Source organism: Anopheles funestus, unplaced genomic scaffold, assembly GCF_943734845.2.
Source record: "Anopheles funestus unplaced genomic scaffold, idAnoFuneDA-416_04 scaffold_32_ctg1, whole genome shotgun sequence".
Lineage (NCBI taxonomy): Eukaryota > Metazoa > Arthropoda > Insecta > Diptera > Culicidae > Anopheles > Anopheles funestus.
This window is the reverse complement of record NW_026045361.1, coordinates 25,386-86,333: the sequence shown is the minus strand read 5'-3', so window position 1 is coordinate 86,333 and position 60,948 is coordinate 25,386. Positions and strand designations below refer to the sequence as shown.

Genomic DNA, 60,948 nt, shown 5'->3' with positions numbered 1-60,948 from the left:
TTATCAATTTTTCACCATCAGTTTTAACGTCACTTGTAACTGCATTACTGAAAGTTCTGTTCTTGTACTGACTTAGATTGTTGCGACGCTTAATCACTTTTTAACCGTCTTCACTAGTCAATTAATATACACAGAACTATATTGCTGTTCTTTTGGCGACAGCACACCTTACTTTTTCGTGATTCGATCACAGAGAATGCAATTTCGCGCAAGCTATTGCAAACTCCTCTCTGGAGCCACCATTTGTTACTGACGGGAACAAATCGGACTACGGTCCGCCGTATTAAGTTGACTACGCGAAGGATAGTCAACTGGAAACTTCTTGCGCAAGTTTCTTTTGCCGTTGATAGGCTATTTTCCGTAGATCGGCGATTGAGCAGTTCTGACAGTAGGCTGTGTATTGAAAACTCAATATCAATTCCTAATGTGGAGTGCCGCTCGAATCGCCTACAGAAAAGACTCGTAAGTTCCAAGTTCGGATAACAAGTGACGTTTTATTGAAAATTATCCAGCTTATATACTAACAAAGTTTAATGGTATTAGTTCTTATTCTACACGCAGTAAGTGTGTGTTAGTTTCAAGAACGTAAGGGTAAATTCCTAGTTTACCTCCTAATGTTAGTTTAGGATTCTGTAATGCGATCCGATTCGGCCTTGTTTAGTTAATTGCACCGAGCGCATAGGCGCGTGTTTCCTTACCGCTACTGTGCGTACGTTACTCAGATGCAAGCGGCTACCCGATGGAATTGTTTTAAGGATCAAGTGCAAGTTTATTATTGCCTGCCATATGCTACGGCTTGCGGGCGTATGGCGCTTATCGCTATTTGTTTTCCTCTCGTTCGTAGATGGGTGCTGTTTACCCGTTTCGGTACCTTATTGATATTAGCATTTCAAGATGCCCTATTCCTAACTATTCCGGGTAATCGATTGTTTAAAATATCAAGGCTCGAACAAGCCAATCCTTGTGGTGTGTTTATTACTTGCTTGCCTACCGCAAGGTGCTGGCAATAGATCGCATTGTTCTTTCCTGTGGTTTCATCCTAAATAAACACATGGCTAGGTTCTGTTTTGGTGCTCTATCCTAAACCCTTTAGTTTATTTGCATCCAAGTAATTAAATGTTTATGCTATTGAAAGCAGGTCATTGTGCTGCACATGCGTTCCTTACCCTGAGTTGAACGCATTCGAGTCGGTTATTCTTTTTCCATTTTAGACCTTCTTCGCTTGACCTACGCAACGCGTGATTTGATTGCCGTAGAACAAACCTTTCCAATGTTCTTATCTAATTTGGTCTAATCCAAACCCTATGTGACATTTTTCAATGCCAGCTATTGATTAACCTCGCATGCCTCCTGCCTGGTGAAAGTAAACAATTTTCCTTTCTTATTATAGTTCGAATGTTCTCACGCGTACGCTTGTGAATTTTGTCGCGTCCGTAACAGCTAATGTGTCTCGGCTAAGGTGTCTTGGCTAAAGTGTCTTGGCTTATGCGTCTCGGCTAAGGTGTCTTGGCTATTGTGTCTCGACTAAGGTGTCTTGGCTATTGTGTCTTGGCTAAGGTGTCTTGGCTAAGGTGTCTTGGCTAAGGTGTCTTGGCTAAGGTGTCTTGGCTAAGGTGTCTTGGCTAATGTGTCTCGGCTAAGGTGTCTTGGCTAAGGTGTCTTGGCTAAGGTGTCTTGGCTAAGGTGTCTTGGCTAAGGTGTCTTGGCTAAGGTGTCTTGGCTAATGTGTCTTGGCCAAGGTGTCTTGGCTAAGGTGTCTTGGCTAATGTGTCTTGGCTAATGTGTCTTGGCTTATGTGTCTTGGCTAAGGTGTCTTGGCTAAGGTGTGTTGGCTAGTATGCCTTGGCTTAAGTGTCTTGGCTAAGGTGTCTTGGCTAAGGTGTCTTGGCTAAGGTGTCTTGGCTAAAGTGTCTTGGCTAAGGTGTCTTGGCTAATGTGTCTTGGCTAAGGTGTCTTGGCTAAGGTGTCTTGGCTAAGGTGTCTTGGCTAAGGTGTCTTGGCTAAGGTGTCTTGGCTAAGGTGTCTTGGCTAAAGTGTCTTGGCTAAGGTGTCTTGGCTAAGTTGTCTTGGCTAAGGTGTCTTGGCTAAGGTGTCTTGGCTAATGTGTCTTGGCTAAGGTGTCTTGGCTAAGGTGTCTTGGCTAAGGTGTCTTGGCTAAGGTGTCTTGGCTAATGTGTCTCGGCTAAGGTGTCTTGGCTAAGGTGTCTTGGCTAAGGTGTCTTGGCTAAGGTGTCTTGGCTAAGGTGTCTTGGCTAAGGTGTCTTGGCTAATGTGTCTCGGCTAAGGTGTCTTGGCTAAAGTGTCTTGGCTAATGTGTCTCGGCTAAGGTGTCTTGGCTATTGTGTCTCGGCTAAGGTGTCTTGGCTATTGTGTCTTGGCTAAGGTGTCTTGGCTAAGGTGTCTTGGCTAAGGTGTCTTGGCTAAGGTGTCTTGGCTAAGGTGTCTTGGCTAATGTGTCTTGGCTAAGGTGTCTTGGCTAAGGTGTGTTGGCTAGTGTGCCTTGGCTAAAGTGTCTTGGCTAAGGTGTCTTGGCTAAGGTGTCTTGGCTAAGGTGTCTTGGCTAAGGTGTCTTGGCTAAGGTGTCTTGGCTAAAGTGTCTTGGCTAAGGTGTCTTGGCTAAGGTGTCTTGGCTATTGTGTCTTGGCTAAGGTGTCTTGGTTAAGGTGTCTTGGCTAAGGTGTCTTGGCTAAGGTGTCTTGGCTAAGGTGTCTCGGCTAAGGTGTCTCGGCTAATGTGTCTTGGCTAAGGTGTCTTGGCTAAGGTGTCTTGGCTAATGTGTCTTGGCTAAGGTGTCTTGGCTAAGGTGTCTCGGCTAAAGTGTCTCGGCTAAGGTGTCTTGGCTAAGGTGTCTTGGCTAAGGTGTCTTGGCTAATGTGTCTCGGCTAAGGTGTCTTGGCTAATGTGTCTTGGCTAAGGTGTCTTGGCTAAGGTGTCTTGGCTAATGTGTCTCGGCTAATGTGTCTTGGCTAAGGTGTCTTGGCTAAGGTGTCTTGGCTTATGTGTCTTGGCTAATGTGTCTTGGCTAAGGTGTCTTGGCTAAGGTGTCTTGGCTAATGTGTCTTGGCTAAAGTGTCTTGGCTATTGTGTCTTGGCTAAGGTGTCTTGGCTAAGGTGTCTTGGCTAAGGTGTCTTGGCTAATGTGTCTTTGCTAATGTGTCTTGGCTAATGTGTCTCGGCTAAGGTGTCTTGGCTAATGTGTCTTGGCTAAGGTGTCTTGGCTAAGGTGTCTTGGCTAATGTGTCTCGGCTAATGTGTCTTGGCTAAGGTGTCTTGGCTAAGGTGTCTTGGCTAATGTGTCTTGGCTAAGGTGTCTTGGCTAAGGTGTCTTGGCTAATGTGTCTTGGCTAAAGTGTCTTGGCTTAGGTGTCTTGGCTAATGTGTCTTGGCTAAGGTGTCTTGGCTAATGTGTCTCGGCTAATGTGTCTTGGCTATTGTGTCTTGGCTAATGTGTCTTGGCTAATGTGTCTTGGCTAAGGTGTCTTGGCTAAGGTGTCTTGGCTAATGCGTCTCGGCTAAAGTGTCTTGGCTAAGGTGTCTTGGCTAAGGTGTCTTGGCTAAGGTGTCTTGGCTAAGGTGTCTTGGCTAAGGTGTCTTGGCTAGGGTGTCTTGGCTAATGTGTCTTGACTAAAGTGTCTTGGCTAAGGTGTCTTGGTTAAGGTGTCTTGGCTAAGGTGTCTTGGCTAAGGTGTCTTGGCTAAGGTGTCTTGGCTAAGGTGTCTCGGCTAAAGTGTCTTGGCTAAGGTGTCTTGGCTAAGGTGTCTTGGCTAAGGTGTCTTGGCTAAGGTGTCTTGGCTAATGTGTCTCGGCTAAAGTGTCTTGGCTAAGGTGTCTTGGCTAAGGTGTCTTGGCTAAGGTGTCTTGGCTAAGGTGTCTTGGCTAAGGTGTCTTGGCTAAGGTGTCTTGGCTAAGGTGTCTTGGCTAAGGTGTCTTGGCTATTGTGTCTCGGCTAAGGTGTCTTGGCTATTGTGTCTTGGCTAATGTGTCTCGGCTAAAGTGTCTTGGCTAAGGTGTCTTGGCTAAGGTGTCTCGGCTAAAGTGTCTTGGCTAAGGTGTCTTGGCTAAGGTGTCTTGGCTAAGGTGTCTTGGCTAAGGTGTCTTGGCTAATGTGTCTCAGCTAAGGTGTCTAGGCTATTGTGTCTTGGCTAAGGTGTCTTGGCTAAGGTGTCTTGGCTAAGGTGTCTTGGCTAATGTGTCTTGGCTAAGGTGTCTTGGCTAAGGTGTCTCGGCTAAGGTGTCTCGGCTAAGGTGTCTTGGCTAATGTGTCTTGGCTAATGTGTCTTGGCTATTGTGTCTTGGCTAAGGTGTCTTGGCTAAGGTGTCTTGGCTAAGGTGTCTTGGCTAAGGTGTCTTGGCTAAGGTGTCTTGGCTTATGTGTCTTGGCTAATGTGTTTTGGCTAAGGTGTCTTGGCTAATGTGTCTTGGCTAAGGTGTCTTGGCTAAGGTGTCTTGGCTAATGTGTCTCGGCTAAGGTGTCTTGGCTAATGTGTCTCGGCTAAGGTGTCTTGGCTAATGTGTCTTGGCTAAAGTGTCTTGGCTAAGGTGTCTTGGCTAAGGTGTCTTGGCTAAGGTGTCTTGGCTAAGGTGTCTTGGCTAAGGTGTCTCGGCTAAAGTGTCTTGGCTAAGGTGTCTTGGCTAAGGTGTCTTGGCTAAGGTGTCTTGGCTAAGGTGTCTTGGCTAATGTGTCTCGGCTAAAGTGTCTTGGCTAAGGTGTCTTGGCTAAGGTGTCTTGGCTAAGGTGTCTTGGCTAAGGTGTCTTGGCTAAGGTGTCTTGGCTAAGGTGTCTTGGCTAAGGTGTCTTGGCTAAGGTGTCTTGGCTAAGGTGTCTTGGCTAAGGTGTCTTGGCTATTGTGTCTCGGCTAAGGTGTCTTGGCTATTGTGTCTTGGCTAATGTGTCTCGGCTAAAGTGTCTTGGCTAAGGTGTCTTGGCTAAGGTGTCTCGGCTAAAGTGTCTTGGCTAAGGTGTCTTGGCTAAGGTGTCTTGGCTAAGGTGTCTTGGCTAATGTGTCTTGGCTAAGGTGTCTTGGCTAAGGTGTCTCGGCTAAAGTGTCTCGGCTAAGGTGTCTTGGCTAAGGTGTCTTGGCTAAGGTGTCTTGGCTAAGGTGTCTTGGCTAATGTGTCTTGGCTAAGGTGTCTTGGCTAAGGTGTCTCGGCTAAAGTGTCTTGGCTAATGTGTCTTGGCTAAAGTGTCTTGGCTAAGGTGTCTTGGCTAAGGTGTCTTGGCTAAGGTGTCTTGGCTAAGGTGTCTCGGCTAAAGTGTCTTGGCTAAGGTGTCTTGGCTAAGGTGTCTTGGCTAAGGTGTCTTGGCTAAGGTGTCTTGGCTAAGGTGTCTTGGCTAATGTGTCTCGGCTAAAGTGTCTTGGCTAAGGTGTCTTGGCTAAGGTGTCTTGGCTAAGGTGTCTTGGCTAAGGTGTCTTGGCTAAGGTGTCTTGGCTAAGGTGTCTTGGCTAAGGTGTCTTGGCTAAGGTGTCTTGGCTAAGGTGTCTTGGCTAAGGTGTCTTGGCTAAGGTGTCTTGGCTATTGTGTCTCGGCTAAGGTGTCTTGGCTATTGTGTCTTGGCTAATGTGTCTCGGCTAAAGTGTCTTGGCTAAGGTGTCTTGGCTAAGGTGTCTCGGCTAAAGTGTCTTGGCTAAGGTGTCTTGGCTAAGGTGTCTTGGCTAAGGTGTCTTGGCTAATGTGTCTTGGCTAAGGTGTCTTGGCTAAGGTGTCTCGGCTAAAGTGTCTCGGCTAAGGTGTCTTGGCTAAGGTGTCTTGGCTAAGGTGTCTTGGCTAATGTGTCTCGGCTAAGGTGTCTTGGCTAATGTGTCTTGGCTAAGGTGTCTTGGCTAAGGTGTCTTGGCTAATGTGTCTCGGCTAATGTGTCTTGGCTAAGGTGTCTTGGCTAAGGTGTCTTGGCTTATGTGTCTTGGCTAATGTGTCTTGGCTAAGGTGTCTTGGCTAAGGTGTCTTGGCTAATGTGTCTTGGCTAAAGTGTCTTGGCTATTGTGTCTTGGCTAAGGTGTCTTGGCTAAGGTGTCTTGGCTAAGGTGTCTTGGCTAATGTGTCTTGGCTAATGTGTCTTGGCTAATGTGTCTCGGCTAAGGTGTCTTGGCTAATGTGTCTTGGCTAAGGTGTCTTGGCTAAGGTGTCTTGGCTAATGTGTCTCGGCTAATGTGTCTTGGCTAAGGTGTCTTGGCTAAGGTGTCTTGGCTAATGTGTCTTGGCTAAGGTGTCTTGGCTAAGGTGTCTTGGCTAATGTGTCTTGGCTAAAGTGTCTTGGCTTAGGTGTCTTGGCTAATGTGTCTTGGCTAAGGTGTCTTGGCTAAGGTGTCTTGGCTAATGTGTCTTGGCTAAGGTGTCTCGGCTAAGGTGTCTTGGCTAAGGTGTCTTGGCTAATGTGTCTTGGCTAAGGTGTCTCGGCTAAGGTGTCTTGGCTAAGGTGTCTTGGCTAATGTGTCTTGGCTAAAGTGTCTTGGCTTAGGTGTCTTGGCTAATGTGTCTCGGCTAATGTGTCTTGGCTAAGGTGTCTTGGCTAAGGTGTCTTGGCTAATGTGTCTTGGCTAAGTTGTCTTGGCTAAGGTGTCTTGGCTAATGTGTCTTGGCTAATGTGTCTTGGCTATTGTGTCTTGGCTAATGTGTCTTGGCTAATGTGTCTTGGCTAAGGTGTCTTGGCTAATGCGTCTCGGCTAAAGTGTCTTGGCTAAGGTGTCTTGGCTAAGGTGTCTTGGCTAAGGTGTCTTGGCTAAGGTGTCTTGGCTAAGGTGTCTTGGCTAAGGTGTCTTGGCTAAGGTGTCTTGGCTAAGGTGTCTTGGCTAATGTGTCTTGACTAAAGTGTCTTGGCTAAGGTGTCTTGGTTAAGGTGTCTTGGCTAAGGTGTCTTGGCTAAGGTGTCTTGGCTAAGGTGTCTTGGCTAAGGTGTCTCGGCTAAAGTGTCTTGGCTAAGGTGTCTTGGCTAAGGTGTCTTGGCTAAGGTGTCTTGGCTAAAGTGTCTTGGCTAAGGTGTCTTGGCTAAGGTGTCTTGGCTAAGGTGTCTTGGCTAAGGTGTCTTGGCTAAGGTGTCTTGGCTAAGGTGTCTTGGCTAAGGTGTCTTGGCTAAGGTGTCTTGGCTAAGGTGTCTTGGCTAAGGTGTCTTGGCTATTGTGTCTCGGCTAAGGTGTCTTGGCTATTGTGTCTTGGCTAATGTGTCTCGGCTAAAGTGTCTTGGCTAAGGTGTCTTGGCTAAGGTGTCTCGGCTAAAGTGTCTTGGCTAAGGTGTCTTGGCTAAGGTGTCTTGGCTAAGGTGTCTTGGCTAAGGTGTCTTGGCTAATGTGTCTCGGCTAAGGTGTCTTGGCTAATGTGTCTTGGCTAAAGTGTCTCGGCTAAGGTGTCTTGGCTAAGGTGTCTTGGCTAAGGTGTCTTGGCTAAGGTGTCTTGGCTAAGGTGTCTTGGCTAATGTGTCTTGGCTATTGTGTCTTGGCTAAGGTGTCTTGGCTAAGGTGTCTTGGCTAAGGTGTCTTGGCTAAGGTGTCTTGGCTAAGGTGTCTTGGCTTATGTGTCTTGGCTAATGTGTCTCGGCTAAAGTGTCTTGGCTAAGGTGTCTTGGCTAAGGTGTCTTGGCTAAGGTGTCTTGGCTAAGGTGTCTTGGCTAAGGTGTCTTGGCTAAGGTGTCTTGGCTAAGGTGTCTAGGCTATTGTGTCTTGGCTAAGGTGTCTTGGCTAAGGTGTCTTGGCTAAGGTGTCTTGGCTAATGTGTCTTGGCTAAGGTGTCTTGGCTAAGGTGTCTCGGCTAAGGTGTCTCGGCTAAGGTGTCTTGGCTAATGTGTCTTGGCTAATGTGTCTTGGCTATTGTGTCTTGGCTAAGGTGTCTTGGCTAAGGTGTCTTGGCTAAGGTGTCTTGGCTAAGGTGTCTTGGCTTATGTGTCTTGGCTAATGTGTTTTGGCTAAGGTGTCATGGCTAATGTGTCTTGGCTAAGGTGTCTTGGCTAAGGTGTCTTGGCTAATGTGTCTCGGCTAAGGTGTCTTGGCTAATGTGTCTCGGCTAAGGTGTCTTGGCTAATGTGTCTTGGCTAAAGTGTCTTGGCTAAGGTGTCTTGGCTAAGGTGTCTTGGCTAAGGTGTCTTGGCTAAGGTGTCTTGGCTAAGGTGTCTCGGCTAAAGTGTCTTGGCTAAGGTGTCTTGGCTAAGGTGTCTTGGCTAAGGTGTCTTGGCTAAGGTGTCTTGGCTAATGTGTCTCGGCTAAAGTGTCTTGGCTAAGGTGTCTTGGCTAAGGTGTCTTGGCTAAGGTGTTTTGGCTAAGGTGTCTTGGCTAAGGTGTCTTGGCTAAGGTGTCTTGGCTAAGGTGTCTTGGCTAAGGTGTCTTGGCTAAGGTGTCTTGGCTATTGTGTCTCGGCTAAGGTGTCTTGGCTATTGTGTCTTGGCTAATGTGTCTCGGCTAAAGTGTCTTGGCTAAGGTGTCTTGGCTAAGGTGTCTCGGCTAAAGTGTCTTGGCTAAGGTGTCTTGGCTAAGGTGTCTTGGCTAAGGTGTCTTGGCTAAGGTGTCTTGGCTAATGTGTCTCAGCTAAGGTGTCTAGGCTATTGTGTCTTGGCTAAGGTGTCTTGGCTAAGGTGTCTTGGCTAAGGTGTCTTGGCTAATGTGTCTTGGCTAAGGTGTCTTGGCTAAGGTGTCTCGGCTAAGGTGTCTCGGCTAAGGTGTCTTGGCTAATGTGTCTTGGCTAATGTGTCTTGGCTATTGTGTCTTGGCTAAGGTGTCTTGGCTAAGGTGTCTTGGCTAAGGTGTCTTGGCTAAGGTGTCTTGGCTAAGGTGTCTTGGCTTATGTGTCTTGGCTAATGTGTTTTGGCTAAGGTGTCTTGGCTAATGTGTCTTGGCTAAGGTGTCTTGGCTAAGGTGTCTTGGCTAATGTGTCTCGGCTAAGGTGTCTTGGCTAATGTGTCTCGGCTAAGGTGTCTTGGCTAATGTGTCTTGGCTAAAGTGTCTTGGCTAAGGTGTCTTGGCTAAGGTGTCTTGGCTAATGTGTCTCGGCTAAGGTGTCTTGGCTAAGGTGTCTTGGCTAATGTGTCTTGGCTAAGGTGTCTTGGCTAAGGTGTCTTGGCTAAAGTGTCTTGGCTGAGGTGTCTTGGCTAAGGTGTCTTGGCTAAGGTGTCTTGGCTAAGGTGTCTTGGCTATTGTGTCTCGGCTAAGGTGTCTTGGCTAAGGTGTCTTGGCTAATGTGTCTCGGCTAAGGTGTCTTGGATAAGTTGTCTTGGCTAAGGTGTCTTGGCTAAGGTGTCTTGGCTAATGTGTCTCGGCTAAGGTGTCTTGGCTAAGGTGTCTTGGCTAAGGTGTCTTGGCTAATGTGTCTTGGCTAATGTGTCTCGGCTAATGTGTCTTGGCTAAGGTGTCTTGGCTAAGGTGTCTTGGCTAATGTGTCTTGGCTAATGTGTCTTGGCTAAGGTGTCTTGGCTAATGTGTCTCGGCTAAGGTGTCTTGGCTAATGTGTCTTGGCTAAAGTGTCTTGGCTAAGGTGTCTTGGCTAAGGTGTCTTGGCTATTGTGTCTCGGCTAAGGTGTCTTGGCTAAAGTGTCTTGGCTAAGGTGTCTTGGCTAAGGTGTCTTGGCTAAGGTGTCTTGGCTAAGGTGTCTTGGCTAATGTGTCTTGGCTAAGGTGTCTTGGCTAAGGTGTCTTGGCTAAGGTGTCTTGGCTAATGTGTCTTGGCTAAGGTGTCTCGGCTAAGGTGTCTCGGCTAAGGTGTCTTGGCTAATGTGTCTCGGCTAATGTGTCTTGGCTAATGTGTCTTGGCTAAGGTGTCTTGGCTAAGGTGTCTTGGCTGATGTGTCTCGGCTAAGGTGTCTTGGCTAATGTGTCTTGGCTAAGGTGTCTTGGCTAAGGTGTCTTGGCTAAGGTGTCTTGGCTAAAGTGTCTTGGCTAAGGTATCTTGGCCAAGGTGTCTCGGCTAAGGTGTCTTGGCTAATGTGTCTTGGCTAATGTGTCTTGGCTAATGTGTCTTGGCTAAGGTGTCTTGGCTAAGGTGTCTTGGCTAAGGTGTCTTGGCTAAGGTGTCTTGGCTAAGGTGTCTTGGCTAAGGTGTCTTGGCTACGGTGTCTTGGCTAAGGTGTCTTGGCTAATGTGTCTCGGCTAAGGTGTCTTGGCTAAAGTGTCTTTGCTTATGCGTCTCGGCTAAGGTGTCTTGGCTATTGTGTCTCGACTAAGGTGTCTTGGCTATTGTGTCTTGGCTAAGGTGTCTTGGCTAAGGTGTCTTGGCTAAGGTGTCTTGGCTAATGTGTCTCGGCTAAGGTGTCTTGGCTAAGGTGTCTTGGCTAAGGTGTCTTGGCTAATGTGTCTTGGCTAATGTGTCTCGGCTAATGTGTCTTGGCTAAGGTGTCTTGGCTAAGGTGTCTTGGCTAATGTGTCTTGGCTAATGTGTCTTGGCTAAGGTGTCTTGGCTAATGTGTCTCGGCTAAGGTGTCTTGGCTAATGTGTCTTGGCTAAAGTGTCTTGGCTAAGGTGTCTTGGCTAAGGTGTCTTGGCTATTGTGTCTCGGCTAAGGTGTCTTGGCTAAAGTGTCTTGGCTAAGGTGTCTTGGCTAAGGTGTCTTGGCTAAGGTGTCTTGGCTAAGGTGTCTTGGCTAATGTGTCTTGGCTAAGGTGTCTTGGCTAAGGTGTCTTGGCTAAGGTGTCTTGGCTAATGTGTCTTGGCTAAGGTGTCTCGGCTAAGGTGTCTCGGCTAAGGTGTCTTGGCTAATGTGTCTCGGCTAATGTGTCTTGGCTAATGTGTCTTGGCTAAGGTGTCTTGGCTAAGGTGTCTTGGCTAATGTGTCTCGGCTAAGGTGTCTTGGCTAATGTGTCTTGGCTAATGTGTCTTGGCTAAGGTGTCTTGGCTAAGGTGTCTTGGCTAAGGTGTCTTGGCTAAAGTGTCTTGGCTAAGGTATCTTGGCCAAGGTGTCTCGGCTAAGGTGTCTTGGCTAATGTGTCTTGGCTAATGTGTCTTGGCTTATGTGTCTTGGCTAATGTGTCTTGGCTAATGTGTCTTGGCTAATGTGTCTTGGCTAATGTGTCTTGGCTAATGTGTCTCGGCTAAGGTGTCTTGGCTAAAGTGTCTTGGCTTATGCGTCTCGGCTAAGGTGTCTTGGCTATTGTGTCTCGACTAAGGTGTCTTGGCTATTGTGTCTTGGCTAAGGTGTCTTGGCTAAGGTGTCTTGGCTAAGGTGTCTTGGCTAAGGTGTCTTGGCTAATGTGTCTTGGCTAAGGTGTCTTGGCTAAGGTGTCTTGGCTAAGGTGTCTTGGCTAAGGTGTCTTGGCTAAGGTGTCTTGGCTAAGGTGTCTTGGCTAATGTGTCTTGGCTAATGTGTCTTGGCCAAGGTGTCTTGGCTAAGGTGTCTTGGCTAATGTGTCTTGGCTAATGTGTCTTGGCTAAGGTGTCTTGGCTAAGGTGTCTTGGCTAAGGTGTGTTGGCTAGTGTGCCTTGGCTTAAGTGTCTTGGCTAAGGTGTCTTGGCTAAGGTGTCTTGGCTAAGGTGTCTTGGCTAAAGTGTCTTGGCTAAGGTGTCTTGGCTAATGTGTCTTGGCTAATGTGTCTCGGCTAAGGTGTCTCGGCTAAGGTGTCTTGGCTTATGTGTCTTGGCTAAAGTGTCTTGGCTAAGGTGTCTTGGCTAAGGTGTCTTGGCTAAGGTGTCTTGGCTAAGGTGTCTTGGCTAAGGTGTCTTGGCTAAAGTGTCTTGGCTAAGGTGTCTTGGCTAAGGTGTCTTGGCTAAGGTGTCTTGGCTAAGGTGTCTTGGCTAAGGTGTCTTGGCTAATGTGTCTTGGCTAAGGTGTCTTGGCTAAGGTGTCTTGGCTAATGTGTCTTGGCTAATGTGTCTCGGCTAAGGTGTCTTGGCTAAGGTGTCTTGGCTAAGGTGTCTTGGCTAAGGTGTCTTGGCTAATGTGTCTTGGCTAATGTGTCTTGGCTAATGTGTCTTGGCTAAGGTGTCTTGGCTAAGGTGTCTTGGCTAAGGTGTCTTGGCTAAGGTGTCTTGGCTAAGGTGTCTTGGCTAATGTGTCTTGGCTAATGTGTCTCGGATAAGGTGTCTTGGCTAAAGTGTCTTGGCTAAGGTGTCTTGGCTAAGGTGTCTTGGCTAAGGTGTCTTGGCTAATGTGTCTCGGCTAAGGTGTCTTGGCTAAAGTGTCTTGGCTAATGTGTCTCGGCTAAGGTGTCTTGGCTATTGTGTCTCGGCTAAGGTGTCTTGGCTATTGTGTCTTGGCTAAGGTGTCTTGGCTAAGGTGTCTTGGCTAAGGTGTCTTGGCTAAGGTGTCTTGGCTAAGGTGTCTTGGCTAATGTGTGTTGGCTAAGGTGTCTTGGCTAAGGTGTCTTGGCTAAGGTGTCTTGGCTAAAGTGTCTTGGCTAAGGTGTCTTGGCCAAGGTGTCTCGGCTAAGGTGTCTTGGCTAAGGTGTCTTGGCTAAAGTGTCTTGGCTAAGGTGTCTTGGCTAAGGTGTCTTGGCTAAGGTGTCTTGGCTAAGGTGTCTTGGCTAATGTGTCTTGGCTAAGGTGTCTTGGCTAATGTGTCTTGGCTAATGTGTCTCGGCTAAGGTGTCTTGGCTAATATGTTTTGGCTAAGGTGTCTTGGCTAAGGTGTCTTGGCTAAGGTGTCTTGGCTAATGTGTCTCGGCTAAGGTGTCTTGGCTAAGGTGTCTTGGCTAATGTGTCTTGGCTAAGGTGTCTTGGCTTAGGTGTCTTGGCTAATGTGTCTCGGCTAAGGTGTCTTGGCTAAGGTGTCTTGACTAAGGTGTCTTGGCTAATGTGTCTTGGCTAAAGTGTCTTGGCTAAGGTGTCTTGGCTAATGTGTCTTGGCTAAAGTGTCTTGGCTAATGTGTCTCGGCTAAAGTGTCTTGGCTTAGGTGTCTTGGCTAATGTGTCTTGGCTAATATGTTTTGGCTAAGGTGTCTTGGCTAAGGTGTCTTGGCTAAGGTGTCTTGGCTAAGGTGTCTTGGCTAAGGTGTCTTGGCTAAGGTGTCTTGGCTAATGTGTCTTGGCTAATGTGTCTTGGCTAATGTGTCTCGGCTAAGGTGTCTTGGCTAAGGTGTCTTGGCTAATGTGTCTTGGCTAATGTGTCTTGGCTAATGTGTCTTGGCTAAAGTGTCTTGGCTAAGGTGTCTTGGCTAATGTGTCTTGGCTAAAGTGTCTTGGCTAATGTGTCTCGGCTAAAGTGTCTTGGCTTAGGTGTCTTGGCTAATGTGTCTTGGCTAAGGTGTCTTGGCTAAGGTGTCTTGGCTAAGGTGTCTTGGCTAAGGTGTCTTGGCTAAGGTGTCTTGGCTAATGTGTCTTGGCTAATGTGTCTTGGCTAATGTGTCTCGGCTAAGGTGTCTTGGCTAAGGTGTCTTGGCTAAGGTGTCTTGGCTAAGGTGTCTTGGCTTAGCTGTCTTGGCTAATGTGTCTCGGCTAAGGTGTCTTGGCTAAGGTGTCTTGGCTAAGGTGTCTTGGCTAAGGTGTCTTGGCTAAGGTGTCTTGGCTAATGTGTATCGGCTAAGGTGTCTTGGCTAAAGTGTCTTGGCTAAGGTGTCTCGGCTATGGTGTCTTGGCTAATGTGTCTTGGCTAAGGTGTCTTGGCTAAGGTGTCTTGGCTAAGGTGTCTTGGCTAATGTGTCTTGGCTAAGGTGTCTTGGCTAATGTGTCTCGGCTAAGGTGTCTTGGCTAAGGTGTCTTGGCTAATGTGTCTTGGCTAAGGTGTCTTGGCTAAGGTGTCTTGGCTAATGTGTCTTGGCTAAAGTGTCTTGGCTTAGGTGTCTTGGCTAATGTGTCTCGGCTAAGGTGTCTTGGCTAAGGTGTCTTGGCTAATGTGTCTTGGCTAATGTGTCTTGGCTAAGGTGTCTTGGCTAATGTGTCTCGGCTAAGGTGTCTTGGCTAAGGTGTCTTGGCTAATGTGTCTCGGCTAAAGTGTCTTGGCTAAGGTGTCTTGGCTAATGTGTCTCGGCTAAGGTGTCTTGGCTAAGGTGTCTTGGCTAAGGTGTCTCGGCTAATGTGTCTTGGCTAAGGTGTCTTAGCTAAGGTGTCTTGGCTAATGTTTTTTGGCTAAGGTGTCTCGGCTAATGTGTCTTGGCTAAAGTGTCTTGGCTAAGGTGTCTTGGCTAAGGTGTCTTGGCTAAGGTGTCTTGGCTAAGGTGTCTTGGCTAAGGTGTCTTGGCTAATGTGTCTCGGCTAAGGTGTCTTCGCTATTGTGTCTTGGCTAAGGTGTCTTGGCTAATGTGTCTTGGCTAATGTGTCTCGGCTAAGGTGTCTTGGCTAATGTGTCTCGGCTAAGGTGTCTTGGCTAAGGTGTCTTGGCTAAGGTGTCTTGGCTAAGGTGTCTTGGCTAAGGTGTCTTGGCTAATGTGTCTTGGCTAATGTGTCTTGGCTAATGTGTCTTGGCTAAGGTGTCTTGGCTAAGGTGTCTTGGCTAATGTGTATCGGCTAAGGTGTCTTGGCTAAAGTGTGTTGGCTAATGTGTCTCGGCTAAGGTGTCTTGGCTAATGTGTCTTGGCTAAGGTGTCTTGGCTAAGGTGTCTTGGCTAAGGTGTCTTGGCTAAGGTGTCTTGGCTAAGGTGTCTTGGCTAATGTGTCTCGGCTAAGGTGTCTTGGCTAAGGTGTCTTGGCTAATGTGTCTTGGCTAAGGTGTCTTGGCTAAGGTGTCTTGGCTAATGTGTCTTGGCTAAAGTGTCTTGGCTTAGGTGTCTTGGCTAATGTGTCTCGGCTAAGGTGTCTTGGCTAAGGTGTCTTGGCTAATGTGTCTTGGCTAATGTGTCTTGGCTAAGGTGTCTTGGCTAATGTGTCTCGGCTAAGGTGTCTTGGCTAAGGTGTCTTGGCTAATGTGTCTCGGCTAAAGTGTCTTGGCTAAGGTGTCTTGGCTAATGTGTCTCGGCTAAGGTGTCTTGGCTAAGGTGTCTTGGCTAAGGTGTCTCGGCTAATGTGTCTTGGCTAAGGTGTCTTAGCTAAGGTGTCTTGGCTAATGTTTTTTGGCTAAGGTGTCTCGGCTAATGTGTCTTGGCTAAAGTGTCTTGGCTAAGGTGTCTTGGCTAAGGTGTCTTGGCTAAGGTGTCTTGGCTAAGGTGTCTTGGCTAAGGTGTCTTGGCTAATGTGTCTCGGCTAAGGTGTCTTCGCTATTGTGTCTTGGCTAAGGTGTCTTGGCTAAGGTGTCTTGGCTAATGTGTCTTGGCTAATGTGTCTCGGCTAAGGTGTCTTGGCTAATGTGTCTTGGCTAAGGTGTCTTGGCTAAGGTGTCTTGGCTAATGTGTCTCGGCTAATGTGTCTTGGCTAAGGTGTCTTGGCTAAGGTGTCTTGGCTAATGTGTCTTGGCTAATGTGTCTTGGCTAATGTGTCTTGGCTAAGGTGTCTTGGCTAAGGTGTGTTGGCTAGTGTGCCTTGGCTAAAGTGTCTTGGCTAAGGTGTCTTGGCTAAGGTGTCTTGGCTAAGGTGTCTCGGCTAAGGTGTCTTGGCTATTGTGTCTTGGCTAAGGTGTCTTGGCTAAGGTGTCTTGGGTAAGGTGTCTTGGCTAAGGTGTCTTGGCTAAGGTGTCTTGGCTAAGGTGTCTTGGCTAAGGTGTCTTGGCTAAGGTGTCTTGGCTAAGGTGTCTTGGCTAAGGTGTCTTGGCTAAGGTGTCTTGGCTAAGGTGTCTCGGCTAAGGTGTCTTGGCTATTGTGTCTTGGCTAAGGTGTCTTGGCTAAGGTGTCTTGGGTAAGGTGTCTTGGCTAATGTGTCTCGGCTAAGGTGTCTTGGCTAAGGTGTCTTGGCTAATGTGTCTTGGCTAAAGTGTCTTGGCTTAGGTGTCTTGGCTAATGTGTCTTGGCTAAGGTGTCTTGGCTAAGGTGTCTTGGCTAATGTGTCTTGGCTAATGTGTCTTGGCTAATGTGTCTTGGCTAAGGTGTCTCGGCTAAGGTGTCTTGGCTATTGTGTCTTGGCTAAGGTGTCTTGGCTAAGGTGTCTTGGGTAAGGTGTCTTGGCTAAGGTGTCTTGGCTAAGGTGTCTTGGCTAAGGTGTCTTGGCTAAGGTGTCTTGGCTAAGGTGTCTTGGCTAATGTGTCTTGGCTAAAGTGTCTTGGCTTAGGTGTCTTGGCTAATGTGTCTTGGCTAAGGTGTCTTGGCTAATGTGTCTCGGCTAATGTGTCTTGGCTAAGGTGTCTTGGCTAAGGTGTCTTGGCTAAGGTGTCTCGGCTAAGGTGTCTTGGCTATTGTGTCTTGGCTAAGGTGTCTTGGTTAAGGTGTCTTGGCTAAGGTGTCTTGGCTAAGGTGTCTTGGCTAAGGTGTCTTGGCTAATGTGTCTTGGCTAATGTGTCTCGGCTAAGGTGTCTTGGCTAAGGTGTCTTGGCTAAGGTGTCTTGGCTAAGGTGTCTTGGCTATGGTGTCTTGGCTTAGCTGTCTTGGCTAAGGTGTCTTGGCTAATGTGTCTTGGCTAATGTGTCTCGGCTAAGGTGTCTTGGCTAATGTGTCTTGGCTAAGGTGTCTTGGCTAAGGTGTCTTGGCTAATGTGTCTCGGCTAATGTGTCTTGGCTAAGGTGTCTTGGCTAAGGTGTCTTGGCTAATGTGTCTTGGCTAAGGTGTCTTGGCTATTGGGTCTTGGCTAATGTGTCTTGGCTAAAGTGTCTTGGCTTAGGTGTCTTGGCTAATGTGTCTTGGCTAAGGTGTCTTGGCTAATGTGTCTCGGCTAATGTGTCTTGGCTATTGTGTCTTGGCTAATGTGTCTTGGCTAATGTGTCTTGGCTAAGGTGTCTTGGCTAAGGTGTCTTGGCTAAGGTGTCTTGGCTAAGGTGTCTTGGCTAAGGTGTCTTGGCTAATGTGTCTTGGCTAATGTGTCTCGGCTAAGGTGTCTTGGCTAAGGTGTCTTGGCTAAGGTGTCTTGGCTAAGGTGTCTTGGCTAAGGTGTCTTGGCTAAGGTGTCTTGGCTTAGCTGTCTTGGCTAAGGTGTCTTGGCTAATGTGTCTTGGCTAATGTGTCTCGGCTAAGGTGTCTTGGCTAATGTGTCTTGGCTAAGGTGTCTTGGCTAAGGTGTCTTGGCTAATGTGTCTCGGCTAATGTGTCTTGGCTAAGGTGTCTTGGCTAAGGTGTCTTGGCTAATGTGTCTTGGCTAAGGTGTCTTGGCTAATGTGTCTTGGCTAAAGTGTCTTGGCTTAGGTGTCTTGGCTAATGTGTCTTGGCTAAGGTGTCTTGGCTAATGTGTCTCGGCTAATGTGTCTTGACTATTGTGTCTTGGCTAATGTGTCTTGGCTAATGTGTCTTGGCTAATGTGTCTTGGCTAAGGTGTCTTGGCTAAGGTGTCTTGGCTAATGTGTCTCGGCTAATGTGTCTTGGCTAATGTGTCTCGGCTAAGGTGTCTTGGCTAATGTGTCTTGGCTAAGGTGTCTTGGCTAAGGTGTCTTGGCTAATGTGTCTCGGCTAAGGTGTCTTGGCTAAGGTGTCTTGGCTAAGGTGTCTTGGCTAATGTGTCTTGGCTAAGGTGTCTTGGCTAAGGTGTCTAGGCTAATGTGTCTTGGCTAAAGTGTCTTGGCTTAGGTGTCTTGGCTAATGTGTCTTGGCTAAGGTGTCTTGGCTAATGTGTCTTGGCTAAGGTGTCTTGGCTAATGTGTCTCGGCTAAAGTGTCTTGGCTAATGTGTCTTGACTAAAGTGTCTTGGCTAAGGTGTCTTGGTTAAGGTGTCTTGGCTAAGGTGTCTTGGCTAAGGTGTCTTGGCTAAGGTGTCTTGGCTAAGGTGTCTCGGCTAAAGTGTCTTGGCTAAGGTGTCTTGGCTAAGGTGTCTTGGCTAAGGTGTCTTGGCTAAGGTGTCTTGGCTAAGGTGTCTTGGCTAAGGTGTCTCGGCTAAAGTGTCTTGGCTAAGGTGTCTTGGCTAAGGTGTCTTGGCTAAGGTGTCTTGGCTAATGTGTCTCGGCTAAGGTGTCTTGGCTAATGTGTCTTGGCTAAGGTGTCTTGGCTAAGGTGTCTTGGCTAATGTGTCTCGGCTAATGTGTCTTGGCTAAGGTGTCTTGGCTAAGGTGTCTTGGCTAATGTGTCTCGGCTAAGGTGTCTTGGCTATTGTGTCTTGGCTAAGGTGTCTTGGTTAAGGTGTCTTGGCTAAGGTGTCTTGGCTAAGGTGTCTTGGCTAAGGTGTCTCGGCTAAGGTGTCTCGGCTAATGTGTCTTGGCTAAGGTGTCTTGGCTAAGGTGTCTTGGCTAAGGTGTCTTGGCTAAGGTGTCTTGGCTAAGGTGTCTCGGCTAAAGTGTCTTGGCTAAGGTGTCTTGGCTAAGGTGTCTTGGCTAAGGTGTCTTGGCTAATGTGTCTCGGCTAAGGTGTCTTGGCTTATGTGTCTTGGCTAAGGTGTCTTGGCTAAGGTGTCTTGGCTAATGTGTCTCGGCTAATGTGTCTTGGCTAAGGTGTCTTGGCTAAGGTGTCTTGGCTAAGGTGTCTTGGCTAAGATGTCTTGGCTAAGGTGTCTTGGCTAATGTGTCTTGGCTAAGGTGTCTTGGCTAAGGTGTCTTGGCTAAGGTGTCTTGGCTAAGGTGTCTTGGCTAATGTGTCTTGGCTTAGGTGTCTTGGCTAAGGTGTCTTATCTAAGGTGTCTTGGCTAATGTGTCTTGGCTAATGTGTCTTGGCTAAGGTGTCTTGGCTAAGGTGTCTTGGCTTAGGTGTCTTGGCTAAGGTGTCTTGGCTAAGGTGTCTTGGCTAAGGTGTCTTGGCTAATGTGTCTCGGCTAAGGTGTCTTGGCTAAGGTGTCTTGGCTAAAGTGTCTTGGCTAAGGTGTCTTGGCTAATGTGTCTTGGCTAAAGTGTCTTGGCTAAGGTGTCTTGGCTAAGGTGTCTTGGCTAATGTGTCTTGGCTAAGGTGTCTTGGCTAATGTGTCTTGGCTTAGGTGTCTTGGCTAAGGTGTCTTGGCTAAGGTGTCTTGGCTAAGGTGTCTTGGCTAATGTGTCTCGGCTAAGGTGTCTTGGCTAAGGTGTCTTGGCTAAAGTGTCTTGGCTAAGGTGTCTTGGCTAATGTGTCTTGGCTTATGTGTCTTGGCTAATGTGTCTTGGCTAAGGTGTCTTGGCTAAGGTGTCTTGGCTAATGTGTCTTGGCTAAAGTGTCTTGGCTATTGTGTCTTGGCTAAGGTGTCTTGGCTAAGGTGTCTTGGCTAAGGTGTCTTGGCTAAAGTGTCTTGGCTAAGGTGTCTTGGCTAATGTGTCTTGGCTAAAGTGTCTTGGCTAAGGTGTCTTGGCTAAGGTGTCTTGGCTAATGTGTCTTGGCTAAGGTGTCTTGGCTAAGGTGTCTTGGCTTAGGTGTCTTGGCTAAGGTGTCTTGGCTAAGGTGTCTTGGCTAAGGTGTCTTGGCTAATGTGTCTCGGCTAAGGTGTCTTGGCTAAGGTGTCTTGGCTAAAGTGTCTTGGCTAAGGTGTCTTGGCTAATGTGTCTTGGCTTATGTGTCTTGGCTAATGTGTCTTGGCTAAGGTGTCTTGGCTAAGGTGTCTTGGCTAAGGTGTCTTGGCTAATGTGTCTTGGCTAAAGTGTCTTGGCTATTGTGTCTTGGCTAAGGTGTCTTGGCTAAGGTGTCTTGGCTAAGGTGTCTTGGCTAATGTGTCTTGGCTAATGTGTCTTGGCTAATGTGTCTCGGCTAAGGTGTCTTGGCTAATGTGTCTTGGCTAAGGTGTCTTGGCTAAGGTGTCTTGGCTAATGTGTCTCGGCTAATGTGTCTTGGCTAAGGTGTCTTGGCTAAGGTGTCTTGGCTAATGTGTCTTGGCTAAGGTGTCTTGGCTAAGGTGTCTTGGCTAATGTGTCTTGGCTAAAGTGTCTTGGCTTAGGTGTCTTGGCTAATGTGTCTTGGCTAAGGTGTCTTGGCTAATGTGTCTCGGCTATTGTGTCTTGGCTAAGGTGTCTTGGTTAAGGTGTCTTGGCTAAGGTGTCTTGGCTAAGGTGTCTTGGCTAAGGTGTCTTGGCTAATGTGTCTTGGCTAATGTGTCTCGGCTAAGGTGTCTTGGCTAAGGTGTCTTGGCTAAGGTGTCTTGGCTAAGGTGTCTTGGCTAAGGTGTCTTGGCTTAGCTGTCTTGGCTAATGTGTCTTGGCTAAAGTGTCTTGGCTTAGGTGTCTTGGCTAATGTGTCTTGGCTAAGGTGTCTTGGCTAATGTGTCTCGGCTAATGTGTCTTGGCTGAGGTGTCTTGGCTAAAGTGTCTTGGCTAATGTGTCTTGGCTAAGGTGTCTTGGCTAAGGTGTCTCGGCTAAGGTGTCTTGGCTATTGTGTCTTGGCTAAGGTGTCTTGGCTAAGGTGTCTTGGCTAAGGTGTCTTGGCTAAGGTGTCTTGGCTAAGGTGTCTTGGCTAAGGTGTCTTGGCTAAGGTGTCTTGGCTAAGGTGTCTCGGCTAATGTGTCTTGGCTAAAGTGTCTTGGCTTAGGTGTCTTGGCTAATGTGTCTTGGCTAAGGTGTCTTGGCTAATGTGTCTCGGCTAATGTGTCTTGGCTGAGGTGTCTTGGCTAATGTGTCTTGGCTAATGTGTCTTGGCTAAGGTGTCTTGGCTAAGGTGTCTTGGCTAAGGTGTCTCGGCTAAGGTGTCTTGGCTATTGTGTCTTGGCTAAGGTGTCTTGGTTAAGGTGTCTTGGTTAAGGTGTCTTGGCTAAGGTGTCTTGGCTAAGGTGTCTTGGCTAATGTGTCTTGGCTAATGTGTCTCGGCTAAGGTGTCTTGGCTAAGGTGTCTTGGCTAAGGTGTCTTGGCTAAGGTGTCTTGGCTAAGGTGTCTTGGCTTAGCTGTCTTGGCTAATGTGTCTTGGCTAAAGAGTCTTGGCTAAGGTGTCTTGGCTAAGGTGTCTTGGCTAAGGTGTCTTGGCTAAGGTGTCTTGGCTAATGTGTATCGGCTAAGGTGTCTTGGCTAAAGTGTCTTGGCTAATGTGTCTCGGCTAAAGTGTCTTGGCCAATGTGTCTTGGCTAAGGTGTCTTGGCTAAGGTGTCTTGGCTAAGGTGTCTTGGCTAAGGTGTCTTGGCTAATGTGTCTTGGCTAAGGTGTCTTGGCTAATGTGCCTTGGCTTAAGTGTCTTGGCTAAGGTGTCTTGGCTAAGGTGTCTTGGCTAAGGTGTCTTGGCTAAAGTGTCTTGGCTGAGGTGTCTTGGCTAATGTGTCTTGGCTAATGTGTCTCGGCTAAGGTGTCTCGGCTAAGGTGTCTTGGCTAATGTGTCTTGGCTAAAGTGTCTTGGCTAAGGTGTCTTGGCTAAGGTGTCTTGGCTAAGGTGTCTTGGCTAAGGTGTCTTGGCTAAGGTGTCTTGGCTAAGGTGTCTTGGCTAAGGTGTCTTGGCTAAAGTGTCTTGGCTAAGGTGTCTTGGCTAAGGTGTCTTGGCTAAGGTGTCTTGGCTAAGGTGTCTTGGCTAATGTGTCTTGGCTAAGGTGTCTTGGCTAAGGTGTCTTGGCTAAGGTGTCTTGGCTAATGTGTCTCGGCTAAGGTGTCTTGGCTATTGTGTCTTGGCTAAGGTGTCTTGGCTAATGTGTCTTGGCTAATGTGTCTTGGCTAATGTGTCTTGGCTAAGGTGTCTTGGCTAAGGTGTCTTGGCTAAGGTGTCTTGGCTAAGGTGTCTTGGCTAATGTGTCTTGGCTAAGGTGTCTTGGCTAAGGTGTCTTGGCTAAGGTGTCTTGGCTAAGGTGTCTTGGGTAAGGTGTCTTGGCTAAGGTGTCTTGGCTAATGTGTCTCGGCTAAGGTGTCTTGGCTAAAGTGTCTTGGCTAATGTGTCTCGGCTAAGGTGTCTTGGCTATTGTGTCTCGGCTAAGGTGTCTTGGCTATTGTGTCTTGGCTAAGGTGTCTTGGCTAAGGTGTCTTGGCTAAGGTGTCTTGGCTAAGGTGTCTTGGCTAAGGTGTCTTGGCTAATGTGTCTTGGCTAAGGTGTCTTGGCTAAGGTGTGTTGGCTAGTGTGCCTTGGCTAAAGTGTCTTGGCTAAGGTGTCTTGGCTAAGGTGTCTTGGCTAAGGTGTCTTGGCCAAGGTGTCTTGGCTAATGTGTCTTGGCTAAAGTGTCTTGGCTAAGGTGTCTTGGCTAAGGTGTCTTGGCTAAGGTGTCTTGGCTAAGGTGTCTTGGCTAAGGTGTCTTGGCTAATGTGTCTCGGCTAATGTGTCTTGGCTAAGGTGTCTTGGCTAAGGTGTCTTGGCTAAGGTGTCTTGGCTAATGTGTCTTGGCTAATGTGTCTTGGCCAAGGTGTCTTGGCTAAGGTGTCTTGGCTAATGTGTCTTGGCTAATGTGTCTTGGCTTATGTGTCTTGGCTAAGGTGTCTTGGCTAAGGTGTGTTGGCTAGTGTGCCTTGGCTAATGTGTCTTGGCTAAGGTGTCTTGGCTAAGGCGTCTTGGCTAAGGTGTCTTGGCTAAGGTGTCTTGGCTAAGGTGTCTTGGCTAATGTGTCTTGGCTAATGTGTCTCGGCTAAGGTGTCTCGGCTAAGGTGTCTTGGCTAATGTGTCTTGGCTAAAGTGTCTTGGCTAAGGTGTCTTGGCTAAGGTGTCTTGGCTAAGGTGTCTTGGCTAAGGTGTCTTGGCTAAGGTGTCTTGGCTAAAGTGTCTTGGCTAAGGTGTCTTGGCTAAGGTGTCTTGGCTAAGGTGTCCTGGCTAATGTGTCTTGGCTAAGGTGTCTTGGCTAATGTGTCTTGGCTAATGTGTCTTGGCTAAGGTGTCTTGGCTAAGGTGTCTTGGCTAAAGTGTCTTGGCTATGGTGTCTTGGCTAAGGTGTCTTGGCTAAGGTGTCTTGGCTAAGGTGTCTTGGCTAATGTGTCTTGGCTAATGTGTCTTGGCTAATGTGTCTTGGCTAAGGTGTCTTGGCTAAGGTGTCTTGGCTAAGGTGTCTTGGCTAAGGTGTCTTGGCTAAGGTGTCTTGGCTAATGTGTCTTGGCTAAGGTGTCTTGGCTAAGGTGTCTTGGCTAAAGTGTCTTGGCTATGGTGTCTTGGCTAAGGTGTCTTGGCTAATGTGTCTTGGCTAAGGTGTCTTGGCTAAGGTGTCTTGGCTAAGGTGTCTTGGCTAATGTGTCTTGGCTAAGGTGTCTTGGCTAAGGTGTCTTGGCTAATGTGTCTTGGCTAAGGTGTCTTGGCTAAGGTGTCTTGGCTAAGGTGTCTTGGCTAAGGTGTCTTGGCTAAGGTGTCTTGGCTAATGTGTCTTGGCTAAGGTGTCTTGGCTAAGGTGTCTTGGCTAAAGTGTCTTGGCTAAGGTGTCTTGGCTAAGGTGTCTTGGCTAAGGTGTCTTGGCTAATGTGTCTCGGCTAAGGTGTCTTGGCTAAAGTGTCTTGGCTAAAGTGTCTCGGCTAAGGTGTCTTGGCTATTGTGTCTCGGCTAAGGTGTCTTGGCTATTGTGTCTTGGCTAAGGTGTCTTGGCTAAGGTGTCTTGGCTAAGGTGTCTTGGCTAAGGTGTCTTGGCTAAGGTGTCTTGGCTAAGGTGTCTTGGCTAATGTGTCTTGGCTAAGGTGTGTTGGCTAGTGTGCCTTGGCTAAAGTGTCTTGGCTAAGGTGTCTTGGCTAAGGTGTCTTGGCTAAGGTGTCTTGGCCAAGGTGTCTTGGCTAATGTGTCTTGGCTAAGGTGTCTTGGCTAAGGTGTCTTGGCTAAGGTGTCTTGGCTAAGGTGTCTTGGCTAAGGTGTCTTGGCTAATGTGTCTTGGCTAAGGTGTGTTGGCTAGTGTGCCTTGGCTAAAGTGTCTTGGCTAAAGAGTCTTGGCTAAGGTGTCTTGGCTAAGGTGTCTTGGCTAAGGTGTCTTGGCTAATGTGTCTTGGCTAAGGTGTCTTGGCTAAGGTGTCTTGGCTAAGGTGTCTTGGCTAAGGTGTCTTGGCTAATGTGTCTCGGCTAAGGTGTCTTGGCTATTGTGTCTTGGCTAAGGTGTCTTGGCTAAGGTGTCTTGGCTAAGGTGTCTTGGCTAAGGTGTCTTGGCTAAGGTGTCTTGGCTAATGTGTCTTGGCTAAGGTGTCTTGGCTAAGGTGTCTTGGCTAATGTGTCTTGGCTAAGGTGTCTTGGCTAAGGTGTCTTGACTAAGGTGTCTTGGCTAATGTGTATCGGCTAAGGTGTCTTGGCTAAGGTGTCTTGGCTAATGTGTCTCGGCTAAGGTGTCTTGGCTAATGTGTCTTGGCTAAGGTGTCTTGGCTAAGGTGTCTTGGCTAAGGTGTCTTGGCTAAGGTGTCTTGGCTAATGTGTCTTGGCTAAGGTGTCTTGGCTAATGTGTCTCGGCTAGTGTGCCTTGGCTTAAGTGTCTTGGCTAAGGTGTCTTGGCTAAGGTGTCTTGGCTAAGGTGTCTTGGCTAAAGTGTCTTGGCTAAGGTGTCTTGGCTAATGTGTCTTGGCTAATGTGTCTCGGCTAAGGTGTCTCGGCTAAGGTGTCTTGGCTAATGTGTCTTGGCTAAGGTGTCTTGGCTAAGGTGTCTTGGCTAAGGTGTCTTGGCTAAGGTGTCTTGGTTAAGGTGTCTTGGCTAAGGTGTCTTGGTTAAGGTGTCTTGGCTAAGGTGTCTTGGCTAAGGTGTCTTGGCTAATGTGTCTCGGCTAAGGTGTCTTGGCTATTGTGTCTTGGCTAAGGTGTCTTGGCTAAGGTGTCTTGGCTAAGGTGTCTTGGCTAATGTGTCTTGGCTAATGTGTCTTGGCTAATGTGTCTTGGCTAAGGTGTCTTGGCTAAGGTGTCTTGGCTAAGGTGTCTTGGCTAAGGTGTCTTGGCTAAGGTGTCTTGGCTAATGTGTCTTGGCTAAGGTGTCTTGGCTAAGGTGTCTTGGCTAAAGTGTCTTGGCTATGGTGTCTTGGCTAAGGTGTCTTGGCTAATGTGTCTTGGCTAAGGTGTCTTGGCTAAGGTGTCTTGGCTAAGGTGTCTTGGCTAATGTGTCTTGGCTAAGGTGTCTTGGCTAAGGTGTCTTGGCTAATGTGTCTTGGCTAAGGTGTCTTGGCTAAGGTGTCTTGGCTAAGGTGTCTTGGCTAAGGTGTCTTGGCTAAGGTGTCTTGGCTAATGTGTCTTGGCTAAGGTGTCTTGGCTAAGGTGTCTTGGCTAAAGTGTCTTGGCTAAGGTGTCTTGGCTAAGGTGTCTTGGCTAAGGTGTCTTGGCTAATGTGTCTCGGCTAAGGTGTCTTGGCTAAAGTGTCTTGGCTAAGGTGTCTTGGCTAAGGCGTCTTGGCTAAGGTGTCTTGGCTAAGGTGTCTTGGCTAAGGTGTCTTGGCTAATGTGTCTTGGCTAATGTGTCTCGGCTAAGGTGTCTCGGCTAAGGTGTCTTGGCTAATGTGTCTTGGCTAAAGTGTCTTGGCTAAGGTGTCTTGGCTAAGGTGTCTTGGCTAAGGTGTCTTGGCTAAGGTGTCTTGGCTAAGGTGTCTTGGCTAAAGTGTCTTGGCTAAGGTGTCTTGGCTAAGGTGTCTTGGCTAAGGTGTCCTGGCTAATGTGTCTTGGCTAAGGTGTCTTGGCTAATGTGTCTTGGCTAAGGTGTCTTGGCTAAGGTGTCTTGGCTAATGTGTCTCGGCTAAGGTGTCTTGGCTATTGTGTCTTGGCTAAGGTGTCTTGGCTAAGGTGTCTTGGCTAAGGTGTCTTGGCTAATGTGTCTTGGCTAATGTGTCTTGGCTAATGTGTCTTGGCTAAGGTGTCTTGGCTAAGGTGTCTTGGCTAAGGTGTCTTGGCTAAGGTGTCTTGGCTAAGGTGTCTTGGCTAATGTGTCTTGGCTAAGGTGTCTTGGCTAAGGTGTCTTGGCTAAAGTGTCTTGGCTATGGTGTCTTGGCTAAGGTGTCTTGGCTAATGTGTCTTGGCTAAGGTGTCTTGGCTAAGGTGTCTTGGCTAAGGTGTCTTGGCTAATGTGTCTTGGCTAAGGTGTCTTGGCTAAGGTGTCTTGGCTAATGTGTCTTGGCTAAGGTGTCTTGGCTAAGGTGTCTTGGCTAAGGTGTCTTGGCTAAGGTGTCTTGGCTAAGGTGTCTTGGCTAATCTGTCTTGGCTAAGGTGTCTTGGCTAAGGTGTCTTGGCTAAAGTGTCTTGGCTAAGGTGTCTTGGCTAAGGTGTCTTGGCTAAGGTGTCTTGGCTAATGTGTCTCGGCTAAGGTGTCTTGGCTAAAGTGTCTTGGCTAAAGTGTCTCGGCTAAGGTGTCTTGGCTATTGTGTCTCGGCTAAGGTGTCTTGGCTATTGTGTCTTGGCTAAGGTGTCTTGGCTAAGGTGTCTTGGCTAAGGTGTCTTGGCTAAGGTGTCTTGGCTAAGGTGTCTTGGCTAAGGTGTCTTGGCTAATGTGTCTTGGCTAAGGTGTGTTGGCTAGTGTGCCTTGGCTAAAGTGTCTTGGCTAAGGTGTCTTGGCTAAGGTGTCTTGGCTAAGGTGTCTTGGCCAAGGTGTCTTGGCTAATGTGTCTTGGCTAAGGTGTCTTGGCTAAGGTGTCTTGGCTAAGGTGTCTTGGCTAAGGTGTCTTGGCTAAGGTGTCTTGGCTAATGTGTCTTGGCTAAGGTGTGTTGGCTAGTGTGCCTTGGCTAAAGTGTCTTGGCTAAAGAGTCTTGGCTAAGGTGTCTTGGCTAAGGTGTCTTGGCTAAGGTGTCTTGGCTAATGTGTCTTGGCTAAGGTGTCTTGGCTAAGGTGTCTTGGCTAAGGTGTCTTGGCTAAGGTGTCTTGGCTAATGTGTCTCGGCTAAGGTGTCTTGGCTATTGTGTCTTGGCTAAGGTGTCTTGGCTAAGGTGTCTTGGCTAAGGTGTCTTGGCTAAGGTGTCTTGGCTAAGGTGTCTTGGCTAATGTGTCTTGGCTAAGGTGTCTTGGCTAAGGTGTCTTGGCTAATGTGTCTTGGCTAAGGTGTCTTGGCTAAGGTGTCTTGACTAAGGTGTCTTGGCTAATGTGTATCGGCTAAGGTGTCTTGGCTAAGGTGTCTTGGCTAATGTGTCTCGGCTAAGGTGTCTTGGCTAATGTGTCTTGGCTAAGGTGTCTTGGCTAAGGTGTCTTGGCTAAGGTGTCTTGGCTAAGGTGTCTTGGCTAATGTGTCTTGGCTAAGGTGTCTTGGCTAATGTGTCTCGGCTAGTGTGCCTTGGCTTAAGTGTCTTGGCTAAGGTGTCTTGGCTAAGGTGTCTTGGCTAAGGTGTCTTGGCTAAAGTGTCTTGGCTAAGGTGTCTTGGCTAATGTGTCTTGGCTAATGTGTCTCGGCTAAGGTGTCTCGGCTAAGGTGTCTTGGCTAATGTGTCTTGGCTAAGGTGTCTTGGCTAAGGTGTCTTGGCTAAGGTGTCTTGGCTAAGGTGTCTTGGTTAAGGTGTCTTGGCTAAGGTGTCTTGGCTAAGGTGTCTTGGCTAATGTGTATCGGCTAAGGTGTCTTGGTTAAGGTGTCTTGGCTAAGGTGTCTTGGCTAAGGTGTCTTGGCTAATGTGTATCGGCTAAGGTGTCTTGGCTAAAGTGTCTTGGCTAATGTGTCTCGGCTAAGGTGTCTTGGCTAATGTGTCTTGGCTAAGGTGTCTTGGCTAAGGTGTCTTGGCTAAGGTGTCTTGGCTAAGGTGTCTTGGCTAATGTGTCTTGGCTAAGGTGTCTTGGCTAATGTGTCTCGGCTAGTGTGCCTTGGCTTAAGTGTCTTGGCTAAGGTGTCTTGGCTAAGGTGTCTTGGCTAAGGTGTCTTGGCTAAGGTGTCTTGGCTAAGGTGTCTTGGCTAAGGTGTCTTGGCTAAGGTGTCTTGGCTAAGGTGTCTTGGCTAATGTGTCTTGGCTAATGTGTCTTGGCTAATGTGTCTTGGCTAAGGTGTCTTGGCTAAGGTGTCTTGGCTATTGTGTCTTGGCTAAGGTGTCTTGGCTAAGGTGTCTTGGCTAAGGTGTCTTGGCTAAGGTGTCTTGGCTAAGGTGTCTTCTCTAAGGTGTCTTGGCTAAGGTGTATTGGCTAATGTGTCTTGGCTAAAGTGTCTTGGCTTAGGTGTCTTGGCTAATGTGTCTTGGCTAAGGTGTCTTGGCTAATGTGTCTCGGCTAATGTGTCTTGGCTGAGGTGTCTTATCTAATGTGTCTTGGCTAATGTGTCTTGGCTAAGGTGTCTTGGCTAAGGTGTCTTGGCTAAGGTGTCTCGGCTAAGGTGTCTTGGCTAAGGTGTCTTGGCTAAGGTGTCTTGGTTAAGGTGTCTTGGCTAAGGTGTCTTGGCTAAGGTGTCTTGGCTAAGGTGTCTTGGCTAATGTGTCTTGGCTAATGTGTCTCGGCTAAGGTGTCTCGGCTAAGGTGTCTTGGCTAAGGTGTCTTGGCTAAGGTGTCTTGGCTAAGGTGTCTTGGCTTAGCTGTCTTGGCTAATGTGTCTTGGCTAAAGAGTCTTGGCTAAGGTGTCTTGGCTAAGGTGTCTTGGCTAAGGTGTCTTGGCTAAGGTGTCTTGGCTAATGTGTATCGGCTAAGGTGTCTTGGCTAAAGTGTCTTGGCTAATGTGTCTCGGCTAAGGTGTCTTGGCTAATGTGTCTTGGCTAAGGTGTCTTGGCTAAGGTGTCTTGGCTAAGGTGTCTTGGCTAAGGTGTCTTGGCTAATGTGTCTTGGCTAAGGTGTCTTGGCTAATGTGTCTCGGCTAGTGTGCCTTGGCTTAAGTGTCTTGGCTAATGTGTCTTGGCTAAGGTGTCTTGGCTAAGGTGTCTTGGCTAAAGTGTCTTGGCTAAGGTGTCTTGGCTAATGTGTCTTGGCTAATGTGTCTCGGCTAAGGTGTCTTGGCTAAGGTGTCTTGGCTAAGGTGTCTTGGCTAAGGTGTCTTGGCTAAGGTGTCTTGGCTAATGTGTCTTGGCTAATGTGTCTTGGCTAATGTGTCTTGGCTAAGGTGTCTTGGCTAAGGTGTCTTGGCTATTGTGTCTTGGCTAAGGTGTCTTGGCTAAGGTGTCTTGGCTAAGGTGTCTTGGCTAAGGTGTCTTGGCTAAGGTGTCTTTGCTAAGGTGTCTTGGCTAATGTGTCTTGGCTAAAGTGTCTTGGCTTAGGTGTCTTGGCTAATGTGTCTTGGCTAAGGTGTCTTGGCTAATGTGTCTCGGCTAATGTGTCTTGGCTGAGGTGTCTTGGCTAATGTGTCTTGGCTAATGTGTCTTGGCTAAGGTGTCTTGGCTAAGGTGTCTTGGCTAAGGTGTCTTGGCTAAGGTGTCTTGGCTATTGTGTCTTGGCTAAGGTGTCTTGGTTAAGGTGTCTTGGCTAAGGTGTCTTGGCTAAGGTGTCTTGGCTAAGGTGTCTTGGCTAATGTGTCTTGGCTCATGTGTCTCGGCTAAGGTGTCTTGGCTAAGGTGTCTTGGCTAATGTGTCTCGGCTAAGGTGTCTTGGCTAAGGTGTCTTGGCTTAGCTGTCTTGGCTAATGTGTCTTGGCTAAAGAGTCTTGGCTAAGGTGTCTTGGCTAAGGTGTCTTGGCTAAGGTGTCTTGGCTAAGGTGTCTTGGCTAAGGTGTCTTGGCTAATGTGTATCGGCTAAGGTGTCTCGGCTAAGGTGTCTTGGCTATTGTGTCTTGGCTAAGGTGTCTTGGTTAAGGTGTCTTGGCTAAGGTGTCTTGGCTAAGGTGTCTTGGCTAAGGTGTCTTGGCTAATGTGTCTTGGCTAATGTGTCTCTGCTAAGGTGTCTTGGCTAAGGTGTCTTGGCTAAGGTGTCTTGGCTAAGGTGTCTTGGCTTAGCTGTCTTGGCTAAGGTGTCTTGGCTAAGGTGTCTTGGCTAATGTGTCTTGGCTAATGTGTCTCGGCTAGTGTGCCCTGGCTTAAGTGTCTTGGCTAAGGTGTCTTGGCTAAGGTGTCTTGGCTAAGGTGTCTTGGCTAAAGTGTCTTGGCTAAGGTGTCTTGGCTAATGTGTCTTGGCTAATGTGTCTCGGCTAAGGTGTCTCGGCTAAGGTGTCTTGGCTTATGTGTCTTGGCTAAAGTGTCTTGGCTAAGGTGTCTTGGCTAAGGTGTCTTGGCTAAGGTGTCTTGGCTAAAGTGTCTTGGCTAAGGTGTCTTGGCTAATGTGTCTTGGCTAAAGAGTCTTGGCTAAAGAGTCTTGGCTAAGGTGTCTTGGCTAAGGTGTCTTGGCTAAGGTGTCTTGGCTAAGGTGTCTTGGCTAATGTGTATCGGCTAAGGTGTCTTGGCTAAAGTGTCTTGGCTAATGTGTCTCGGCTAAGGTGTCTTGGCTAATGTGTCTTGGCTAAGGTGTCTTGGCTAAGGTGTCTTGGCTAAGGTGTCTTGGCTAATGTGTCTTGGCTAATGTGTCTTGGCTAAGGTGTCTTGGCTAATGTGTCTCGGCTAGTGTGCCCTGGCTTAAGTGTCTTGGCTAAGGTGTCTTGGCTAAGGTGTCTTGGCTAAGGTGTCTTGGCTAAAGTGTCTTGGCTAAGGTGTCTTGGCTAATGTGTCTTGGCTAATGTGTCTCGGCTAAGGTGTCTCGGCTAAGGTGTCTTGGCTTATGTGTCTTGGCTAAAGTGTCTTGGCTAAGGTGTCTTGGCTAAGGTGTCTTGGCTAAGGTGTCTTGGCTAAAGTGTCTTGGCTAAGGTGTCTTGGCTAAGGTGTCTTGGCTAAGGTGTCTTGGCTAAGGTGTCTTGGCTAATGTGTCTTGGCTAAGGTGTCTTGGCTAAGGTGTCTTGGCTAAGGTGTCTTGGCTAAGGTGTCTTGGCTAATGTGTCTCGGCTAAGGTGTCTTGGCTATTGTGTCTTGGCTAAGGTGTCTTGGCTAAGGTGTCTTGGCTAAGGTGTCTTGGCTAATGTGTCTTGGCTAATGTGTCTTGGCTAATGTGTCTTGGCTAAGGTGTCTCGGCTAAGGTGTCTTGGCTAAGGTGTCTTGGCTAAAGAGTCTTGGCTAAGGTGTCTTGGCTAAGGTGTCTTGGCTAAGGTGTCTTGGCTAAGGTGTCTTGGCTAATGTGTCTTGGCTAAGGTGTCTTGGCTAAGGTGTCTTGGCTAAGGTGTCTTGGCTAAGGTGTCTTGGCTAATGTGTCTCGGCTAAGGTGTCTTGGCTATTGTGTCTTGGCTAAGGTGTCTTGGCTAAAGTGTCTTGGCTAAGGTGTCTTGGCTAATGTGTCTTGGCTAATGTGTCTTGGCTAATGTGTCTTGGCTAAGGTGTCTCGGCTAAGGTGTCTTGGCTAAGGTGTCTTGGCTAAAGTGTCTTGGCTAAAGTGTCTTGGCTATTGTGTCTCGGCTAAGGTGTCTTGGCTAATGTGTCTTGGCTAATGTGTCTTGGCTAAGGTGTCTCGGCTAAGGTGTCTTGGCTAAGGTGTCTTGGCTAAGGTGTCTTGGCTAATGTGTCTTGGCTAAGGTGTCTTGGCTAAGGTGTCTTGGCTAATGTGTCTCGGCTAAGGTGTCTTGGCTAAAGTGTCTTGGCTAATGTGTCTCGGCTAAGGTGTCTTGGCTATTGTGTCTCGGCTAAGGTGTCTTGGCTAAGGTGTCTTGGCTAAGGTGTCTTGGCTAAGGTGTCTTGGCTAAGGTGTCTTGGCTAAGGTGTCTTGGCTAAGGTGTCTTGGCTAATGTGTCTTGGCTAATGTGTCTTGGCTAATGTGTCTTGGCTAAGGTGTCTCGGCTAAGGTGTCTTGGCTAAGGTGTCTTGGCTAAAGAGTCTTGGCTAAGGTGTCTTGGCTAAGGTGTCTTGGCTAAGGTGTCTTGGCTAAGGTGTCTTGGCTAATGTGTCTTGGCTAAGGTGTCTTGGCTAAGGTGTCTTGGCTAAGGTGTCTTGGCTAAGGTGTCTTGGCTAAGGTGTCTTGGCTAAGGTGTCTTGGCTAATGTGTCTTGGCTCATGTGTCTCGGCTAAGGTGTCTTGGCTAAAGTGTCTTGGCTAATGTGTCTCGGCTAAGGTGTCTTGGCTATTGTGTCTCGGCTAAGGTGTCTTGGCTAAGGTGTCTTGGCTAAGGTGTCTTGGCTAAGGTGTCTTGGCTAAGGTGTCTTGGCTAAGGTGTCTTGGCTAAGGTGTCTTGGCTAATGTGTCTTGGCTAATGTGTCTTGGCTAATGTGTCTTGGCTAAAGAGTCTTGGCTAAGGTGTCTTGGCTAAGGTGTCTTGGCTAAGGTGTCTTGGCTAAGGTGTCTTGGCTAATGTGTCTTGGCTAAGGTGTCTTGGCTAAGGTGTCTTGGCTAAGGTGTCTTGGCTAAGGTGTCTTGGCTAAGGTGTCTTGGCTAAGGTGTCTTGGCTAAGGTGTCTTGGCTAATGTGTCTTGGCTAATGTGTCTTGGCTAATGTGTCTTGGCTAAGGTGTCTCGGCTAAGGTGTCTTGGCTAAGGTGTCTTGGCTAAAGAGTCTTGGCTAAGGTGTCTTGGCTAAGGTGTCTTGGCTAAGGTGTCTTGGCTAAGGTGTCTTGGCTAATGTGTCTTGGCTAAGGTGTCTTGGCTAAGGTGTCTTGGTTAAGGTGTCTTGGCTAAGGTGTCTTGGCTAAGGTGTCTTGGCTAAGGTGTCTTGGCTAATGTGTCTTGGCTCATGTGTCTCGGCTAAGGTGTCTTGGCTAAGGTGTCTTGGCTAATGTGTCTCGGCTAAGGTGTCTTGGCTAAGGTGTCTTGGCTTAGCTGTCTTGGCTAATGTGTCTTGGCTAAAGAGTCTTGGCTAAGGTGTCTTGGCTAAGGTGTCTTGGCTAAGGTGTCTTGGCTAAGGTGTCTTGGCTAAGGTGTCTTGGCTAATGTGTATCGGCTAAGGTGTCTCGGCTAAGGTGTCTTGGCTATTGTGTCTTGGCTAAGGTGTCTTGGTTAAGGTGTCTTGGCTAAGGTGTCTTGGCTAAGGTGTCTTGGCTAAGGTGTCTTGGCTAATGTGTCTTGGCTAATGTGTCTCTGCTAAGGTGTCTTGGCTAAGGTGTCTTGGCTAAGGTGTCTTGGCTAAGGTGTCTTGGCTAAGGTGTCTTGGCTTAGCTGTCTTGGCTAATGTGTCTTGGCTAAAGAGTCTTGGCTAAGGTGTCTTGGCTAAGGTGTCTTGGCTAAGGTGTCTTGGCTAAGGTGTCTTGGCTAATGTGTATCGGCTAAGGTGTCTTGGCTAAAGTGTCTTGGCTAATGTGTCTCGGCTAAGGTGTCTTGGCTAATGTGTCTTGGCTAAGGTGTCTTGGCTAAGGTGTCTTGGCTAAGGTGTCTTGGCTAATGTGTCTTGGCTAATGTGTCTTGGCTAAGGTGTCTTGGCTAATGTGTCTCGGCTAGTGTGCCCTGGCTTAAGTGTCTTGGCTAAGGTGTCTTGGCTAAGGTGTCTTGGCTAAGGTGTCTTGGCTAAAGTGTCTTGGCTAAGGTGTCTTGGCTAATGTGTCTTGGCTAATGTGTCTCGGCTAAGGTGTCTCGGCTAAGGTGTCTTGGCTTATGTGTCTTGGCTAAAGTGTCTTGGCTAAGGTGTCTTGGCTAAGGTGTCTTGGCTAAGGTGTCTTGGCTAAAGTGTCTTGGCTAAGGTGTCTTGGCTAAGGTGTCTTGGCTAAGGTGTCTTGGCTAAGGTGTCTTGGCTAATGTGTCTTGGCTAAGGTGTCTTGGCTAAGGTGTCTTGGCTAAGGTGTCTTGGCTAAGGTGTCTTGGCTAATGTGTCTCGGCTAAGGTGTCTTGGCTATTGTGTCTTGGCTAAGGTGTCTTGGCTAAGGTGTCTTGGCTAAGGTGTCTTGGCTAATGTGTCTTGGCTAATGTGTCTTGGCTAATGTGTCTTGGCTAAGGTGTCTCGGCTAAGGTGTCTTGGCTAAGGTGTCTTGGCTAAAGAGTCTTGGCTAAGGTGTCTTGGCTAAGGTGTCTTGGCTAAGGTGTCTTGGCTAAGGTGTCTTGGCTAATGTGTCTTGGCTAAGGTGTCTTGGCTAAGGTGTCTTGGCTAAGGTGTCTTGGCTAAGGTGTCTTGGCTAATGTGTCTCGGCTAAGGTGTCTTGGCTATTGTGTCTTGGCTAAGGTGTCTTGGCTAAAGTGTCTTGGCTAAGGTGTCTTGGCTAATGTGTCTTGGCTAATGTGTCTTGGCTAATGTGTCTTGGCTAAGGTGTCTCGGCTAAGGTGTCTTGGCTAAGGTGTCTTGGCTAAAGTGTCTTGGCTAAAGTGTCTTGGCTATTGTGTCTCGGCTAAGGTGTCTTGGCTAATGTGTCTTGGCTAATGTGTCTTGGCTAAGGTGTCTCGGCTAAGGTGTCTTGGCTAAGGTGTCTTGGCTAAGGTGTCTTGGCTAATGTGTCTTGGCTAAGGTGTCTTGGCTAAGGTGTCTTGGCTAATGTGTCTCGGCTAAGGTGTCTTGGCTAAAGTGTCTTGGCTAATGTGTCTCGGCTAAGGTGTCTTGGCTATTGTGTCTCGGCTAAGGTGTCTTGGCTAAGGTGTCTTGGCTAAGGTGTCTTGGCTATTGTGTCTTGGCTAAGGTGTCTTGGCTAAGGTGTCTTGGCTAAGGTGTCTTGGCTAATGTGTCTTGGCTAATGTGTCTTGGCTAATGTGTCTTGGCTAAGGTGTCTCGGCTAAGGTGTCTTGGCTAAGGTGTCTTGGCTAAAGAGTCTTGGCTAAGGTGTCTTGGCTAAGGTGTCTTGGCTAAGGTGTCTTGGCTAAGGTGTCTTGGCTAATGTGTCTTGGCTAAGGTGTCTTGGCTAAGGTGTCTTGGCTAAGGTGTCTTGGCTAAGGTGTCTTGGCTAATGTGTCTCGGCTAAGGTGTCTTGGCTAAAGTGTCTTGGCTAATGTGTCTCGGCTAAGGTGTCTTGGCTATTGTGTCTCGGCTAAGGTGTCTTGGCTAAGGTGTCTTGGCTAAGGTGTCTTGGCTAAGGTGTCTTGGCTAAGGTGTCTTGGCTAAGGTGTCTTGGCTAAGGTGTCTTGGCTAATGTGTCTTGGCTAAGGTGTCTTGGCTAAGGTGTCTTGGCTAGTGTGCCTTGGCTAAAGTGTCTTGGCTAAGGTGTCTTGGCTAAGGTGTCTTGGCTAAGGTGTCTTGGCTAAGGTGTCTTGGCTAATGTGTCTTGGCTAAGGTGTCTTGGCTAAGGTGTCTTGGCTAATGTGTCTCGGCTAAGGTGTCTTGGCTAAAGTGTCTTGGCTAATGTGTCTCGGCTAAGGTGTCTTGGCTATTGTGTCTCGGCTAAGGTGTCTTGGCTAAGGTGTCTTGGCTAAGGTGTCTTGGCTAAGGTGTCTTGGCTAAGGTGTCTTGGCTAAGGTGTCTTGGCTAAGGTGTCTTGGCTAATGTGTCTTGGCTAAGGTGTCTTGGCTAAGGTGTCTTGGCTAGTGTGCCTTGGCTAAAGTGTCTTGGCTAAGGTGTCTTGGCTAAGGTGTCTTGGCTAAGGTGTCTTGGCCAAGGTGTCTTGGCTAATGTGTCTTGGCTAAAGTGTCTTGGCTAAGGTGTCTTGGCTAAGGTGTCTCGGCTATTGTGTCTTGGCTAAGGTGTCTTGGCTAAAGTGTCTTGGCTAAGGTGTCTTGGCTAATGTGTCTTGGCTAATGTGTCTTGGCTAATGTGTCTTGGCTAAGGTGTCTCGGCTAAGGTGTCTTGGCTAAGGTGTCTTGGCTAAAGTGTCTTGGCTAAAGTGTCTTGGCTATTGTGTCTCGGCTAAGGTGTCTTGGCTAATGTGTCTTGGCTAATGTGTCTTGGCTAAGGTGTCTCGGCTAAGGTGTCTTGGCTAAGGTGTCTTGGCTAAGGTGTCTTGGCTAATGTGTCTTGGCTAAGGTGTCTTGGCTAAGGTGTCTTGGCTAATGTGTCTCGGCTAAGGTGTCTTGGCTAAAGTGTCTTGGCTAATGTGTCTCGGCTAAGGTGTCTTGGCTATTGTGTCTCGGCTAAGGTGTCTTGGCTAAGGTGTCTTGGCTAAGGTGTCTTGGCTAAGGTGTCTTGGCTAAGGTGTCTTGGCTAAGGTGTCTTGGCTAAGGTGTCTTGGCTAATGTGTCTTGGCTAAGGTGTCTTGGCTAAGGTGTCTTGGCTAGTGTGCCTTGGCTAAAGTGTCTTGGCTAAGGTGTCTTGGCTAAGGTGTCTTGGCTAAGGTGTCTTGGCCAAGGTGTCTTGGCTAATGTGTCTTGGCTAAAGTGTCTTGGCTAAGGTGTCTTGGCTAAGGTGTCTTGGCTAAGGTGTCTTGGCTAAGGTGTCTTGGCTAAGGTGTCTTGGCTAATGTGTCTCGGCTAATGTGTCTTGGCTAAGGTGTCTTGGCTAAGGTGTCTTGGCTAAGGTGTCTTGGCTAATGTGTCTTGGCTAATGTGTCTTGGCTAAGGTGTCTTGGCTAAGGTGTCTTGGCTAATGTGTCTTGGCTAATGTGTCTTGGCTTATGTGTCTTGGCTAAGGTGTCTTGGCTAAGGTGTGTTGGCTAGTGTGCCTTGGCTAAAGTGTCTTGGCTAAGGTGTCTTGGCTAAGGTGTCTTGGCTAAGGTGTCTTGGCTAAGGTGTCTTGGCTAAGGTGTCTTGGCTAATGTGTCTTGGCTAATGTGTCTCGGCTAAGGTGTCTCGGCTAAGGTGTCTTGGCTAATGTGTCTTGGCTAAAGTGTCTTGGCTAAGGTGTCTTGGCTAAGGTGTCTTGGCTAAGGTGTCTTGGCTAAGGTGTCTTGGCTAAGGTGTCTTGGCTAAAGTGTCTTGGCTAAGGTGTCTTGGCTAAGGTGTCTTGGCTAAGGTGTCTTGGCTAAGGTGTCTTGGCTAATGTTTCTTGGCTAATGTGTCTTGGCTAAGGTGTCTTGGCTAAGGTGTCTTGGCTAAGGTGTCTTGGCTAATGTGTCTCGGCTAAGGTGTCTTGGCTATTGTGTCTTGGCTAAGGTGTCTTGGCTAAGGTGTCTTGGCTTAGGTGTCTTGGCTAATGTGTCTTGGCTAATGTGTCTTGGCTAATGTGTCTTGGCTAAGGTGTCTTGGCTAAGGTGTCTTGACTAAGGTGTCTTGGCTAAGGTGTCTTGGCTAAGGTGTCTTGGCTAATGTGTCTTAGCTAAGGTGTCTTGGCTAAGGTGTCTTGGCTAAAGTGTCTTGACTATGGTGTCTTGGCTAAGGTGTCTTGGCTAATGTGTCTTGGCTAAGGTGTCTTGGCTAAGGTGTCTTGGCTAATGTGTCTCGGCTAAGGTGTCTTGGCTAAAGTGTCTTGGCTAATGTGTCTCGGCTAAGGTGTCTTGGCTATTGTGTCTCGGCTAAGGTGTCTTGGCTATTGTGTCTTGGCTAAGGTGTCTTGGCTAAGGTGTCTTGGCTAAGGTGTCTTGGCTAAGGTGTCTTGGCTAATGTGTCTTGGCTAAGGTGTCTTGGCTAAGGTGTGTTGGCTAGTGTGCCTTGGCTAAAGTGTCTTGGCTAAGGTGTCTTGGCTAAGGTGTCTTGGCTAAGGTGTCTTGGCCAAGGTGTCTTGGCTAATGTGTCTTGGCTAATGTGTCTTGGCTTATGTGTCTTGGCTAAGGTGTCTTGGCTAAGGTGTCTTGGCTAATGTGTCTTGGCTAATGTGTCTCGGCTAATGTGTCTTGGCTAAGGTGTCTTGGCTAATGTGTCTTGGCTAAGGTGTCTTGGCTATTGTGTCTTGGCTAAGGTGTCTTGGCTAAGGTGTCTTGGCTAAGGTGTCTTGGCTAATGTGTCTAGGCTAATGTGTCTTGGCTAATGTGTCTTGGCTAGTGTGTCTTGGCTAAGGTGTCTTGGCTATTGTGTCTTGGCTAAGGTGTCTTGGCTAAGGTGTCTTGGCTAAGGTGTCTTGGCTAATGTGTCTAGGCTAATGTGTCTTGGCTAATGTGTCTTGGCTAATGTGTCTTGGCTAAGGTGTCTTGGCTAATGTGTCTTGGCTAAAGTGTCTTGGCTAATGTGTCTTGGCTAAGGTGTCTTGGCTAAGGTGTCTTGGCTAATGTGTCTCGGCTAAGGTGTCTTGGCTAAAGTGTCTTGGCTAAGGTGTCTTGGCTAATGTGTCTTGGCTAATGTGTCTTGGCTAAGGTGTCTTGGCTAAGGTGTCTTGGCTAAGGTGTCTTGGCTAAGGTGTCTTGGCTAAGGTGTCTTGGCTAATGTGTCTTGGCTAAGGTGTCTTGGCTAAGGTGTCTTGGCTAATGTGTCTTGGCTAAGGTGTCTTGGCTAAGGTGTCTTGGCTAAGGTGTCTTGGCTAATGTATCTCGGCTAAGGTGTCTTGGCTAAGGTGTCTTGGCTAATGTGTCTCGGCTAAGGTGTCTTGGCTAAAGTGTCTTGGCTAAGGTGTCTTGGCTAATGTGTCTTGGCTAATGTGTCTTGGCTAAGGTGTCTTGGCTAAGGTGTCTTGGCTAAGGTGTGTTGGCTAGTGTGCCTTGGCTAAAGTGTCTTGGCTAAGGTGTCTTGGCTAAGGTGTCTTGCCTAAGGTGTCTTGGCCAAGGTGTCTTGGCTAATGTGTCTTGGCTAATGTGTCTTGGCTTATGTGTCTTGGCTAAGGTGTCTTGGCTAAGGTGTCTTAGCTAATGTGTCTTGGCTAATGTGTCTCGGCTAATGTGTCTTGGCTAAGGTGTCTTGGCTAAGGTGTCTTGGCTAATGTGTCTTGGCTAATGTGTCTTGGCTAAGGTGTCTTGGCTAATGTGTCTTGGCTAAGGTGTCTTGGCTAATGTGTCTTGGCTAATGTGTCTTGGCTAAGGTGTCTTGGCTAATGTGTCTCGGCTAAGGTGTCTTGGCTAATGTGTCTTGGCTAAAGTGTCTTGGCTAAGGTGTCTTGGCTAAGGTGTCTTGGCTAATGTGTCTTGGCTAAGGTGTCTTGGCTAAGGTGTCTTGGCTAAGGTGTCTTGGCTAAGGTGTCTTGGCTAATGTGTCTCGGCTAAGGTGTCTTGGCTAATGTGTCTTGGCTAAGGTGTCTTGGCTAATGTGTCTTGGCTAATGTGTCTTGGCTAAGGTGTCTTGGCTAAGGTGTCTTGGCTAAGGTGTCTTGGCTAATGTGTCTCGGCTAAGGTGTCTTGGCTAATGTGTCTTGGCTAAGGTGTCTTGGCTAAGGTGTCTTGGCTAAGGTGTCTTGGCTAAGGTGTCTTGGCTAGGGTGTCTTGGCTAAGGTGTCTTGGCTAAGGTGTCTTGGCTAAGGTGTCTTGGCTAAGGTGTCTTGGCTAAGGTGTCTTGGCTAAGGTGTCTTGGCTAAGGTGTCTTGGCTAAGGTGTCTTGGCTAAGGTGTCTTGGCTAAGGTGTCTTGGCTAAAGTGTCTTGGCTAAGGTGTCTTGGCCAAGGTGTCTCGGCTAAGGTGTCTTGGCTAATGTGTCTTGGCTAATGTGTCTTGGCTTATGTGTCTTGGCTAAGGTGTCTTGGCTAAGGTGTCTTGGCTAGTGTGTCTTGGCTAAGGTGTCTTGGCTAAGGTGTCTTGGCTAAGGTGTCTTGGCTAATGTGTCTCGGCTAAGGTGTCTTGGCTAAAGTGTCTTGGCTAAGGTGTCTTGGCTAATGTGTCTTGGCTAATGTGTCTTGGCTAAGGTGTCTTGGCTAAGGTGTCTTGGCTAAGGTGTCTTGGCTAAGGTGTCTTGGCTAAGGTGTCTTGGCTAAGGTGTCTTGGCTAAGGTGTCTTGGCTAAGGTGTCTTGGCTAATGTGTCTTGGCTAATGTATCTCGGCTAAGGTGTCTTGGCTAATGTGTCTTGGCTAATGTGTCTTGGCTAAGGTGTCTTGGCTAAGGTGTCTTGGCTAAGGTGTCTTGGCTAAAGTGTCTTGGCTAAGGTGTCTTGGCCAAGGTGTCTCGGCTAAGGTGTCTTGGCTAATGTGTCTTGGCTAATGTGTCTTGGCTTATGTGTCTTGGCTAAGGTGTCTTGGCTAAGGTGTCTTGGCTAATGTGTCTTGGCTAAGGTGTCTTGGCTAAGGTGTCTTGGCTAAGGTGTCTTGGCTAATGTGTCTCGGCTAAGGTGTCTTGGCTAAAGTGTCTTGGCTAAGGTGTCTTGGCTAATGTGTCTTGGCTAATGTGTCTTGGCTAAGGTGTCTTGGCTAAGGTGTCTTGGCTAAGGTGTCTTGGCTAAGGTGTCTTGGCTAAGGTGTCTTGGCTAAGGTGTCTTGGCTAAGGTGTCTTGGCTAAGGTGTCTTGGCTAATGTGTCTTGGCTAAGGTGTCTTGGCTAAGGTGTCTTGGCTAAGGTGTCTTGGCTAATGTGTCTTGGCTAATGTGCCTCGGCTAAGGTGTCTCGGCTAAGGTGTCTTGGCTAATGTGTCTCGGCTAATGTGTCTTGGCTAATGTGTCTTGGCTAAGGTGTCTTGGCTAATGTGTCTTGGCTAATGTATCTCGGCTAAGGTGTCTTGGCTAATGTGTCTTGGCTAATGTGTCTTGGCTAAGGTGTCTTGGCTAAGGTGTCTTGGCTAAGGTGTCTTGGCTAAAGTGTCTTGGCTAAGGTGTCTTGGCCAAGGTGTCTCGGCTAAGGTGTCTTGGCTAATGTGTCTTGGCTAATGTGTCTTGGCTTATGTGTCTTGGCTAAGGTGTCTTGGCTAAGGTGTCTTGGCTAGTGTGTCTTGGCTAAGGTGTCTTGGCTAAGGTGTCTTGGCTAAGGTGTCTTGGCTAATGTGTCTCGGCTAAGGTGTCTTGGCTAAAGTGTCTTGGCTAAGGTGTCTTGGCTAATGTGTCTCGGCTTAGGTGTCTTGGCTAAGGTGTCTTGGCTAATGTGTCTCGGCTAAGGTGTCTTGGCTAAAGTGTCTTGGCTAAGGTGTCTTGGCTAAGGTGTCTTGGCTAAAGTGTCTTGGCTAATGTGTCTCGGCTAAGGTGTCTTGGCTAAGGTGTCTTGGCTAAGGTGTCTTGGCTAATGTGTCTCGGCTAAGGTGTCTTGGCTAAGGTGTCTTGGCTAAAGTGTCTTGGCTAAGGTGTCTTGGCTAATGTGTCTTGGCTAATGTGTCTTGGCTATTGTGTCTTGGCTAAGGTGTCTTGGCTAAGGTGTCTTGGCTAATGTGTCTTGGCTAATGTGTCTTGGCTAAGGTGTCTTGGCTAATGTGTCTCGGCTAAGGTGTCTTTGCTAATGTGTCTTGGCTAAAGTGTCTTGGCTAAGGTGTTTTGGCTAAGGTGTCTTGGCTAATGTGTCTTGGCTAAGGTGTCTTGGCTAAGGTGTCTTGGCTAAGGTGTCTTGGCTAAGGTGTCTTGGCTAATGTGTCTCGGCTAAGGTGTCTTGGCTAATGTGTCTTGGCTAAGGTGTCTTGGCTATTGTGTCTTGGCTAATGTGTCTTGGCTAAGGTGTCTTGGCTAAGGTGTCTTGGCTAAGGTGTCTTGGCTAAGGTGTCTTGGCTAAGGTGTCTTGGCTAATGTGTCTCGGCTAAGGTGTCTTGGCTAATGTGTCTTGGCTAAGGTGTCTTGGCTAAGGTGTCTTGGCTAAGGTGTCTTGGCTAAGGTGTCTTGGCTAAGGTGTCTTGGCTAAGGTGTCTTGGCTAATGTGTTTTGGCTAAGGTGTCTTGGCTAAGGTGTCTTGGCTAGTGTGTCTTGGCTAAGGTGTCTTGGCTAAGGTGTCTTGGCTAAGGTGTCTTGGCTAATGTGTCTCGGCTAAGGTGTCTTGGCTAATGTGTCTTGGCTAAGGTGTCTTGGCTATTGTGTCTTGGCTAATGTGTCTTGGCTAAGGTGTCTTGGCTAAGGTGTCTTGGCTAAGGTGTCTTGGCTAAGGTGTCTTGGCTAAGGTGTCTTGGCTAATGTGTCTCGGCTAAGGTGTCTTGGCTAATGTGTCTTGGCTAAGGTGTCTTGGCTAAGGTGTCTTGGCTAATGTGTCTCGGCTAAGGTGTCTTGGCTAATGTGTCTTGGCTAAGGTGTCTTGGCTAAGGTGTTTTGGCTAAGGTGTCTTGGCTAAGGTGTCTTGGCTAAGGTGTCTTGGCTAAGGTGTCTTGGCTAATGTGTCTTGGCTAAAGTGTCTTGGCTAAGGTGTCTTGGCTAATGTGTCTCGGCTAAGGTGTCTTTGCTAATGTGTCTTGGCTAAAGTGTCTTGGCTAAGGTGTTTTGGCTAAGGTGTCTTGGCTAATGTGTCTTGGCTAATGTGTCTTGGCTAAGGTGTCTTGGCTAAGGTGTCTTGGCTAAGGTGTCTTGGCTAAGGTGTCTTGGCTATTGTGTCTTGGCTAAGGTGTCTTGGCTAAGGTGTCTTGGCTAAGGTGTCTTGGCTAAGGTGTCTTGGCTAAGGTGTCTTGGCTAAGGTGTCTTGGCTAAGGTGTCTTGGCTAAGGTGTCTTGGCTAAGGTGTCTTGGCTAAGGTGTCTTGGCTAAAGTGTCTTGGCTAAGGCGTCTTGGCTAAGGTGTCTTGGCTAAGGTGTCTTGGCTAATGTGTCTTGGCTAAGGTGTCTTGGCTATTGTGTCTTCGCTAAGGTGTCTTGGCTAATGTGTCTCGGCTAAAGTGTCTTGGCTAAGGTGTCTTGGCTAAGGTGTCTTGGCTAAGGTGTCTTGGCTAAGGTGTCTTGGCTAAGGTCTCTTGGCTAAGGTGTCTTGGCTAATGTGTCTCGGCTAAGGTGTCTTGGCTATTGTGTCTTGGCTAAGGTGTCTTGGCTAAGGTGTCTTGGCTAAGGTGTCTTGGCTAATGTGTCTTGGCTAATGTGTCTTGGCTAATGTGTCTTGGCTATTGTGTCTTGGCTAAGGTGTCTTGGCTAAGGTGTCTTGGCTAAGGTGTCTTGGCTAAGGTGTCTTGGCTAATGTGTCTTGGCTAAGGTGTCTTGGCTAAGGTGTCTTGGCTAAGGTGTCTTGGCTATTGTGTCTTGGCTAAGGTGTCTTGGCTAAGGTGTATTGGCTATTGTGTCTTGGCTAAGGTGTCTTGGCTAATGTGTCTCGGCTAATGTGTCTTGGCTAATGTGTCTTGGCTAAGGTGTCTTGGCTAATGTGTCTTGGCTAATGTATCTCGGCTAAGGTGTCTTGGCTAAGGTGTCTTGGCTAATGTGTCTCGGCTAAGGTGTCTTGGCTAAAGTGTCTTGGCTAAGGTGTCTTGGCTAATGTGTCTTGGCTAATGTGTCTTGGCTAAGGTGTCTTGGCTAAGGTGTCTTGGCTAAGGTGTGTTGGCTAGTGTGCCTTGGCTAAAGTGTCTTGGCTAAGGTGTCTTGGCTAAGGTGTCTTGGCTAAGGTGTCTTGGCCAAGGTGTCTTGGCTAATGTGTCTTGGCTAATGTGTCTTGGCTTATGTGTCTTGGCTAAGGTGTCTTGGCTAAGGTGTCTTGGCTAATGTGTCTTGGCTAATGTGTCTCGGCTAATGTGTCTTGGCTAAGGTGTCTTGGCTAAGGTGTCTTGGCTAATGTGTCTTGGCTAATGTGTCTTGGCTAAGGTGTCTTGGCTAATGTGTCTCGGCTAAGGTGTCTTGGCTAATGTGTCTTGGCTAAAGTGTCTTGGCTAAGGTGTCTTGGCTTCGGTGAAAATATTAAATGCTCTTAGCAACGTGGAACGTGAGCTTGCTACCTTGAAGCTGCGAGCAGAAAGAGCGGAAAAGGCACTAAGCTATGCCGAAGTAACCCGCGATTCATCGGCTACTCCTGTTATCCCTCCGGCAGGCCCCTCGAAACGTGGGAGAAACCAGAGAACACCGGAGGCCGATGTAGAAGGACAAAAGAAGCAGAAGAGCAATGTTACGGAGAAGAAAATGCCGACCTCAGCCGATGAAAGCAGCGAGTCTCAGTGGAATACTGTTGTAAGGAGAAAACAGCAGAGACCAACACCCGCAGAAGAAAAACATGCTGCTTGGACTTATCCTCCAGCGAAACCGCAAGTGCGTCCGAAAACAGAAGCCATAGTGATCGGGCTTAACGAAAAAGATTCCTACGCGGATATCTTACGGCGTGTTAAGACAGACCCAAAGCTACAGACGCTGGGTAAACAGGTCTCGAAGATCAGGCGCACGCGAGAAGGAAATATGATCTTCGAGCTGAAAAAGGACGAAACGGCCTGTGGGACGAATTACAAGGATCTCCTACAGGAGTCTGTGGGAGAAGCGGGGAAAGTAACAGTACGTGGCAACGAGGCGACAATTGAATGTCGTGATATAGATGAAGTTACAGCAGCAGAGACAGTTGAACTCGCTTTGCGAAGTCGGTTCGAACTAGGAAATGCCACCGTGGAAATAAAGATGAAACCGGCGTTTAATGGAACGCAGACGGCGTACATAAAAATGCCGTTAAAGCAAGCGTTGATTGTAGCAGAAGCCAGAGAGGTAGAGGTTGATTGGTCAATCTGTCGCGTCCGCATTTTGCCCCAGACCAGAAGGTGTTATCGTTGTTGGGAGTTCGACCATGTCCTACGTGACTGTAAGGGCCCAGACAGAAGAGAGCACTGTCTACGCTGCGGTGAAAAAGGGCATCAAGCACGAACCTGCGTCAAACCAGCAGTGTGTCTCGTGTGCCCCCCGGGAAGCAATGCACACCAAGTCGGAGGAACCCGTTGCCACGCAGCTCGGAAAGCATGGAAGTAGTCCAAGTGAACCTTAACCATTGCGAGGCTGCACAGGATCTTCTGTGGCAGGTGATAATGGAAGAAAAAGGCGATGTGGCCATTATATCAGAACCCTATCGTGCACCAGGTAACACCAACAACTGGGTCATGGATAAAACTGAGATGGCTGCAATCTGGGCTGTGGGACCTTTTCCCATTCAAACAGTAGTATCCTGCGGCTTCGAGGGGTTCGTCATCGCCCTGATCAACGGAGTCTATTTCTGCAGCTGCTACGCTCCCCCCAGGTGGGAGCTAAACAAATTCAACGATATGTTAGACAGCCTAGTGGAACAGCTCGAGGGTCGAAGCCCAGTAGTTATAGCTGGAGACTTCAATGCCTGGGCGGTTGAATGGGGAAGTAGACGGACGAACACCAGAGGAGACGCGGTGCTAGAAAGCCTTGCTCGACTGGATGTTGTTTTGGGAAACGTAGGTTCTACTCCCACGTTTAGTAGAAATGATAGGACTTCGATTATAGACATCACGTTCTGTAGCCCAATCCTAGCGCGACATCTGAACTGGAGAGTGAGCGAAGCGTACACTCTCAGCGACCATCGAGTTGTCCGATACGCTGCCATCAGAAGGAGCATGCCAACGACAGTGTATACTAACGGCACCCTAGGTTGGAAAATCCAGTTTTTCGACGAGGAGCTGTTCAAGGAGGCGTTAGCCTTTGGTGGCTTCGCAGATGCGCGCAGCGTGCACGAACTAGCAGCTGGGTTGACTGATGCTTGCGATGCGACAATGCCGAGGAGAAAAGCCTCCAGCTGTAAGCGAAACCCTGCCTATTGGTGGAACGCTTCTATCGCGACACTACGGGCCAGGTGCATAGCAGTACGCCGGAAATTACAGCGGGAGAGACGTATTGGAAACCGAGATCAACTGCGAGCAGCATACGTCACGGCCAGGTCTGATCTGAAGAGAGCAATTAAAGACAGTAAGAGGAGATGCTTCCTGGAGCTTAGTGCTGAAATTGCTCGGAAGCCCTGGGGTTTTGCCTACAAGACAGTGATGCAGAAGGTGAAAACTCGCCAAGAGCCTGTGGAACGATGTCCCATGAGACTTAAAAGGATCATTGGGAATTTGTTCCCCACTCATGACGCTCCAGAACTGTACACTACCTTCAGAACTTCAGAAAAAGAGATTGAGCCAATAACTGAAGACGAAATTCTACGGATTGCCGACCGTCTTAAACCTGGGAAAGCACCTGGCCCGGATGGCATTCCAAACGAAGCAGTCAAAGTAGCCATGAGAGCTTTCCCGAAAGTGTTCCAGATTGTACTCCAGGACACACTGAAGTCAGGCCAATTCCCGTCGACGTGGAAACAGCAGAAGCTGGTGCTAATACCAAAACCAGGAAAGCAGCCGGGCGACCCATCAGCTCTAAGGCCTTTGGGGCTCACAGATTCCCTGGCTAAGGTACAGGAAATTCCAATTCTGGATCGCCTGACAGTGCACACGGAAGGTCCGCTTGGACTTTCTAAGCGGCAGTTTGGATTTCGGAAGAAGCGCTCAACAGTCGACGCAATGTTGGCAGTGCTGGAGACGGGATATGCTGCGTTTCGGAGAAAAAGGTCCGGTGCACGTTACTGCGCGTTGATTACAATCGATGTAAAAAACGCCTTTAACAGTGCTAGCTGGGAGGCAATTGCTGCTGGGTTGGAGCGCATGGAGGTTCCCCCGTACTTGTGCAGGCTCTTGAGTAATTATCTTCAAGGACGGGTGCTACAATATGACACGGAGGAAGGAGTCCGGACAACCTCGATTACGGCAGGCGTCCCACAGGGATCAGTTTTAGGACCCACTCTGTGGAACGTCATGTATGACGGGGTGCTGACTCTCGCACTGCCACCAGGAGCTCAATTGATCGGGTTTGCAGATGACATCGCCCTTACAATAACCGGCGAAACGATTGAGGAGATCGAGATGCTGGCAACGGACGCAGTCAACAGGATTGATAGGTGGATGAGAGGGGTAAAGCTGCAAATTGAGCACGCGAAGACGAAGTTTATAGTCATCAGCAGCCACAGGGAAGTACAGAAAGCTACGATATTGGTTGGCTCGCACCACATTGAGTCTACCAGATATCTAAAATATCTCGGAGTCATAATCGACGATCGGCTGAACTTCAAGCAGCACCTCGTAGAAGTGTGTGGGAAGGCTATGAAGACCGCAAATATGATGGCAACATTCATGCCAAATATAGGTGGACCAAGCAGCAACATTAGGCGCCTACACGCTAATGTAGCTACGTCCGTAGTGAGGTACGGAGCCCCGGCGTGGGCACACATCATGTCGGCGAAGCAGAACCGGAAAGCTGTGGATAAGGTACACAGACGATTGGTCATGCGTGTTACCAGTGCGTATCGTACCATATCGTATGATGCGGTATGCGTAATTGCGATAATCATGCCGCTCTACATCACCCTTGAAGAAGACGCGAAGAACTTCCGCAACGCACGCTCGGGGGAACCTCTTGCTGATGGAGCAGTTAAGTCGGAGTCAAAGAGGAAATGGCAGGTGGCTTGGAGCAACTCGGCGAAAGGGAAATGGACCTATTCCTTGATCCCCGACGTTGAAACGTGGCTGGGAAGGAAACATGGCGAAGTGAACTTCTTCGTCACACAATTTCTCTCCGGTCATGGCTGTTTCAGGAACTACCTGCATAGATTCCGACATGCCGCTTCACCACGATGCCCAGCATGCGGGGACGTAGATGAGACAGCTGAACACGTTTTGTTCTACTGTCCTAGATTCGCTGAGGAGCGCCGGCAATTGAGCGACAAGTGCGGAACGGCAGTGAACGCGTCGAACATCCTGCAAGTGATGTTGCAGAGTGCAGATCTGTGGAAGGCAGCTGAAACGGCGATGCGATCGATTCTGGTGAAACTGCAGAAACAGTGGCGACAAGATCAACGGTTTGGTCTCGCATGAGTGTGTGCTGTGCTGTGTATGTGATGTCCAGTGTTGTGTTGTGTTGTGAAAAAAAAAAAAAAAAAAAAAAAAAAAACAAACAAAAGTGTTGCTTGTTGCTAGCGCGTATCATAAGACAGACTGAGTGCCACAGCACTGCCCCTCCCATGAAGTAATACCGCGAGGTGATTCCGTGGGAGGGTGCACAGGGTTCAAGGAGAGTTTTTTACTGGGTAAAAATCCCATGTCCCCCATTGTGGGTGTCTTTCGAAGATTTTAAACTCCTTGTAAAAAAAAAAAAAAAAAAAAAAAAAAAGGTGTCTTGGCTAAGGTGTCTTGGCTAATGTGTCTTGGCTAAGGTGTCTTGGCTAAGGTGTCTTGGCTAAGGTGTCTTGGCTAAGGTGTCTTGGCTAATGTGTCTCGGCTAAGGTGTCTTGGCTAATGTGTCTCGGCTAATGTGTCTTGGCTAATGTGTCTTGGCTAAGGTGTCTTGGCTAATGTGTCTTGGCTAATGTATCTCGGCTAAGGTGTCTTGGCTAATGTGTCTTGGCTAATGTGTCTTGGCTAAGGTGTCTTGGCTAAGGTGTCTTGGCTAAGGTGTCTTGGCTAAAGTGTCTTGGCTAAGGTGTCTTGGCCAAGGTGTCTCGGCTAAGGTGTCTTGGCTAATGTGTCTTGGCTAATGTGTCTTGGCTTATGTGTCTTGGCTAAGGTGTCTTGGCTAAGGTGTCTTGGCTAGTGTGTCTTGGCTAAGGTGTCTTGGCTAAGGTGTCTTGGCTAAGGTGTCTTGGCTAAGGTGTCTTGGCTAATGTGTCTCGGCTAAGGTGTCTTGGCTAAAGTGTCTTGGCTAAGGTGTCTTGGCTAATGTGTCTTGGCTAATGTGTCTTGGCTAAGGTGTCTTGGCTAAGGTGTCTTGGCTAAGGTGTCTTGGCTAAGGTGTCTTGGCTAAGGTGTCTTGGCTAAGGTGTCTTGGCTAAGGTGTCTTGGCTAAGGTGTCTTGGCTAAGGTGTCTTGGCTAATGTGTCTTGGCTAAGGTGTCTTGGCTAAGGTGTCTTGGCTAAGGTGTCTTGGCTATTGTGTCTTGGCTAAGGTGTCTTGGCTAAGGTGTCTTGGCTAATGTGTCTTGGCTAAGGTGTCTTGGCTAAGGTGTCTTGGCTAATGTGTCTTGGCTAAGGTGTCTTGGCTAAGGTGTCTTGGCTAAGGTGTCTTGGCTAATGTGTCTTGGCTAATGTGTCTCGGCTAAGGTGTCTCGGCTAAGGTGTCTTGGCTAATGTGTCTTGGCTAATGTGTCTCGGCTAAGGTGTCTCGGCTAAGGTGTCTTGGCTAATGTGTCTCGGCTAATGTGTCTTGGCTAATGTGTCTTGGCTAAGGTGTCTTGGCTAATGTGTCTTGGCTAAGGTGTCTTGGCTAAGGTGTCTTGGCTAAGGTGTCTTGGCTATTGTGTCTTGGCTAAGGTGTCTTGGCTAAGGTGTCTTGGCTATTGTGTCTTGGCTAAGGTGTCTTGGCTAAGGTGTCTTGGCTAAGGTGTCTTGGCTAAGGTGTCTTGGCTAAGGTGTCTTGGCTAAGGTGTCTTGGCTAAAGTGTCTTGGCTAAGGTGTCTTGGCTAAGGTGTCTTGGCTAAGGTGTCTTGGCTAATGTGTCTTGGCTAAGGTGTCTTGGCTATTGTGTCTTGGCTAAAGTGTCTTGGCTAAGGTGTCTTGGCTAAGGTGTCTTGGCTAATGTGTCTTGGCTAAGGTGTCTTGGCTAAGGTGTCTTGGCTAAGGTGTCTTGGCTAAGGTGTCTTGGCTAATGTGTCTTGGCTAATGTGTCTTGGCTAAGGTGTCTTGGCTAATGTGTCTTGGCTAAGGTGTCTTGGCTAATGTGTCTTGGCTAATGTGTCTTGGCTAAGGTGTCTTGGCTAAAGTGTCTTGGCTAATGTGTCTTTCTTAAGGTGTCTTGGCTAAGGTGTCTTGGCTAATGTGTCTTGGATAAGCTGTCTTGGCTAAGGTGTCTTGGCTAATGTGTGGTGGCTAAGGTGTCTTGGCTAAGGTGTCTTGGCTAATGTGTCTTGAATAATGTGTCTTGGCTAAGGTGTCTTGGCTAATGTGTCTTGGCTAATGTGTCTTGGCTAAGGTGTCTTGGCTAAGGTGTCTTGGCTAATGTGTCTTGGCTAATGTGTCTCGGCTAAGGTGTCTTGGCTAAGGTGTTTTGGCTAAGGTGTCTTGGCTAATGTGTCTCGGCTAATGTGTCTCGGCTAAAGTGTCTTGGCTAAGGTGTCTTGGCTAAGGTGTCTTGGCTAAGGTGTCTTGGCTAAGGTGTCTTGGCTAAGGTGTCTTGGCTAAGGTGTCTTGGCTAATGTGTCTTGACTAATGTGTCGTGGCTAATGTGTCTTGGCTAAGGTGTCTTGGCTAATGTGTCTTGGCTAATGTGTCTTGGCTAAGGTGTCTTGGCTAATGTGTCTTGGCTAAGGTGTCTTGGCGAATGTGTCTTGGCTAATGTGTCTTGGCTAAGGTGTCTTGGCTAATGTGTCTTGGCTAATGTGTCTTGGCTAAAATGACTTGGCTAATGTGTCTCGGCTAAGGTGTCTTGGCTAATGTGTCTTGGCTACGGTGTCTTGGCTAAGGTGTCTTGGCTAAGGTGTCTTGGCTAAGGTGTCTTGGCTAATGTGTCTTGGCTAAGGTGTCTTGGCTAAGGTGTCTTGGCTAAGGTGTCTTGGCTAATGTGTCTTGGCTACGGTGTCTTGGCTAAGGTGTCTTGGCTAATGTGTCTCGGCTAAGGTGTCTTGGCTAAGGTGTCTTGGCTAATGTGTCTCGGCTAATGTGTCTTGGCTAAGGTGTCTTGGCTAATGTGTCTTGGCTAAAGTGTCTTGGCTAATGTGTCTTGGCTAAGGTGTCTTGGCTAATGTGTCTTGGCTAAGGTGTCTTCGCTAAGGTGTCTTGGCTAATGTGTCTCGGCTAAAGTGTCTTGGCTAATGTGTCTTGGCTAAGGTGTCTTGGCTAAGGTGTCTTGGCTAAGGTGTCTTGGCTAAGGTGTCTTGGCTAATTTGTCTCGGCTAATGTGTCTTGACTAATGTGTCTTGGCTAAGGTGTCTTGGCTAATGTGTCGTGGCTAAGGTGTCTTGGCTAAGGTGTCTTGGCTAAGGTGTCTTGGCTAAGGTGTCTTGGCTAATGTGTCTTGGCTAATGTGTCTTGACTAATGTGTCTTGGCTAATGTGTCTTGGCTCATGTGTCTTGGCTAAGGTGTCTTGGCTAAGGTGTCTTGGCTAAGGTGTCTTGGCTAAGGTGTCTTGGCTAATGTGTCTTGGCTAATGTGTCTTGACTAATGTGTCTTGGCTAATGTGTCTTGGCTCATGTGTCTTGGCTAAGGTGTCTTGGCTAAGGTGTCTTGGCTAAGGTGTCTTGGCTAAGGTGTCTTGGCTAAGGTGTCTTGGCTAATTTGTCTCGGCTAATGTGTCTTGACTAATGTGTCTTGGCTAAGGTGTCTTGGCTAATGTGTCGTGGCTAAGGTGTCTTGGCTAAGGTGTCTTGGCTAAGGTGTCTTGGCTAAGGTGTCTTGGCTAATGTGTCTTGGCTAATGTGTCTTGACTAATGTGTCTTGGCTAATGTGTCTTGGCTCATGTGTCTTGGCTAATGTGTCTTGGCTAAGGTGTCTTGGCTAAGGTGTCTTGGCTAAGGTGTCTTGGCTAAGGTGTCTTGGCTAATGTGTCTCGGCAAAAGTGTCTTGGCTAAGGTGGCTTGGCTAAGGTGTCTTGGCTAATGTGTCTTGGCTAAGGTGTCTTGGCTAAGGTGTCTTGGCTAATGTGTCTCGGCTAAAGTGTCTTGGCTAAGGTGTCTTGGCTAATGTGTCTCGGCTAATGTGTCTCGGCTAATGTGTCTTGACTAATGTGTCTTGGCTAATGTGTCTTGACTAATGTGTCTTGGCTAATGTGTCTTGGCTAAGGTGTCTTGGCTAATGTGGTTTGGCTAAAGTGTCTTGGCTAAGGTGTCTTGGCTAAGGTGTCTTGGCTAAGGTGTCTTGGCTAATGTGTCTCGGCTAAAGTGTCTTGGCTAAGTTGTCTTGGCTAAGGTGTCTTGGCTTATGTGTCTTGGCTTAGGTGTCTTGGCTAAGGTGTCTTGGCTAAGGTGTCTTGGCTAAGGTGTCTTGGCTAAGGTGTCTTGGCTAAGGTGTCTTGGCTAATGTGTCTTGGCTAATGTGTCTTGACTAATGTGTCTTGGCTAATGTGTCTTGGCTCATGTGTCTTGGCTAAGGTGTCTTGGCTAAGGTGTCTTGGCTAAGGTGTCTTGGCTAAGGTGTCTTGGCTAATGTGTCTTGGCTAATGTGTCTTGACTAATGTGTCTTGGCTAATGTGTCTTGGCTCATGTGTCTTGGCTAAGGTGTCTTGGCTAAGGTGTCTTGGCTAAGGTGTCTTGGCTAAGGTGTCTTGGCTAAGGTGTCTTGGCTAATTTGTCTCGGCTAATGTGTCTTGACTAATGTGTCTTGGCTAAGGTGTCTTGGCTAATGTGTCGTGGCTAAGGTGTCTTGGCTAAGGTGTCTTGGCTAAGGTGTCTTGGCTAAGGTGTCTTGGCTAATGTGTCTTGGCTAATGTGTCTTGACTAATGTGTCTTGGCTAATGTGTCTTGGCTCATGTGTCTTGGCTAATGTGTCTTGGCTAAGGTGTCTTGGCTAAGGTGTCTTGGCTAAGGTGTCTTGGCTAAGGTGTCTTGGCTAATGTGTCTCGGCAAAAGTGTCTTGGCTAAGGTGGCTTGGCTAAGGTGTCTTGGCTAATGTGTCTTGGCTAAGGTGTCTTGGCTAAGGTGTCTTGGCTAATGTGTCTCGGCTAAAGTGTCTTGGCTAAGGTGTCTTGGCTAATGTGTCTCGGCTAATGTGTCTCGGCTAATGTGTCTTGACTAATGTGTCTTGGCTAATGTGTCTTGACTAATGTGTCTTGGCTAATGTGTCTTGGCTAAGGTGTCTTGGCTAATGTGGTTTGGCTAAAGTGTCTTGGCTAAGGTGTCTTGGCTAAGGTGTCTTGGCTAAGGTGTATTGGCTAAAGTGTCTTGGCTAAGGTGTCTTGGCTAAGGTGTCTTGGCTAATGTGTCTCGGCTAAAGTGTCTTGGCTAAGTTGTCTTGGCTAAGGTGTCTTGGCTTATGTGTCTTGGCTTAGGTGTCTTGGCTAAGGTGTCTTGGCTAAGGTGTCTTGGCTAAGGTGTCTTGGCTAATGTGTCTCGGCTAAGGTGTCTTGGCTAAGGTGTCTTGGCTAATGTGTCTTGGCTAAGGTGTCTTGGCTAAGGTGTCTTGGCTAAGGTGTCTTGGCTAATGTGTCTTCGCTAAGGTGTGTAACAGGCTTTGACTTTACCTGTTTTGTCACCTATCTTATCATCGGACTTTCTTCCCGTTCCATCACTTGGTGGAAATTAGTGAAGCGCGGATATATCTTACTGACTTCACGAACGTTGGACACATTGAGACGTTACTCAATGGTCTGGAAATAAACGGACACAGTATGGTTACGTTCTATGCCAAGTCCAGATTAAGTCTGTCTTACTTTGGCCCGGTACTTTATTATATATCATTCTAAAAGTATGCTTAAGTTTGACGCCTTTGTCGTTCTTGGGCGGAGCCTCGCGGGTTGACCTACTTTCTTGCGCTTAAACGCTTTTGTCATAGCGTGGACATATTTTGCCTCGTAAACAATTTTGGGCTTCGCTGCGCGGGTCAGTTTTGATTTTTGATTTGGTGTTATTAAATAAACATCCGGGTTCTACCTGTTGACGTTTACCACGGTTGTGGCCAATGCTTACGCAGCACATGTATGTAGCCTACTTGCATTGCACTCATGTACTTTATGTGGGTCATTATAGATTTGGGTTGCAAACTTGTGTTGTCTATTTCTTAAATACCGATCTCAAAGTCTGATTTCTGTAATAGCTGTTACTTTAATACTAGCTGTATAGCAGATTAGATATTATCTGCTACACCTCCCCTCTTTAGGAGAATAATATTATGATTGAGTTCTATTTTACGAAAGATTAATATTATTCTATTGTTGTTTTTTATATTATTTTTTTTCAATTCAGTGCTATATTATAAAATTTCTTATGGGGGATAATATTTTATGTGCATTGATTTGTTGACTAGAGATTTAAAATTGGGAAACTTGTAATCTAATGTATGAGGTTTGAACTTGATTTTTGAGAATTTGTTACATTCACAACTAGATGTGAGTTTTTCATCATGCTTTTCTTCGTTTCTTTGTTTCATTTTAGAAATCAATACATGCAATTTTGTTTGAAGAATCTGTTTATACTTTTCTTTAACTTTGCTCATTATCGATGCTTTGCGCAATTCTTCACATACAGTGGAATAATTTGTATTCAACACTTCATTTTTAATGTATCTAGCCTCTCTCTTTGGGCAATGTTTATCATTTTCTTTCTCATCATTTATTCCTTTTTTGGGTGATTCATTTTTCTTCTTCATATTGACGCTTTGATTTGCATTAATTGCATCTTTTTGTTCTTTGATTGCTTTGTAGTGTACATCAATGTAACTTTCTGTGTCATGTGTAACTTTTATGTCTCTTTCAAATTGTTCATTATACAACTCATCATTATATACTTTTTTAATTCCTTTTATCTCTTTATCGACGTCATGATTCTCACAAATATTTTCATGTATAAATTGTGTACTGGCGTTGTACAAGTCGTATTCGTAACTTGGTTCCTCTTGTTGTATTGTTTTACTGAGGTTCTCTTCTCTAGTGGTATCATCATTTTTATCATAGTTGCTTTCAGGCTGATATTCTTTATAATAGTCATTATATAATTCGTTTGTTCTGATGCCGTTATTAAAATATTTGTTTGATGTGGTCATCAACATTTGTCTGTTTTCTTGGTTCCTTTCTTCAAAGTTAAATCTTGATTCGCACATTTCATGATTTCTTATATGAAGAATGTTCGTTGTTTCTTCTTTATCTTCACATTTTGATGCGTTAGCATTAAACGTATTAATTGATTCATTTTGTACATTCAAATTCAACCAAAACTTGGGTTGATCAAAAAAATGGTTTCCCTGTGTTTGATAAATACGGCGATTATTATTTGTTCGCCAGCTTTGATTTCTAGTGTTTTGTGGGTTTGCCCTATAATTTTGTTGTGGCCTATTATCTGAATTGTACCTGCTTCTGTCGTGGTAGTTGTTAGTAACTCGCTTCTGGTGATACGCGTAGTTTTGTTTGTATTTGTTGTATCGGTGATTTGTGTTGTTATTGTAAGTGTTATTCCTAGTATATGGTTTGTCAGGCATTCTAACGTTGAAAATGTGTTTGTTAGTATCATCATCCTCGTTTTCCATTACTTTTTGTGTAGCGTCTGTTATGGTCGTAAATGTTCCTGCTTTTAGAAGCGTTTTTGTTTCCGCATTATGAATCTTTTCTTTTAGTGTATCTATTCCCTTTTTCACAATCATGTCGTTTGCAACTTTTTCTGGGATTCCTTGTTCTAGGTAAATTAATTTTAACTTTGCTGTCAATAATTCTATTTCATTGCAAATCTTTTGAATATCTCCGTTTTTTATTGCTCTGAGTTTTGCTATTATTTTGTCCGGATTAGGTTTCTCTTCGCACCTTAATTTTATATCATCCAATAGTTCTTTGAATGTTGTTATTGAAGTTGGTAATCCTATCCTTGCTTTACCTGTTAATCTAACTCTTAAAAATTTTACTAGCATTTCTTCGTGTTGTTCGTTCAACTCGAACAGTAACTTAGAGGCATCTTCGAAGGTGCTAAACAATTCAGCTGATCCATCGTAGATGGGTACTAGCCCTGTGGCTAATTTTATATCAAAATTAGTCATTTTTATTTCTTTTGTTTTAAATGTTGCCTGAGGTTTTTGCTCTTTTATCTCTGTTTCCTCGGCTAAACTTTCTAACGACGAGTTTATCAATTCGTTTTCTATTTTGCAGCAGATTTCTTCCCATGCATTTTTTGCGGTGTGTTTTAGCTGTATTATTTCCTCTATACCGTATTTTCTGTTATTTATTTCTATTTCCTTTTGGATCTCCTTATGTAATTCCTCAGCTTGCAATTTTAATTGTGTTAGTCTACTCGTTCTTAATTTTTGAGTTTTATTGTTTAATTTCTTAAGGATATATTGTAATTTTTGAACTAATTCTATTAGTTTTGACATACCTGTCTATTTTGCATTGATTAATAGTTACTCCTTTACTTGCCGGTGTATTTTCTGCAATTCATCTGCTGATCATGTCGCTTGGTTGTTTTCTTCTTATCGGCTGCTCTTCGTGGGGTTCCTGATCGACGTCTTCAACGTTGGAGGCTCCTGCCTCTTGGGATCCCGCCGGTCAACATTTGTGAGCCGTGGTCTCGCCTTCCACTATTTCTTGATACTGTTGACACAATTGTTTTGCTTATTCGCTCTCACTCGTTCATTTGCTTTTACTTTGGCAGCGTTAATGTTTGGATTGCCCTTCTTTCTGCTTGCCGCGAAACCATCTTGTATGCCATTTTTAGTACTTTGATGATTAACACAATCGTCATCATTATTAACACCAGATTCAACTTAAGTTCGTGATTAACGTGCTGTTCACTGTGTACATTCTGTGTTTGAATGATCGTAAGATCATTATCTCCTTGCACTTTCGTAGTTGGAGTAGAGTTTTTGCCACCCATTTTTATTTCTTCACGTACACATATAGCTTATGCAATTCTGGTATACATATGCACTTCTGGTACACTTTTACCTGTGTAACACGTTAACTGTACACTGCCAAAATTTGCTGTATCGTCAGTTTTTCAATTCACTTATTGTTTTCTGCTACACTTTTGCATTTTTAATGCACACTTGCTAATCATCACGTTTTGTATTTTTTTTTGTTGGCTGTCAATTGTATTTTTAACGCGGGCATAACTGCACTTTTTCACATTACGCACATTTAGTGTTTCTTTAATAGACTCACTCGATGAGACAGTTTTTCCATCCGAAGATTGCCGATTAAAGTCACGGTCGCCATGTAACAGGCTTTGACTTTACCTGTTTTGTCACCTATCTTATCATCGGACTTTCTTCCCGTTCCATCACTTGGTGGAAATTAGTGAAGCGCGGATATATCTTACTGACTTCACGAACGTTGGACACATTGAGACGTTACTCAATGGTCTGGAAATAAACGGACACAGTATGGTTACGTTCTATGCCAAGTCCAGATTAAGTCTGTCTTACTTTGGCCCGGTACTTTATTATATATCATTCTAAAAGTATGCTTAAGTTTGACGCCTTTGTCGTTCTTGGGCGGAGCCTCGCGGGTTGACCTACTTTCTTGCGCTTAAACGCTTTTGTCATAGCGTGGACATATTTTGCCTCGTAAACAATTTTGGGCTTCGCTGCGCGGGTCAGTTTTGATTTTTGATTTGGTGTTATTAAATAAACATCCGGGTTCTACCTGTTGACGTTTACCACGGTTGTGGCCAATGCTTACGCAGCACATGTATGTAGCCTACTTGCATTGCACTCATGTACTTTATGTGGGTCATTATAGATTTGGGTTGCAAACTTGTGTTGTCTATTTCTTAAATACCGATCTCAAAGTCTGATTTCTGTAATAGCTGTTACTTTAATACTAGCTGTATAGCAGATTAGATATTATCTGCTACAGGTGTCTTGGCTAAGGTGTCTTGGCTAATGTGTCTTGGCTAAAGTGTCTTGGCTAATGTGTCTCGGCTAATGTGTCTTGGCTAATGTGTCTTGGCTAAGGTGTCTTGGCTAAAGTGTCTTGGCTAATGTGTCTTTCTTAAGGTGTCTTGGCTAAGGTGTCTTGGCTAATGTGTCTTGGATAAGCTGTCTTGGCTAAGGTGTCTTGGCTAATGTGTGGTGGCTAAGGTGTCTTGGCTAAGGTGTCTTGGCTAAGGTGTCTTGGCTAATGTGTCTTGACTAATGTGTCTTGGCTAAGGTGTCTTGGCTAATGTGTCTTGGCTAATGTGTCTTGGCTAAGGTGTCTTGGCTAAGGTGTCTTGGCTAATGTGTCTTGGCTAAGGTGTCTTGGCTAAGGTGTCTTGGCTAAGGTGTCTTGGCTAATGTGTCTCGGCTAATGTGTCTCGGCTAAGGTGTCTTGGCTATTGTGTCTTGGCTAAGGTGTCTTGGCTAAGGTGTCTTGGCTAAGGTGTCTTGGCTAAGGTGTCTTGGCTAAGGTGTCTTGGCTAATGTGTCTTGACTAATGTGTCTTGGCTAATGTGTCTTGGCTAAGGTGTCTTGGCTAATGTGTCTTGGCTAAAGTGTCTTGGCTAATGTGTCTTGGCTAAGGTGTCTTGGCTAATGTGTCTTGGCTAAGGTGTCTTCGCTAAGGTGTCTTGGCTAATGTGTCTTGGCTAAGGTGTCTTGGCTAATGTGTCTTGGCTAAGGTGTCTTGGCTAAGGTGTCTTGGCTAAGGTGTCTTGGCTAAGGTGTCTTGGCTAATGTGTCTTGGCTAATGTGTCTTGACTAATGTGTCTTGGCTAATGTGTCTTATCTCATGTGTCTTGGCTAATGTGTCTTGGCTAAGGTGTCTTGGCTAAGGTGTCTTGGCTAAGGTGTCTTGGCTAAGGTGTCTTGGCTAAGGTGTCTTGGCTAATGTGTCTCGGCAAAAGTGTCGTGGCTAAGGTGGCTTGGCTAAGGTGTCTTGGCTAAGGTGTCTTGCCTAAGGTGTCTTGGCTAAGGTGTCTTGGCTAATGTGTCTCGGCTAAAGTGTCTTGGCTAAGGTGTCTTGGCTAATGTGTCTCGGCTAATGTGTCTTGACTAATGTGTCTTGGCTAATGTGTCTTGACTAATGTGTCTTGGCTAATGTGTCTTGGCTAAGGTGTCTTGGCTAATGTGGTTTGGCTAAAGTGTCTTGGCTAAGGTGTCTTGGCTAAGGTGTCTTGGCTAAGGTGTATTGGCTAAAGTGTCTTGGCTAAGGTGTCTTGGCTAAGGTGTCTTGGCTAATGTGTCTCGGCTTAAGTGTCTTGGCTAAGTTGTCTTGGCTAAGGTGTCTTGGCTTATGTGTCTTGGCTTAGGTGTCTTGGCTAAGGTGTCTTGGCTAAGGTGTCTTGGCTAAGGTGTCTTGGCTAATGTGTCTCGGCTAAGGTGTCTTGGCTAAGGTGTCTTGGCTAATGTGTCTTGGCTAAGGTGTCTTGGCTAAAGTGTCTTGGCTAAGGTGTCTTGGCTAATGTGTCTTCGCTAAGGTGTCTTGGCTAAGGTGTCTTGGCTAATGTGTCTTGGCTAAAGTGTCTTGGCTAATGTGTCTCGGCTAATGTGTCTTGGCTAATGTGTCTTGGCTAAGGTGTCTTGGCTAAAGTGTCTTGGCTAATGTGTCTTTCTTAAGGTGTCTTGGCTAAGGTGTCTTGGCTAATGTGTCTTGGATAAGCTGTCTTGGCTAAGGTGTCTTGGCTAAAGTGTGGTGGCTAAGGTGTCTTGGCTAAGGTGTCTTGGCTAAGGTGTCTTGGCTAATGTGTCTTGACTAATGTGTCTTGGCTAATGTGTCTTGGCTAAGGTGTCTTGGCTAATGTGTCTTGGCTAAGGTGTCTTAGCTAAGGTGTCTTGGCTAATGTGTTTTGGCTAAGGTGTCTTGGCTAATGTGTCTTGGCTAAGGTGTCTTGGCTAAGGTGTCTTGGCTAAGGTGTCTTGGCTAAGGTGTCTTGGCTAAGGTGTCTTGGCTAAAGTGTCTTGGCTAATGTGTCTCGGCTAAGGTGTCTTGGCTAATGTGTCTTGGCTACGGTGTCTTGGCTAAGGTGTCTTGGCTAATGTGTCTTGGCTAAGGTGTCTTGGCTAAGGTGTCTTGGCTAATGTGTCTTGGCTACGGTGTCTTGGCTAAGGTGTCTTGGCTAAGGTGTCTTGGCTAAGGTGTCTTGGCTAATGTGTCTTGGCTAAGGTGTCTTGGCTAAGGTGTCTTGGCTAATGTGTCTTGGCTAATGTGTCTTGGCTAAAGTGTCTTGGCTAATGTGTCTCGGCTAAGGTGTCTTGGCTAATGTGTCTTGGCTACGGTGTCTTGGCTAAGGTGTCTTGGCTAATGTGTGGTGGCTAAGGTGTCTTGGCTAAGGTGTCTTGGCTAAGGTGTCTTGGCTAAGGTGTCTTGGCTAATGTGTCTTGGCTAATGTGTCTTGGCTAAGGTGTCTTGGCTAATGTGTCTTGGCTAAGGTGTCTTGGCTAAGGTGTCTTGGCTAATGTGTCTTGGCTAAGGTGTCTTGGCTAATGTGTCTTGGCTACGGTGTCTTGGCTAAGGTGTCTTGGCTAAGGAATCTTGGCTAATGTGTCTTGGCTAAGGTGTCTTGGCTAATGTGTCTTGGCTAAGGTGTCTTGGCTAAGGTGTCTTGGCTAATGTGTCTTGGCTAAGGTGTCTTGGCTAAGGTGTCTTGGCTAATGTGTCTTGGCTACGGTGTCTTGGCTAAGGTGTCTTGGCTAAGGTGTCTTGGCTAAGGTGTCTTGGCTAATGTGTCTTGGCTAAGGTGTCTTGGCTAAGGTGTCTTGGCTAAGGTGTCTTGGCTAAGGTGTCTTGGCTAATGTGTCTTGGCTAATGTGTCTTGGCTAAGGTGTCTTGGCTAATGTGTCTTGGCTAAGGTGTCTTGGCTAATGTGTCTTGGCTAATGTGTCTTGGCTAAGGTGTCTTGGCTAAAGTGTCTTGGCTAATGTGTCTTGGCTAATGTGTCTTGGCTAAAGTGACTTGGCTAATGTGTCTCGGCTAAGGTGTCTTGGCTAATGTGTCTTGGCTACGGTGTCTTGGCTAAGGTGTCTTGGCTAAGGTGTCTTGGCTAAGGTGTCTTGGCTAATGTGTCTTGGCTAAGGTGTCTTGGCTAAGGTGTCTTGGCTAATGTGTCTTGGCTACGGTGTCTCGGCTAAGGTGTCTTGGCTAATGTGTCTCGGCTAAGGTGTCTTGGCTAAGGTGTCTTGGCTAATGTGTCTTGGCTAATGTGTCTTGGCTAAGGTGTCTTGGCTAAGGTGTCTTGGCTAAGGTGTCTTGGCTAAGGTGTCTTGGCTAATGTGTCTTGGCTAATGTGTCTTGGCTAAGGTGTCTTGGCTAAGGTGTCTTGGCTAAGGTGTCTTGGCTAATGTGTCTTGGCTAATGTGTCTTGGTTAATGTGTCTTGGCTAAGGTGTCTTGGCTAAGGTGTCTTGGCTAAGGTGTCTTGGCTAAGGTGTCTTGGCTAAGGTGTCTTGGCTAAGGTGTCTTGGCTAAGGTGTCTCGGCTAATGTGTCTTGGCTATGGTGTCTTGGCTAAGGTGTCTTGGCTAAGGTGTCTTGGCTAAGGTGTCTTGGCTAATGTGTCTTGGCTATGGTGTCTTGGCTAAGGTGTCTTGGCTAATGTGTCTTGGCTAAGGTGTCTTGGCTAATGTGTCTCGGCTAAGGTGTCTTGGCTAAGGTGTCTTGGCTAAGGTGTCTTGGCTAATGTGTCTTGGCTAATGTGTCTTGGCTAAGGTGTCTTGGCTAATGTGTCTCGGCTAAGGTGTCTTGGCTAATGTGTCTTGGCTAAGGTGTCTTGGCTAAGGTGTCTTGGCTAAGGTGTCTTGGCTAAGGTGTCTTGGCTAATGTGTCTCGGCTAATGTGTCTTGGCTAAGGTGTCTTGGCTATGGTGTCTTGGCTAAGGTGTCTTGGCTAATGTGTCTTGGCTAAGGTGTCTTGGCTAATGTGTCTCGGCTAAGGTGTCTTGGCTAAGGTGTCTTGGCTAAGGTGTCTTGGCTAATGTGTCTTGGCTAATGTGTCTTGGCTAAGGTGTCTTGGCTAATGTGTCTTGACTAAGGTGTCTTGGCTAAGGTGTCTTGGCTAAGGTGTCTCGGCTAATGTGTCTTGGCTAAGGTGTCTTGGCTAAGGTGTCTTGGCTAAGGTGTCTTGGCTAATGTGTCTTGGCTAAGGTGTCTTGGCTATGGTGTCTTGGCTAAGGTGTCTTGGCTATGGTGTCTTGGCTAAGGTGTCTTGGCTAATGTGTCTTGGCTAAGGTGTCTTGGCTAATGTGTCTCGGCTAAGGTGCCTTGGCTAAGGTGTCTTGGCTAAGGTGTCTTGGCTAATGTGTCTTGGCTAATGTGTCTTGGCTAAGGTGTCTTGGCTAATGTGTCTCGGCTAAGGTGTCTTGGCTAAGGTGTCTTGGCTAAGGTGTCTTGGCTAAGGTGTCTTGGCTAATGTGTCTTGGCTAAGGTGTCTTGGCTAAGGTGTCTTGGCTAAGGTGTCTTGGCTAATGTGTCTTGGCTAAGGTGTCTTGGCTAAGGTGTCTTGGCTAAG

General features: G+C 47.1%; 1 long non-coding RNA gene across 1 annotated transcript; it reads left to right on the top strand.

Annotated features, from left to right (window-relative positions):
• The first annotated feature begins 2,899 nt into the window (after positions 1-2,899).
• Positions 2,900-37,154, top strand: LOC125774578 (uncharacterized). Its single transcript, XR_007421062.1, has 4 exons — positions 2,900-3,153; positions 8,698-9,789; positions 24,952-24,993; positions 36,460-37,154. It is a non-coding gene; the product is annotated as an uncharacterized LOC125774578 (long non-coding RNA).
• The last annotated feature ends 23,794 nt before the right edge of the window (positions 37,155-60,948 follow it).